This window comes from Eumetopias jubatus, unplaced genomic scaffold (genome assembly GCF_037043125.1).
Source record: "Eumetopias jubatus isolate StellerSeaLion01/CBP00866 unplaced genomic scaffold, mEumJub1_p1.0 scaffold_1, whole genome shotgun sequence".
NCBI classification, from domain to species: domain Eukaryota; kingdom Metazoa; phylum Chordata; class Mammalia; order Carnivora; family Otariidae; genus Eumetopias; species Eumetopias jubatus.
The window spans coordinates 137,498,259-137,560,026 of NW_028274807.1; the positions used below are offsets into that span (position 1 = coordinate 137,498,259).

Consider the following 61,768-nt stretch of genomic DNA (forward strand, 5'->3'; position numbering starts at 1 on the left):
GTGGTAAATACCCAGTAGTGCAATTGCTAGGTCATGGGGTAGCTCTATTTTCAACTTTTTGAAGAACCTCCATACTGTTTTCCAGAGTGGCTGCACCAGCTTGCATTCCCACCAACAGTGTAGGAGGGTTCCCCTTTCTCTGAATCCTCGCCAACATCTGTCATTTCCTGACTTGTTAACTTTAGCCGTTCTGACTGGTGTGAGGTGGTATCTCATTGAGGTTTTGATTTGTAGTTCCCTGATGTTGAGCATTTTATGTGTCTGTTGGCCATTTGGATGTCTTCTTTGGAGAAATGTCTGTTCATGTCTTCTGCCCGTTTCTTGATTGGATTATTTGTTCTTTTGGTGTTGTATTCCATCAGTTCTTTATAGATTTTGGATACTAGCCCTTTATCTGGTAAGTCATTTGCAAATATCTTCTCTCATTCTGTCAGTTGTATTTTGGTTTTATTTATTTATTTATTTATTTATTTATTTATTTATTTAAAAAGGTCTTATTTATTTATTTGACAGAAAGAGACACAACGAGAGTGAGAAGACAAGCAGAGGGAGCGGGAGAGGGAGAAGCAGGCTTCCCGCGGAGCAGGGAGCCTGATGCTGGACTCGATCCCAGGACCCCAGGATCACGACCCAAGCCGAAGGCAGACGCTCAACCAACCAAGCCACCCAGGCGCCCCTGGTTTTATTAACTGTTTCCTTTGCTGTGCAAAAGCTTTTTATCTTGATGAAGTCCCAATAGTTAATTTTTGCTTGTTTCCCTTGCCTTTGGAGATGTAGATGTGTCTAGCAAGAAGTGGCTGCAGCTGAGGTCACAGAGGTTGCTGCCTATGTTCTCCTCCAGGATTTTGATGGGTTCCTGTCTCACATTTAAGTCTTTCATCCATTTTGAGTCTATTTTTGTGTACGGTGTAAGGATATGGTCGAGTTTCATTCTTCTGCATGTGGCTGTCCAATTTTCCCAACGCCATTTGTTAGAGTCTGTATTTTTTCCATTGGGTATTCTTCCCTCCTTTGTCGAAGATTAGTTGACCATAGAGTGGAGGGTCCATTTTTGGGTTCTCTTTTCTGTTCCATTGATCTATGTGTCTGTTTTTGTGCCAGTACCATACTGTCTTGATGATTACAGCTTTGTAATAGAGATTGAAGTCTGGAATTGTGATGCCACCAGTTTTAGTTTTCTTTCTCAACATTCCTTTGGCTATTTGGGGTCTTTTCTGGTTCCATACAGATTTTAGGACTTCTTGTTCTAGCTCTGTGAAAAAAGTTGATGATACTTTGATAGGGATAACATTGAATGTGTAGATTGTTCTAGGTAGCATAGACATTTTAACCATATTTGTTCTTCTAATCCATGAGCATGGAAAGTTTTTCCATTTCTTTGTGTCTTCCTCAATTTCTTTCATGAGTGTGCTATAGTTTTCTGAGTACAGATCCTTTGCCTCTTTGGTTAGGTTTTTTCCTAGGAATCTTCTGGTTTTGGGTACATTATAAATGGGATCAACTTCTTAATTTTTCTTTCGTCTCATTGTTAGTGTATAGAAATGCAACTGATTTCTGTGCTTTGATTTTATATCCTGCCATGTTGCTGAATTCCTGTATGAGTTCTAGCAATTTTGGGGTAGGGTCTTTTGGGTTTTCCACAGAGTATCAAGTCATCTGCAAAGAGTGAGAGTTTGACTTCTTTGCTGATTCAGATGCCTTTTATTTCTTTCTGTTGTCCGATTGCTGAGACTAGGACTTCTGTACTGTGTTGAACAGCACTGGTGATAGTGGACATCCCTGCTATGTCCCTGACTTTAGGGGAAAAGCTCTCAGTTTTTTCCCATTGAGAACGATATCACTGTGGGCTTTTTGTATATGGCTTTTATGATATTGAGGTATGTTCCCTCTATCCCTACACTGTGAAGTTTTAATCAAGAAGGGATACTGTACTTGTGTGGGGGCCTGCTGGAAAACTTGGTGGAGGAGTAGGGGACCCTATTCCAACTGGTCCCTGGAATGGAGCTGGATATCTACCAGACCACTCTGAACACCCATGAAATCAGCCTGAGATGTAAGAAGATAGATCTGGATCTCCACAAACAGAATACCACAGGCACTTGGTTCCGAGGTATGAAGCAGGGAGCCGTGATTCTGCTGGCAGATATTGGAGGATAAATGGAAGGGGGAGGGAGCCTGCTTGTGGGGATCCTACACCGCCAGTGAGCGATAGCCTCCTGCGCTGGGGACTGGGCACAGACTTGCAGACCGGTAGCAGCGGGAAAAGGACTTTAGGGCAGCACCCCCAGACTGAAATCCTGAGTGGTGGGGCCGTGCATGTGAACTGGGGGTGGCTGGCAGTTTTAGAAGCACAAAGGGCAGAGACGTGCCCGACCAGGAGGCGAGGACTGGGAGCGCTGCAGAGGAGCACACAGCCCAGGACGCTGCAGTTTATAGCAGCACAGAGAGAAACGGAGATAGTGTGGCCTGGAGAGCTCACTGAAGAACAGACTGCAATCTCTCTGCTCTGAGGCAGAGGGTTGGAAGTGGTCTCTTCTGCTCTCTCGGAAGAGATGCGGAAAGCCTCCAGGGAAAGCCACCAGAGAACAAAAGCCCCCCAAAACCGGTTTTCACTGAGCCCATACCCTGCCACAGGGGGCAGGGCAACTCTGCCCAAACAGGGTTGCCCGAGTAACAGTGCGGCAGGCCCCTCCCCCAGAAGACAGGCTGGAAAAACAAGAGGCCAGCAACCCTAAGGTCCCTAGAAAACAGGTGCATCTTGCTTGGGTTGTGGTCAATAATTTGGACTCTATACATTCCCACCCCTCAACAGAATGACTAGGAGGAGGAACCCCCAAAATAGGAAAGACTCAGAGAGTATGATTTATGCCACAGATTTACAAATGGATTCAGATATAACCAAGATGTCAGAGATGGAATTCAGGCTAGCAATTGTGAAGACAATAGCTAGAATGGAGAAATCAATTAATGGCAACATAGAGTCTCTAAGGGCAGAAATGAAAGCTGAATTGGCAGAATTTAAAAATGCTATCAATGAGATCCAATCTAATCTAGATAATCTAACAGCTAGGGTAAGCAAGGCAGAAGAATGAATTAGTGACCTGGAAGACCATTTAATAGATAAAAAGGGAAAAGAGGAGGCCAGGGAAAAACAACTCAGAGTTCATGAAAATAGAATCAGAGAAATAAGTGACACCATGAAATGTTCAAATGTCAGGATTATTAGAATCCCTGAGGGGGTGGAGAGAGAGAGAGGACTAGAAGATATATTTGGGCAAATCATAGCTGAGAACTTCCCTAATCTGGGGAATGAAACAAACATTCGTGTCCTAGAGGCAGAGAGAACTCCTCCCAAGATCAAGGAAAACAGGCCAACACCCCGGCATGTAATAGTAAAACTCGCAAATCTTAGAACCAAGGAAACCATCTTAAGGGCAGTTAGGGGGAAGAGATTCCTTATGTACAGAGGGAGGAACATCAGAGTAACGTCAGACCTATCCACAGAGACCTGGCAAGCCAGAAAGGCCTGGCAAGACATATTCAGGGTACTAAACGAGAAGAACATGCAGCCAAGAATACTTTATCCAGCAAGGCTGTCATTTAGAATGGATGGAGAGATGCAGAGCTTCCAAGACTGGCGGAAACTGAAATATTATGTGACTACTAAGGTGGCCCTGCAAGAAATAGTAAGGGGGGGTTCTATAAAAGGAGAAAGACCCCAAGAGTGATACAGAAAAGAAATTTTACAGGGACAATCTATAAAAACAAGGTCTTCACAGGCAACATGATGAAATAAATTCATATCTTTCAATAATCACTCTCAATGTGAATGGCCTAAATGCTCCCATAAAAAGGCACAGGGTTGCAGATTGGATAAAAAAAAGACAGGACCCATCCTTATGCTGTCTATAAGAGACTCATTTTGAACCTAAAGATACATTCAGACTGAAAGTGAAGGGATGGAGACCCATCTTCCATGCCAATGGACCTCAAAAGAAAGCTGGGGTAGCAATTCTTATATCAGACAAATTAGATTTTAAACTAAAGAACTGTAGTTAGAGACACAGAAGGACACTATATCATTCTTAAAGGGTCTATCCAACAAGAAGATCTAACAATTGTAAATATTTACGCCCCCAACATGGGAGCAGCCATCTACATAAGCCAACTGTTAACCAAAATAAAGAGTCATATTGATAATAATACGTTAATTGTAGGCGACCTCAATACTCCATTCTTAGCAATAGACAGATCATCTAAGCAGAAAATCAATAAAGAAGCAAGAGCTTTGAATGACACACCGGACCAGATGGACCTCACAGATATCTACAGAACATTCTACCCTAAAACAACAGAATACTCATTCTTCTCGAGGGCACATGGAACTTTCTCCAGAATACACCACATACTGGGTCACAAATCAGGTCTCAACCGATACCAAAAGATTGAGATTATTCCCTGCATATTCTCACACCATAATGCTTTAAAACTGGAACTCAATCACAAGAAAAAATTTGGCAGAAATTCAAACACCTGGGTCAATCAGGAAATCAAAGAAGAACTTAAACAATTCATGGAAACCAATGAGAATGAAAACACATCGGTCTAAAACCTATGGGATACTGCAAAGGCAGTCCTAAGGGTGATATACATAGCCATCCAAGCCTCACTCAAAAAAATATAAAAATCCCAAATTCACCAACTAACTCTACACCTTAAAGAACTAGAGATAAAGCAACAAACGATGCTTAAGCCACGCATTAGAAGAGAAATAATTAAGATTAGAGCAGAGATCAATGAATTAGAAACCAGAAACACAGTAGATCAGATCAACAAAACTAGAAGCTAGTTCTTTGAAAGAATTAATAAGATCAATAAACCACTGGCCAGTCTTATCCAAAAGAAAAGAGAAAGGACCCAAATTAATAAAATTATGAATGAAAGGGGAGAGATCATGACTAATACCAAGGAAATAGAAACAATTATTAGAAATTATTATCAACAACTATATGCCAATAAGATGAACAACCTGGATGAAATGGATGCCTTCCTGGAAACCTATAAACACCCAAGACTGAAACAGGAAGAAATTGACAACCTGAATAGGCAATAACCAGTAATGAGATTGAAGCAGTGATCAAAAACCTCCCAAAAAACAAGAGTCCAGGGCCTGATCGATTCCCTGGAGAATTCCAGCAAACATTCAAAGAAGAAATAATACCTATTCTCCTGAGGCTGTTTCAAAAAATAGAAACAGAAGGAAAGCTTCCAGACTCATTCTATGAGGCCAGCATTGCCTTAATCCCCAAACCAGGCAAAGACCCCATCAAAAAGGAGAATTTCAGACCAATAACCCTGATGAATATGGATTCCACAATCCTCAACAAAATCCTAGCTAATAGGATCCAACAATACATTAAAAGGATCATCCTCCATGATCAAGTGGGATTTGTTCCCAGGATGCAAGGGTGGTTCAACATCCACAAATCAATCAATGTGATAGAACACATTAATAAGAGGAGAGAGAAGAACCATATAGTCCTCTCAACTGATGCAGAAAAAGCATTTGACAAAATACAGCATCCTTTCCTGATTAAACTCTTCAGAGTGTAGGGATAGAGGGAATATTCCTCAAGTTCATAAAATCCATCTATGAAAAACTTACAGCGAATATCATCCTCAATGGGGAAAGGCTCTAGATCAGGAACATGTCAAGGATGCCCACTCTCGCCACTGTTGTTCAACATAGTACTTAAAGTCCTAGCAACAGCAATCAGACAACAAAAAGAAATAAAAGGTATTCAAATTGGCAAAGAAGTCAAACTCTCTCTTTTCACAGGTGACATGATACTTTATGTGGAAAACCCAAAAGACTCCACCCCCAAATTACTAGAACTCATACAGCAATTCAGTAATGTGGCAGGTTACAAAATCAATGCACAGAAATCATTTGCTTTCTTATACACTAACAATGCAACTGTAGAAAGAGAAATCAGAGAAATGATTCCATTTACAATAGCACCAAAAACCATAAGATACCTCGGAATAAACCTAACCAAAGAGGTAAAGGATCTATACTCTAGGAACTACAGAACACTCATGAAAGAAATTGAAGAAGACACAAAAAGATGGAAAAACATTCCATGCTTATGGATCAGAAGAATAAACATTGTTAAAATGTCTATGTTACCCAGAGCAATCTATACCTCACTGCCATCCCCATCAAAATTCCAATGATATTTTTCAAAATGCTGGAACAAACAATTCTAAAATTTGTATGGAATCAGAAAAGACCCCGAATCGCCAAGGAAATGTTGAAAAAGAAGACAAAGCTGGGGGCACCACGTTGACTGATTTCAAGCTATATTACAAAGCAGTGATCAGGAAGACAGCATGGTACTGGCACAAAAACAGACATATAGACCAATGGAACAGAATAGAGAGCCCAGATATGGACCCTCAACTCTATGGTGAAATAATCTTCAACAAAGCAGGAAAAAATATGCAGTGAAAAAAAGACAGTCTCTTAAATAAATGGTGCTGGGAAAATTGGACAACCACATGCAGAAGAATAAAACTCGACCATTCTCTAACACCATACACAAAGATAAACTCAATATGGATGAAAGACCTCAATATGAGACAGGAACCCATCAAAATCCTGGAGGAGAACATAGGCAGTAACCTCTTCAACATCAGCCACAGCAACTTCTTTCAAGATACATCTCCAAAGTCTAGTGAAACAAAAGTGAAAATGAGGACTTCATCAAGATAAAAACCTTCTGCACAGCAAAGGAAACAGTCAACAAAATAAAGAGGCAACCCACAGAATGGGAGAAGATATTTGCAAATGACACTACTGATAAAGGGCTGGTATCCAAGATCTATAAAGAACTTCTCAAACTCAACACCCAAAAAACAAGTAATCACGTCAAAAAATTGGCGGAAGACATGAACAGACACTTCTCTGAAGAAGACATACAAATGGCTAACAGACACATGAAAAACTGTTCATCATCATTAGCCATCAGGGAAATTCAAATCAAAACCACATTGAGATACCACTTTATACCAGTTAGAATGGCAAAAATTGACAAGACAAGAAACAACAAATGTTGGAGAGGTTGTGGAGAAAGGGGAACCCTCTTACACTGTTGGTGGGAATGCAAGTTGGTACAGCCACTTTGGAAAACAGTGTAGAGGTTCCTCAAGAAATTAAAAATAGAGCTACCCTATGACCCAGCAATTGCACTCCTGCGTATTTACCCCAAAGACAAAGATGTAGTGAAAAGAAGGGCCATGTGCACCCCAATGTTCAAAGCAGCAATGTCTGCAATAACCAAACTGTGGAAAGAGCCAAGATGCCCTTCAACAGATGAATGGATAAAGAAGATGTTGTCCATATATACAATGGAATATTACTCAACCATCAGAAAGGATGACTACCCAACTTTTACATCAACATGGATGGGACTGGAGGAGATGATGCTAAGTGAAATAAGTCAAGCAGAGAAAGTCAATTACCATATGGTTTCACTTATTTGTGGAACATCAGGAATAGTGTGGAGGACATTAGGAGAAGGAAGGGAAAAATGAAGGGGGGGAATCGGAAGGAGAGATGAACCATGAGAGACTGTGGACTCTGAGAGACAAACTGAGGGTTCTAGAGGGGGGTGGGGGGATGGGTTAGTCCCGAGATGGGTATTAAGGAGGGCACGTACTGCATGGAAGAGTGGGGGTTGTACGAAAACAATGAATTGTGGATCACTGCATTGAAAACTGGTGGTGTATTGTATGGTGACTAACATAACATAATAAAATAAAATAAAAAAAATAAATAAAATGGCAATAATGACCCCAGAGAAATATACACTTAAACAAATCAGAAGAGACCCAAAACTGGAAAAAAAAATTTAAAAAAGAAAAAAAAAGAGAATATAATCAGACAGGTGAACAGAATAGAGCAATACACAGGATTCTGTGTGTATTTTTTCTGTTTTTTAAAAAACTGGATCCCATAATTATAAAGAAAGAAAAACGTATATATGTACAAAAATAAAATTAAATACAATGAAAGGCTAGAATGTAACTGTAAAAATGAATATTAAAAGACAACAAAAGAGAAAAAGACAACAACAACAAAAAAGGAAGGCATATAAACAGCTGAACAGAGCAGAGAAATACACTATTTCCTGAGTGTGTTTTGGTCAGTTTGTGAAACTACATCTCAAAACTGTAAAGAAAGATAAACTTATATATACAAGAAACATTAAATACATTGAAAGGAAAATGTAACTGTAAAATGAAAATTAAAAAAGACTTTAACAAAACAAAAAAGCAAAACAAAAAAAACAAAAAGGAAGAAAAAACAAAAAAGAGAATATGATCATACAGATTAATAGAACAGAGCCATATCCTAGATTTGGGGTGTATTTTGGTCTGTTAGAAGAAACTGCATCCCAAAATTGTAAAGAAAGAAAAACTTATATATATATATATATATATATATATATATATATACAAAAAATTAAATACAGTGAAGGGATAGAATGTAACTGTAAAAATGAAAATTAAAAATGATTTTAAAAAAGTTGATAAAATAAGTTGGTTGAAAAGGAAAGAAAAAAATTAAAAAAATTAAAGTTGAAAGACTAAATCATGAGGAAAAAGCCATGAATTCTGTATACTGTATTCTGCTAGCACTGAAGTTTTGCAGTTCTCATTGATTGGTAAACTTGGTCTTGGCTGGATGTTCTTCCTGATTTTCTGGGAGAGGGGCCTGTTGCGTTAATTCTCAAGTGTATTTTCCTCAGGGGGATTTGCACTGCCTTTGCCAGGGGCCAGGCTACGTAATTTGCTCCCGTTTGCTCTGTGTGGCTTTTGTTCCCGGAAGGCTTTCTGCACAGCTTTAGAGCATGAGAATGAAAATGGCGGCTTCCCAATCTCCAGCCCAGGAGCCTAAAGCTTGCCCCACCCCACCCTGTGCCTCAGTGCGCCATCAGGGCAAAAATAGCCCATCACTCCTGTCTCCCGGTTTCCGGCCGCACTCCATGCTCTCCCAGCCTGTGACTAAGCGTTTCTATCTCAGGCATACAAACTGTTTGGAGTCTCCAAACCCTGGAGGAGGGGGTCTGGCGGGTTCTGCTGCTTGTTGGGCTCCTGCTCAGAGAGCAGTCACCCGAATGTGTTGCAGTTCATGGTTTATGGCAGCCCCGAGATGAGAGCCCACTCCTGGACTTGCTGTTTGTAGCCGGCTTCCCTGCTTGGATACCTGGGAGCTCTGCCACACTCAGGCACCCCCAGTCTTCCTGTGATCCCGGAGATCCTGAGACCGCACTGTCCCACCTAGAGTTCTGTCCCCGCTTAGCAACCTGAGTGTATTTCAGGCTGGGTGGTAGGGCCTCACCAGAGCAGATTTCTAGAAGTTCCGATTCTGTGTTCCGCTGCTCTGTCACTTAACGGTAGCCGGCTTACAGAGGCTCTCCTGCAGTTTATCTTCCCATATATTGCTTCAGATTCTTGAATCTCAGATCTTTCATCTGAGTTATTTTCCTTTATTCCTGAAGTACATCCTTTAGAATTTACTTTATCAGAAGTCTATTGGTGGTAAATTCATTCCATTTTTGACTTTAATTCTTTCAAGAAACTGACTTTAATTATTCCTTATTCTTGAAAGAAGTTTTTTTGGGTATACACATCAAAGATGACAGTTTATTTTCTTTATGCACATTAAAGATATTGCTTCACTGTCTTTTGATTTTCATTTTTGCTTCTGTGAATTCAGCTGTAATTGTCATTTCTATGCAGATGATCTTGTTTCTCCCTTTTTATGATTTTCTCTTTTTCTTTTGTGTTCTGAAGAACACAGATTGGTTTCAGGGAGAATTTCTTAAGGAAACCACCTTGATATGAAGATTGCTATTTTTCACCAATTCCAGAAAATTCTCAGCCATGGTTTCCTTGAAGAGTGCCTCTTCCCCATTTTCTCTACTGTTTCCTCCACAACTTGGACCCTCTTACATTATTCTCTATGCCTTCAAACTTCTATTTTACATTTCTGCTTCTTTGTCTCTCTGGGATACATTCTGGCTCTTATTTTCAAAGTTGTTTTTTCCCTTAAAAACATAGAACATTGTTATTTTTCATTTTGTACTGTACAGTTCCAGTATCTGAAGTCTTTGTGGGATTGACTATATAGTCTATTGTTTTCCTGGCTCTCACTCAGGGTACATTGTTTCTCTGCGTTTTGAACTTTTATACTGTGAATTGTTTGTTGTCCTTGGAACTTTATCTATGAGAATTTTCTGAGGCCTGGGATGATGATATTACTCTAATGAGGATTTTTGTTTGCTTCTGCCATTTACCTTGGCATATTTCTAACCCAGGCCTAGCTTTAAATTAAATTCTATACTTGAGGGGTGTGTGTGTGTGTGTGTGTGTTTGTGTGTATGTGTGTTTGTGTGTGTATTTATCATGTAGTTATCATGAATTTGGGCCACAAACCTATGTGAGAGCTGTTCTGCAGTAGTGAATTTAAAAAATTAAAAAAAAAAACACCACTTTTTCCTTTCAGGCAGTGCTAAGGATGGAATAGGCAAGTTTACTTTATTCTCTTTGTTTACGTTTCACTTACCCTTACTCTGAAGGGCACAGTTAGACTATTTAGCTTGGGTGGCCCTAGGATTTTCCTCTCGTATCTACATCCCTATAGCCCTGAGTACCAAAACTTCCTTTCCATTTAAGCCATTGCTTCAGTTCAAATGTTTATTACCTTTTTCTGGCACTACTATAATAGCGACTTTGTTTCTTGGTCTCCAAGCCTTTCCCCCCTTTTTATTTTTATCTTACCATCAGAATATTTCTAAAAAACAAAATGGAGAATATGATTTTTATACAGACAGAGAAGAAACATTTGACATTCAAGGAACTTCTAAATTATTTGTAGATAGTAGGTGGGGAGTCTCATCTCATCCACAGCAAAATCTCCAGCCACTCTCCCTACCTGTGTATTCTGTACTTAAGCCACACTAGATTATTTATCATTTTCTTGTCTTTACACATACTGTGAACCCATCTAGGATACCTCTGAACCTCCTAATTGGAATTAGAGTGAGGCAAGTGAAGTATCTGGGGTGCAGAATGTAAGGAGATTCTTGGGTTTAGGTAAGTACTATACTGCTTCTGCCTAGTGAACTGCCTGATGCAATTGTCAGAGCCAAGTTCATATGTTACCTGTTTACCTTCCTAAAAAAGGAGTGTAGATTATGTTCAATACCATATCCATGAAGACAGGAACTATGTCTGTTTGGCACCAGTGTTTGGAATAGTCCTTACCACATGGCAGGTGCTCAATAAATATTTGGTGAATGAATGAATGAATGATGAATGAATGAATAGTTCTGAGTTTCTTGATGGTAGAGAATAAGTGATATTCTTCAGTTCCCTTCCATCTCATCGTTTATTCATATTAGATCCTTGAAAGATGTTTGTTCGTTAATTGAATAACTGGAAGGGAGTTCTTTTAGTCCTGTCTGGGCCTGGGAAGTTTCTGGATGAAGTTTACTGCTATTGCTCATGTGTTGTCTGCTTACTTATAGCTCCTTTCTCTTGATGCTTTATGGTGGGGTGTGGTTGCAGTTTGGCTGAGACTATCAAAGCTGGCAGCCCATCAAATCACCAGGAAGATTATTATATACACATGAATTCTTGAGTCCCTTTTACAGAGACTCTGATTCCATTTTTCTGAGGCAAAATCCAGGAATCTGCATTGTTATAAAACCCCTTGGTTGTTCAGATGATCAGTCAAGTTTGGGGACCAAGACACCCTGGCACCAATTACATAATTTTAATTTTCTAGATATTTACATGAATTTTAAAAGAATAATGATTGCCATAATGATTCCAGAATCCTGAACGTTTTAAAAATAGTTGCACATCTGCAAATGTTTCTAAAATATGCCACAGGACATCCTGAAAGCATGGAGTAGGAGGAGAAGATGCAGCCACAAAGGTAGTATTTATACGGTTCAAATCTGATCTCCACTTATTTTCCATCTTCAGGAAGATTCTAATGCCATCCCAGATGATACTGTCCTAAATAGATGGACTGGAGAGTTTACCAGTGAAGAAAGCAGAAAGGAGGAAAAAAGTCAAACTTAAAATAATTCCAGTCTCTTCAGAAAATCACTTCCTCTTCAAAGAATAAATTCCATAAATAATTGAGATAACCAAGAGAATATTTTAAATAGCTGAAGGAAAAACACACATTTAGTGTAAACCTCAAGCTGTTCCTCAATCCTTCAGTGACGTTTAGATCTGTGAGGTACATTGCAGTCATTTGGCAATAATGGATGTCATGGAGGCGTGATGTTCAAAGACATTAAAAATAATCCACTCCCTTAGAAATAAACACCCAACCTAAGCCATTAGGAATTCTCAGTGAGAGACAGAAATAGCTTCTGTAGTTCCCACTGCTCTCTAATTTCTATTTCTACCATTTCATTATTCATCATTTCTGTGTAGTTCACTTTGTCTATTTATTTAAAATGTGATTCCAGACGACAGGCAACAGTCCCAGTGTTCTCTGTCTTGCACAGCCCTTTCCGCCCTGAGAAACAGAAATTATATAACTTGTTTTCAATTGTGCAGACCGGGGAGGATTCACATGTTCGGTTTGGTGAGCTTCCAGGAAATAATTTTAAAGTGTTTATTTGAAGTTTATCCAGACTTTCTTGATCTAGAAGTTAGAAACCTAGCAGAGAATGGAAAGAAATCAGGCTCTAAAGAGAGGGAATTCTAAGTGTAGGCAGAAGGAGTCTTAGTTGTGACACCTCTTAGTATTCACACTTTGGAAGCAGGAGGCCCTGTTCTAGGGCTTATATGTTTGAGAAGCAGCATTAATATTAATATCTGCTACCATTTACTATTGTTCATTGTTCTGGTTACTATTGCTGTGTAACAAACTACCCCAATATGTCATAGTATAAACTTTTATTTTGCTCCTAGTTTTGTGGGTCAGGAATCTGGAAAGGGCTCAGCTGGTGGCTCTGGCGTAGGTTATAGTCACATGTTCTTTATCTGGAGGTTTTACTGGGCTAGATGTCCACTGGCTTACTCATGTGGTTGGTGGTTTGTTAGCTGTCCAGGGGGAGCTCAGCTGGGGCTGTTACCTGGAACATCTGCATGTGCCTCTCCATCATGGTGAGCTTAGGCTAGTCAGACTTCTTACATGGGAGCTAACTTCTTCCAGAGCAAGCACCCCAAGATAACCAGGCAGAACGTGTATGGCTTTTCCTGACTTAGCCATGGAGATCTTGTCCACCGAACTCTATTGGTCAAAGCAGTCACAAGTCTACTCAAACTCAGTGGGAGAGGACATGTATTTATCTCAACTCTCAATGGGAGTAGTGGGAAGGACTTTGTGGCCATTAACAAACAAACAACCTATCACACTTACATAATACCAGACGTTAAATAAAATATATATATCGTAATCCTTACAAAACCCTTATGAGGTAGGTACTATTATTATTCATGTTTTACAGGTAAGGAAATCTAGGGTTCAGGGAAGTTAAGTAATTTGCCCTAGATCACACAGCTAGAAAGTGTTTGAGATGGGATGTGAACCTAAACCTCTGTCTGTCTCCAAATGTCTACTGTCTCTGGTAAGTTGCACAGTGTTTTAAAGTCAAACTTGGCTTCAAATCTCAACCGTTGCAGATGTTCTAGGCAACTGGATAATTCCACCCGGTATGGAATGTTAGCACATGAAGTGCCAATTTAGGTATACTGTCAGTCTCTTTAAAACAAGGAGCATTGATTTGAGAACATGGTCCTTTGCCCTTAGGCAGGGCAGTGTTCTTTGGTGAGGGTTCAGCCCCTTATCTGGAGATGGGATCTGAACTTTGTTACTCAGATAGCCCAAGATAAAATTAGAATCCTGTGTTGTACTGGGGGGAGGGTGGGAGTTATGGTGACTCCTCGGAGTCAGTGTGAGTAAATGTGATACAGATTTGATCATTTTAGGAGGAGGGCCCTACAGCAAAGGTGTAAACTGGTCATTGGCCTGTTTAGTGTGAGCTATGCCAAGTACCATGTGGACAGATGAACAAATATGTCAAGTGGACAGATAGAACCACAGAGGATATTTCTGGGGCTACATGGCTGAGAGCAGATGCTGTTGTGCAGGACCCAGAGATAGACAGGCCCAGGCAGAGAAGAAAGGAGAGCAGAGCTGGATTCTCAGAGGAGGACAGTGAGTGGACACCAGTGGGGAGGGCCCCACAGAGCATTTGGTTGGGGGAAGAAGCCTGGAGGCTGGAGGGCAGAGACCTTGGGGGAGTAACTCTCCTTTCTTCTTCAATCTCTTCTTTCCACAAATATTTATGACATATTTGTAGATAATGTCCTAAACTTCAGAGATAAGAGTGATGAACTAGCTGGATATCTTTGCCCTCATGAAGCTTACAGACTAGATGGGTGAAGCAGAGCCATTAAATTAATAATTAGACAAATAATTACTTAATTACCATAGTAGTAAGTTTTGGCAGAGATTTCTGATTGTTCCCTCCCCATCTACTCTCCTCTTCTTTTTAGTAATGGAGTCTCTGGGAGTAGGAACAAACATGGGACTATAAACTACATTTCCTAGCCTCCCTTGCAGTTAGGAGTGGCCAAGCAAGAGCTGGGAGTCAGTTCATGCTAATAAAAGTGATGGGTGTCACTTCCATGTCTCATCCTTAAAATGAAATTTAGTTACTCTATACCTTTCTTCCCTTCCTCCTCTTGGCGCACTGGCAGGTGAATGGTAACAATCTGAGTAGTACCTTGGACTTAGAGAAGGAAGTCATCCATAAAGGATAGCCTTGCCAGTTTTTTCCCTCTATTATTATGACAGATAAACTTTTATCCTAAGCTAATACAACAGTACTCATATGACAAAGTATAGTGTGAAACAAAGAGATACCACTACACACCTATTAGAATGGCCCAAATCCAGAACACTGACAACACCAAATGCTGGTGAGAATTTAGTGCAACAGGAATTCTTACTCATTGATGGTGAGAATGCAAAATGGTACAGCCACTTTGGAAGATAGTTTGATGGTTTCTTATAAAACTAAATATGCTTTTACCATATGATCTAGCAATCATATGTTGGTATTTATGCAAAGGAGCTGAAAACGTATGTCCACACACAAACCTGCTTACAGATGTTTATAGCAGCTTTATTCATAATTGCCAAAACTTGGAAGCAACCAAGATGTCCTTCAGTAGGTAAATAGATAAATCATGGCACATTCAGACAATGGAATAGTGTTCAGTGCTAAAAAGAAATGAGCTATCAAGCCGTGAAAAGACATGGAGGAAACTTAAATGCATATTACTAAGTGAAAGAAGCCAATCTGAAAAGACTATGATTGAATCATACCTATAGGTATGATTCTACCTATAAGACATTCTGGAAAAGGCAAAACTGTGGAGACAGCAAAAAGATCAGTGGAGGGATAAATAGATGGAGGATTTTTAGGGCAGTGAAATATTTTGTAGGATACTATAATGATAGATATATATCATTATACATTTGTCCAAATCAAGAGCAGTTATAACACCAAGAATGAACCATAATGTATACTATGGACTCTGGGTGATAATGATGTGTCAAAATAGGTTCATCAATTGTAGCAAAGGTACAACTTTGGTGGAGAATGTTGATAGTAAAAGAGATGATATATGTGGGGGCAGAAGGTATATGGGAAATCCCTCTACCTTCTGTTCAATTTTGCTGTGAACCTAAAACTGCTCTAAATAGAGTTCATTAAAAAAAGTATAGTGTGTTATATAAGCATAAAACAAGGAAGGCTACCTGATTAAGGGTTAGTTAGGATGAGCAGGTTCTATCCTCTAATGGAAACAAATAAAAAGAGTTGGCAGAATAAGCAGAGCATAGTTTGTAATTATTTCTTTTACTGCTTGCTTTAAAGATGTCCTCTGGCTAAAGCCCTTTTCTTATGGACAAAAAAAAAAAAAAAAAAAAAGATAAACAAAACAAAAAAACTGGGATTAGGGTTGCCAGATAAAATACAGGATGCCCTGTTAAATTTGAATTTCAGACAAACAATGAATACTTTTTTTTAGTATAAATGTTCCATGCAATATTTGGGACCTACCTATACTAAAAATTTTTTCCTTTGTTTATCTGACTTCAAATTTAACTGGGCAGCCTGTATTTTTATTTGCTAAGTCTGGCAACCTCAGCCTGGAGTTAAATCCCTGTGGGGACTTGAGTAGCTAAACTCTTTCTTCTTAAGATTTATTTGTGTTTATATCCACAATTCTTGGCGTATGGTAAGAGCTCAATAAGTAATTAACTTTTGCCTCTGAGATGAACAATTACAGATCACTAAAGATCATCCAAAATGTGAAATCAATATAGGATCAGATTGTGCTTTCAGTGGTTTTAATTTGCCATGGTCAGAGATGCTTAGAGTTTTGATTTGTCCACACTTTGAGATTATCTATCAGTTCAGATGATTTTAAAAAATTGATTAAAGTTCCAATATTGCTTATATCATCCAATATTATCCAGGGAATGGAGGAAACATTTTACAGATGATGGAAGCTTAGTCCTTTTAATGCCTCTAATTTAAATGTATACACTTTTAAAAAATAAAAATCTTAAAAAAATATGCTTCTTGATTTTCTGCCTTCTTAAGTAGAATGAATGAAGCATCAGGCAAATTGGTTGACTTTAGATCAAATTTCATGATTGTTTGGGGAGGTCATCAAGAGGATGTGACCACCAGTTGACTTGTGTGTTGGATATAGACCATCAGAGGTTCCTTGCTCCACCCCCCCAACCATCCTTGGAATGTACATTCTGCCCACCGTTCCCACAGTAGGAGCTATTTCAAGGATGCAGCCTTGAGACATTAAGGTGTTATTGAGACCATCTGGATGGTATACATGACTGACTCCAGTTAAGGCCTCAGTATAAACTTTTAAGATTCTGGCAGGTAGGTGTGGAGATCTCCTTGTCTTGCAGCTGCCCAAGACAAGCCTTGTATGTAAGTTTCCTTGCTTGTTAAATCTGCCACCTACCAAACTGGAGTGGTTTGCCTCTTTCTTCTCTCTCCTTGCTTTCTGAACACAGGGGTCAGTTTATGAGCCAACAATGATCTTTCTCCTTGCCCAATCTCCTGACATAAACTTTGGTGATTTGGGTATTCTTTTTGGTGACCCTTTTTCACCATGAAGCCTCAACTCTATGTCCTCTATCCATATACTCTCAAGGCCAATCTCATCATCACTTGAAATGGATTCACCCCTAGGATCTAAAACTTGATATTTTTTTCTTAACCATGACTTACTTTTCACTTCCCTCACTTCTGCTGGCTTTTGTTTGCATCCTCATTGTCACTTCTTAATCTCTGGATCTTTTCTGCTTTATTAGCTCATTATCTTTCCTACCACTGTACTAAGTCAGCCATTTCACTGATGACACAATGCCCAGGCCTGGCTCCCTCCATTGCTGGCTTTGCTGGAAAGAGATACGAGACATACAGATTGGTTGCACCATAGATGGTTACTTTCTGTGCTCAGGGGAGCTTGCTGGTCCAGCAGTCTACCACAGACATCTTGATGTCATGTTGCATTATCCCCAGTGGCTTTTACAGACTTTTTCTAATTTTTCTAATCATCATGCAAAACTTTGTCTTGACCTTCTCTCAACCTTCTCCCTCCAGTGCCTATGACTCCTCAGCATCAACTACTACTTCTAAGTGAATGACCCTTACATTTTCTGTTATTGGCCTCAGTGTTGTTTCTGAGATGCCAACTCATGTTCATCATCATTTTTCTTTTCTTTTTTTTTTTTACCTCTCAAACCATCTACTTCTCCTTACTTCCCAGTTTGTTAACTGAAGTGTTGAATGGGCAGCCCTTGTAGAGGCTTATTTTCATCACTTACTGTTCCTTTCAACCCCTTTTGAAGAGGTGGTCCATCTTCTGCCAAGAGGTAAGGGAGGTTGATAAGTCTTCTATGCATTCTTAGATAATAGAAAGCCCTAAGTTACAAAACACAGTTTGGTACAGAAATTATTGTATCTAGTTATGGACACATCAGTTTTCATTCAAGCATTTCTTCCCCAGTGAAGGCCAGCTATAGGTGGGCCATATGCCTTTGGGGTAGGGAGGGGTTATCATCAGCTTCTTCTTTTCTCAGTTATCTCCTCCTTTCTCACTAGCTGCTGTTCTCAATCCAACAGGATTGAAGGAGACTAGTAAGGAGAAATAAGAGAACAGTTACATTGTTACTTAATAGGCACTGCCATGAGATGACCACATGCTTTCTGTGTGTGTGTGGAGGTGCGGGAAGATGTTTAAATTCAGTTCTTTTTCTTGTGGGCATTTTTGTGGCCTCTTGCAAATCCTGTTCTGGACCTGTCTGTTATCCTGTGATGTAAATGGTGCCTCTCCATCAACTGGCAGCTGCTGATCTCCTTTTGGCTTCTGTCTTAATATACGTTCTCCAGCCTACTGTTGCTGGGCTCTTTTGGCCTGGAAGCCATCCTCTAGGTCAAGATCCCTTTGATAATGACCCCAGGCTCATGTTCCTGCTGTGGTCCCCAGGATTCATGTTTATTTTATTTTATTTTATTTTTTTTATCTGAGCAAGTTCAGTCACTATTCAGCTACAACCCTACTCTATAGCCACAGGGTGATCAAGTTTTCTCAGACAGAGTCCAAACCCTGTGCCTTGTGTCTTTTACCTGCCAAGAACACATGTCAAACTGAGTGATGCCCTTGAAGCCCTTTTCACTGGGCTTAGGATGAAGGGAAATCACCTCCTATTCCTTCCCTTAGATGTATGTCTGTATTATTCATAGCTGAGTTTATTCCAAGTAAATCCTCACAAATTCTCAAATTTCCATGCTCTCAAGTCTTTTATATTCTTAATTTGAATGAGGATCCCCAAGCTTGCAACTGATTCTTAAGTACTTTCTTTGAAAATTTGTATGTAGTCAGGGGCTCAGTTGGTTAAGTGTCCAACTTTTGATCTCAGCTCAGCTCTTGATCTCAGGGTCATGAGTTCAATGCCCCCCACAAAAGAAAATTTATATGTAGCCAGTCTATCTCACACATGTCCCTTTGGCATCTGATATCTCTTATAGCTCAGGGCCTTAGTCAAAACTTATAATTTAACATCTGGTTTCACATACTTTCCCCTGCCATGCTGGTTTGAAGTCTGAGTCATCTGTGAGTCACCCTTCTTTCTTAATTCCCATATCCTACTAGTGAATACATTCTACTGATTTACCTCTCAAACTTTCACTGCCAACACTCCACTCCAGGCTTTCACTGTTTCCTGAACTTTGCTAGTGGAGAGGGGGCAGTGTGACCTCGTAGGTATTTGTGCTCTGGATCCAGATTAATTGGGTTTGAATTCTAGTCCTAACATTGTTAGCTGAATAACCTCTGCTAAAGTTACTGAATATCTCTAAGCCTCAGTTTTCTCATCTGAAAAATGGGGATAATAATAACTATTTCACAGGGATGTGTGAGAATTACATGTGATAAAAAATTTAGAGTTCCTTGAACATAAAAAAGGCTCAATAAATGTTAGGGAATGTGATCCTTATTATAATTGTTTTTGAGTTGTCTCCATGTTTAGTCTTACTCCTTTAGTTCATCTCAGACAGTACTATCTGTGGTAGAATATTCGCAAAACTGCAAGCAAAATTCCCATCCCCATCTCTAGGCTGTCTCTGGGCTTGACTATGTGACTTGCTTTGGTCAATGAGACAATAGCAAATGTGCCATAAGCAGAGATTTGAAAAGTGTTTGCTTATCTTTTGCTGCTGGGACCCCTTCTGCTACCATGGGAAAAAGCTTGGCTAGAATGCTGTAGATACATAATTCAGTGGACATGCCAGTACCAACCGCCAGAGCTAGACCAATCTAGACTAATCAGCAAATGTAGGTATTTGCAGCCACAGGTGTGAGCCTAAGCCAGAAGAGCAGAAGAATTGCCCATCTGAGTGCAGCCCAAATTGCTAGCTCACTGAATTTTGAACTAATAAATTATTACTGTTTTAAGCCACTGTATTTTGGGAAGGTTTGATACACAGCAATAGGTAATTGATATAGTACCATGTTCATTATTTTAAAGAACAGCTCTAATTATCTTGTCTTTCTGCTCAGGTGACCTTTCTGGTTTACATGTGATAGTCTTAGTTTATATCTGTTGTCCTTGCATTAATAATACCATCTTTAACTCGCAAAATTGCTACTTTGGGTGACAAACTAAACAGCCACTCTACTTCTGCTCAAAATTATTCCTACTGCCTCTTGTTTTATTTATTTTTACAAATTTTAAAAAAGATTTGATTTATTTGTCAGAGAGAGAGAGAGACGGAGAGCAAGAGAGAGAGAGCACAAGCAGGGGGAGTGGCAGGCAGAGGGAGAAGCAGTTTCCCTGCTGAGCAAGAAGCCTGATGCAGGACTTGATCCCAGGACCCTGGGATCATGACCTGAGCCACACTTAACTGACTGAGCCACCCAGGTGTCCCTTGCCTGTTGTTTTAAATGAACTTTTTGGATTAGTGTTCATGAACCTCTATGAGATGGTTTCAACCTATGTTTCAAAGTCTTCATATTTCAAGCTTTAGACAAATTGGGCTACAGTTGAATCTCCATCATAACCTGTACTTTCTATTCCTGCATCTAGTCCCTTTCTTATATTGTTTCCCATGTTTGCTGTTCTCTTCACCCACCTTAAAGTGCTAGTACATCTTTGAAACTCCTTGCCAAGCATAACTTCCATGACACCATGTTCATTTCCCTCATTTGGATGTTGGATGGCTGACTCAGTCTCCATTCCTAGTTCCCTCTCTCAACCCATCTACAGTGGTGGTGACAATGAACCTCATCTTACAATATTTTGGGCAGTTTATTCTCTCCTTGGGTATTTTTAATCACCTTGGGTAGCACAATAGCAACTATAGACATTATGTAAATTGTCAGATCCTTGAAGGCAGGGAGTGTATCTTACTCATCTTGTAATCTTCAACAGTGCCTAGTGTAGTGCTAGGAATCTAGGTAATCAATAAATGTTTATTGAGTTGATTGCAATTTTGCTTAAAGACTGAGGTCAACATCGATTGCCATGCTTCTCTATGTAAAGTCTTAGATTGGATGCTGAGATGAGTAGCTGCATACACACTGCTTTTGGGTGATACACTGAAAAGGAAGTGAGGAAGACAGAATTGGGCAGAGGGAGAAGCTGACCTGAACATGGTTGCAGCCAGGCTTCAGTCAATCCTATGGGAGCACTTGAGCAGAGCTGGCTTTTCAGTTATCTACCATTAAGGCAAGGGGACTTTTTTTTTTAATGTTATGTTAATTACTATACATTACATCATTAGTTTTTGATGTAGTGTTCCATGATTCATTGTTTGTGTATAACACCCAGTGCTCCATTCAGTATGTGCCCTCTTTAATACCCATCACCAGGCTAACCCATCCCTCCACCCCCCTCCCCTCTAGAACCCTGTTTGTTTCTCAAGACAAGGGGACTTCTTAAGCCTACTCCTTTGATGGTTTAATTTTAGGAACTCCTTTTAGAGTTCTTTGGTCTTCTTCTTAGGAACAGGCCAATAGTGGCCACTGCCCTCTGAGGTCAGAACACCCAGCTTTAAGATACCTTCTACCCGCCATCTTTTCTGCTTCCAATCTATTGTAGGTTGAAAAATATTTCTCATCTTTTTAGAATTTGTTCTAAATTAGGGGTTGGCAAACTTTTAATGTAGAGATCTAGGGCATTGTGGGCCATATAGTTTCTGTTGCAGCTACTCAACTCTGCTGGTATAGTGCAACAGCAGCCATAGATAATACGTGAATAAATGAGCATAGCTGTGTTTCAATAAAACTTTATTTACAAAAACAGGTGGCGGGCTAGATTCGTCCACAGGTTCTAGTTTGCTGACTCCTGGTTTAAATCAAGACTAAGTCAATTCTAAGTGAGAACTTAAAGAGTTTTCCCATAAATAAAGTGCAGTGGTTTTAGTGCATGGAGTTTGGGATTAAGTTTTTGGTTTCTCAAAGGGATGAGGGACTTCCTTCTGGAATTCTTTGTTAGAATAGTTAAAATTACTGATTAAGTCACTTATCTCTAAAGAAGAAATATAATTCTATAATGTGTTTTATATTTTGTGCCTCTATTTTTGTTTGGTGAGAATGTTACATAAAAAACTTTTTTTCTTCATTATTTTAACATTATTTTAAATTCATCTAAAGAGTAGTATTAAAATGTATTTGCAACCTGATTATGAGAAAAAATGATTGTAATTTGTATTCAAGGTTGGTTCTAAACTTTCCTATTTTTTATTCTTTTGTGAAGACTCCAAGTCCTTTATTTGTGGAAAGCAACTTCATAGTTGGATATTTCTTAGGGAAGGAAAGTCAGTTGTTTAGTTCAGTAATTCCATGTTTAAAATCCAGTTACTGAAATGAAAGTTGCATTTGCTGAAATGGGAACAAGTGTTTATTTCCCAGTGGGCTTCAGTGGTGGGAAAAGAAGGAGGAGCATGGAGCTTAAGTGAGCAAATAATCATGGTTGACTATAGATAAACAGAACCATCATAGAAAAGTACATTCTTGAGTCTTTCCATTATGAGGATAATAAAACTAGTTTTAAAAAATCAATAGATAAAAAAAATCAATAGATAAAAATAGTTTTAAAAAATCAATAGCCTATACTAAGAATATGGACACGTTGAAAGGCCACATAAGCAGAACTTTGATAGCTTTAGAATTACTTTCCAAGGTGACTCTGCATTTTATGGCTTTGGAAGATTCTCAGGTTTCAATGCGCAGTTTTGAAAAAAATTTCTAGGCCTTTTTAAGTTGTGCAACTTTTATTTGATTGTACAATACCCAACCATTTGCTCTTCCTCCATTATATTGTAAGATGTACATGAATTAAAAATTTGTTAAGAAAACTCTAGTACATCATTAGGTCAAGATTTTGTGGTTCACTTCTTAGTATGTTGAAGGAAGGCATCGAATGGGTTGGATTTCTCAAAAAGGCTGCCTAGAGTAGTGATTCTTAAGCTTTTGGGTCTTAGGAACTCTTTGTGCTCTTAAAAATCATTAAGAATTTCAAGGAGTTCTTGTTTATGTGGGTTGTATCTGTCAATATGTTCTGTACTTGAAATTAAAGTTGAGAAAATTAAAGTATATTTCTTTATTAATCCATTTAAAAATAGCAATAAATAAATCTATTACATGTTAACATAAGTAGCTTTTTTTAAGGCAAATAACTGTTTTTCCAAATAAAAACATTAATGATGAGAATAGCATTATTTTACATATTTTCAGATATCTTCAATATTTTAATGGAAGACAGCTAGATTCTCACTCATATCTGTTTCTGCATTCAGTCTGTTGTGATATCACATGTTATGAAGTCTGGAAAACTCCATTCTACATTCATGAGAGAATGAAAGTGAAAAGGCAAGTAATGCATTATTATGAAAATAGTTGTGACCTTGAGGAACCACCTGAAAGGGTCTTGGAGATCCTCAGGGCTCCCTGGACCACACTTTAAGATCGATTGGTCTAGAGGGAAATTACTAAAGCCAATGTTGTTTATTCTTTATTGCAGGGATCTTCTTAGGCTCCCACTAAGAAGCCATTTAACCTTATTTTATATACACAATCTCAACATCCTTGATTATTTTGTTCCTGAATCCCTGGCAGATTAGAGGCTAGAGGATGTGGTGCTCTAGCATCCCAGGCCCTGAGAAGTGGTAGAAGACAGCAAGGAAGGAGACAGAAATACTTCAAAAAGAGGCACAAAAATCTAAAAGGCATTAATATATACTCTGTATAAGAAGGAGAAACAATTATGTCAGTTTGGCAAGACTGTGGAGAGAAATAATATTTGTTCCTGAATAACCCCACAGACTCTTAGTAGATTTCCTGGAATTAAGGTTTCTGGAACTGGGGGCTCCTTCTTCTCTCAGCAGATGGCACTGGATATAAACACAATTTCCTTAAGGCCTCCAGGTGCTGGACAGCTGGTTATTCTAGCATTCCCTCAAGGGTGACATCCAGACTCAGATTGTCCCTGTTGTAAGACTGTTCCATAGTTCCTGCGTAAAAAGTAAAGTAGAGAAGGTCTGGAGCCCATAATACAGCCTCAAGCTGTGTTCGCTGTGCTTGGCCTAAGCTGCATCATGGGCTGTTGAGTGAACAGTAAATGGTGTATTTCTTGTCCTTCTGCCTGTGAATTCCAGTTGACACCAAGTGATGTTACTGGTGTTTGCTAGAGAGCTCTGCTTCATAGACTTTCATCTAAAAGGATTAAAACCTGGGGTTGGGGGTAACCAAAGCAGTGTTCCATGGACTTTTAACTTAGATGAAATCCTTCATTTTTCAAGGACCCTGGATAAATGAAGCATAGTAATATATTCTGTTGCTTAACTAGAGTAGAAGGTCTCAAAAGCTAATTACTTGGACATTTAAACACATTGCAAATATTTGAAGAGTTCTTTTTCCAGTGTTCTCTTCCAGTCCACCAGTTAAATTGGTGGTTAAATAATAGGGGTAAAAGGAATAACAGGTTCTAACACTTATATTTAGTAGTTAAGAAAACATTTTATGCTTTTGAAACATTTTCAAAGTAAATTTTTTTCTCTGGCTTCTAGGCAGCTTTTCTGAGTACAAAGTCACGGCATGAAGTGCCTGTGCTTAATAGTGTTGCTATGTACCTATTTATTTTTTACTTTTTTAAGTTTTATTTTATTATGTCATATTAGTCACCATACAGTACATCATTAGTTTTTTTTAAATTTTTTTATTGTTATCTTAATCACCATACATTACATCATTAGTTTTTGATGTAGTGATCCACGATTCATTGCTTTCGTATAACACCCAGTGTTCCATGCAGTACGTGCCCTTCTTAATACCCATCACCAGGCATGGGTATTAAGAAGGGCACCCACCCATCCCCCCACCCCCCTCCCCTCTAGAACCCTCAGTTTGTTTCTCAGAGGCCATAGTCTCTCATGGTTCATCTCCCCCTCCGATTGCCCCCCTTCATTTTTCCCTTCCTACTATCTTCTTTTTTTTTTTTTTAACATATAATGTATTATTTGTTTCAGAGGTACAGGTCTGTGATTCATCAGTCTTGCACAATTCACAGCGCTCACCATAGCACATACCCTCCCCAGTGTCTATCACCCAGCCACCCCATCCGTTCCACCTCCCACCACTCCAGCAACCCTAGATTTGTTCCTGATTAAGAATTCCTCATATCAGTGAGATCATATGATACATGTCTTTCTCTGATTGAGTTATTTCGCTTAGTATAATACCTTCTAGTTCCATCCACATCGTTGCAAATGGCAAGATTTCATTTTTTGATGGCTCATAATATTCCATTGTGTGTGTGTGTGTGTGTGTGTGTATCACATCTTCTTTATCCATTCATCTGTTGGTGGACATCTTGGCTCTTTCCATAGTTTGATGTAACTTTTTAAAACAATAGAACAATTGCTGGGTCATAGGGTAGCTCTATTTTTTTTTTTTTTGAGGAACCTCCACACTGTTTTTCAAAGTGGCTGTACCAACTTGTATTCCCGCCAACAGTGTAAGAGGGTTCCCCTTTATCCACAACTTCTCCAACACTTGTTGTTTCTTGCCACGTCAATTTTTGCCATTCTAACTGGAGTAAAGTGGTATCTCAATGTGGTTTTGATTTGAATTTCCCTGATGGCTAATGATGATGAACATTTTTTCATGTGTCTGTTAGCCATTTGTGATGTCTTCTTCGGAGAAGTGTCTGTTCATGTCTTCTGTCCATTTTTTGACTTGATTATTTCTTTTTTGGGTGTTGAGTTTGAGAAGTTCTTTATAGATCTTGGATATTAACCTTTGTCTGTAGTGTCATTTGCAAATATCTTCTCCCATTCCGTGGGTTGTCTCTTTGTTTTGTTGACTGTTTCCTTTGCTGTGCAGAAGCTTTTAATCTTGAAGTCCCAAAAGTTCATTTTCGCTTTTGTTTCCCTTGCCTTTGGAGACATGTCTTGAAAGAAGTTGTTGTGGCTGATGTTGAAAAGGTTACTGCCTATGTTCTCCTCCAGGATTTTGATGGATTGCTGTCTCACATTGAGGTCCTTCATCCATTTTGAGTTTATCTTTGTGTATGGTGTAAGCGAATGGTTGAGTTTCATTCTTCTGCATGTGGTTGTCCAGTTTTCCCAGCACCATTTATTTAAGAGACTGTCTTTTTTTCACTGCATATTTTTTCCTGCTCTGTTGAAGATTATTTCACCATAGAGTTGAGGGTCCATATCTGGGCTCTCTATTCTGTTCCATTGGTCTATATGTCTGTTTTTGTGCCAGTACCATGCTATCTTGGTGATCCTTGCTTTGTAATATAACTTGAAATCAGGCAACGGGATACCTCTGCTTTGCTTTTCTTTTTCAATATTTCCTTGGCAATTCAGGGTCTTTTCTGGTTCCATACAAATTTTAGAATTGTTTGTTTAAGCACTTTGAAAAATGCCGTTGGTATTTTGATTGGGATGGCACAGCAATTGCACTACTGGGTATTTACCCCAAAGATACAGATGTAGTGAAAAGAAGGGCCATATGCACCCCAATGTTCATAGCAGCAATGTCCACAATAGCCAAACTGTAGAAAGAGCTGAGATGCCCTTCAACATACGAATGGATAAAGAAAATGTGGTCCATATATACAATGGAATATTACTCAGCCATCAGAAAGGATGACTACCCAACTTTTACATCAACATGGATGGGACTGGAGATTATGCTAAGTGAAATAAGTCAAGCAGAGGAAGTCAATTATCATACGGTTTCACTTATTTGTAGAACATAAGTAATAGCATGGAGGACATTAAGAGAAGGAAGGGAAAAATGAAGGGGGGGACATCAGAGGGGGAAATGAACCATGAGAGACTATGGACTCTGAGAAACAAACCGAGGGTTTTAGAGGGCAGGGGGGTGGAGGATGGGTTAGTCCAGTGATGGGTATTAAGGAGGGCATGTATTGCAGGGAGCACTGGGTGTCATATGCAAACAATGAATCATGGAACATTACATTAAAAACTAATGATGTACTGTATGGTGACTAACATAACATAATAAAACAATAAAACAATAAAACAGCCCTATCAGGTACAAATTTCTAATTATAAGGTAAATATGTACTAGGATGTAATTTACAACATGGTGACTATAGCTAATACTTCTGTATGATATGTAGGAAAGTTGTTAAAGAGTAAATCCTAGGAGTTTTCATCACAAGGAGAAATTTTTTATTTTTTTTCCTTCTTTTCCTTTTATTGTACCTATATAAGATGATGGATATTAGCCGTAATCATTTCACAATATATGTAAATAAAACCATCATTTCATATGTCTTCAATTTATATAGTGATGAACGTCAATTGTTTCTCCATAACATTGAACAAAAAAGCAATTTAGTAATGCTTCGTTTAAAGAGAATAGAATTAGATATTTTAGTTCTATCTTCTCTTACAAAATCACATCAAAGCAACAAGGAGAATAAGTATAGACAAACTCCATTTTATTGAAATTAGGAGGAGCAAGTTATTTGTCCTGCAGATAAGAAAAATTAAAGGTGATTTCAGGAGGTCCAAAAATAGATAACAAGAATTTGATAAGAGTTTTGATATGAAGGAATTTATCAAAGAGATAATTTAAGATAATTTCTATGAATTACAGAACCTGAGAATCTTCCAAAGCCAAACTTAAGAACAGTCCTTACTGAGGCAAATCACTATAAAATTTCAGAATATTATGGATAGAGAGAAGATCCTGGAATTTTTTAGAGATCAAAAAAAGCAAGTCACATATAAAGAACTGGGAATAAGATTTCAGACATTTCAACCAACAATATAGATAACAGAAGACAGTGGAGGAGGGCCCTCAAAATTCTGAGGGAAATAACTTTCTAGCTAGAATTCTATGCATAGCAAAATTCAGTCAACTATGAGAAGGATGATAAGGTCATTTTCAGACATGCAGAGTATCAAGCATTTTAGTTATTTATTTTTAAAGCAAGGTATACCAAAACAAGACGTGGAATCCAGGAAATGTGGGCTTCAATATAGCAGATAAAGAAAGGAATTCCTAGCTTTACAGATAATCAGGTGCCAAGATGATAGCTGTACATTAAACTTAGAGAGCAACCAGTATATTTTGGAGCAGGAGGCTATGGAAGACTTTAGGAGGGAAGTTTTTAGAATAAAAATGGAACTGAGTTAACCATATTCATCTGGCCATGTGGAAAACAGTATTGAAAGGAGTTTTATAAATTTATTTGGGAGTTTGAGGGAGAATTAATGATAGGTATGTAGAAAATATAAAATGAAAAGTAAGCCAATAAGCCCAAACTCTCTAAGTTGTACATGAAAGGAAATGTGTAGTACAGTCATTGGCTCAGTAGAAATCAATGTTCACGTAATCCTCAAAGTAAACAGTGAATGTTGATTTAACTGTATATTTGTTAATATATTGTATGGGAAGAAGGCAAGGAATGAGTTATGTAAGAGATTTGCAAGGTAGGAAAGTTGAAAGAGAGCTAAAAATCTCATCAATCAAAATCAATCAAGTCAATAGATAAGAGCTAAAATGGATAAATTCAGTGATGGCAACATGAGCATATCATTTGTGAAAATTGAGGTAAATAACAAGAAAATGCTGGAAGTGTCTAAAGTATTTCTTTAGGGCACAGGATTAAAGGGTGAATGGGATGGTATAGATGTCTCCTGCTTTAAATTTATTTTTATTTCTTATTTTAAGACCAATTTCTGGTAACTTTAATATCTGGATCATCTGTTGGTCTGTTTCTGTTGTCTGTTTTATTTGTTCTCTTGGGCCTATCTCTTAACTCACATGAAAATTTTTGATTAGTTGACAGACATTGTGTATGAAAAATTATAGCCGCTTGGGTGATTTTATCTTTTAGAGGTCCAAAATAATCTGGGGATATTTATTCAGGCTCTTCCACCTTGATAGTTGTGAATTCCAGGTTTTGTAAGATCATTGATATCTCATTTTTCCCACTCTATAAGAAACCTATAAGGTTGCTCCTAGGAGAATTTCCTTAATAAGTAACTTGCACCTGAATTTTTGTCTGAGGTTCTGCTTCTGGGAAATAAGACAAAAGTAAGATTTATGTATAAATAAACCCATCTTTTAATTATACTCAGACTAAATAGCCCACACATTTCTGTTTTTATCCTGAGGACCATGAAAAACTAATCTTTATTTTATTTTACTTTTATGATTTATTTTATAGCTTCCCATTTATTTCTGGTTGAGCAGAAGTTGGGAAAGAAATAAAGGAAGAAATGCAGGCTTAGATCAACTGTCAGATACTTTGGTTTCCTCTGTTTGGCTTAGTCTGTTATGAGAAAGCCACAGTTAGGGCTTTCCATCTAGGTGTTTTTCTAAAAACATGGACTCTAAAACATTTGAACTTCTTACTCATAATTTCTCAATCTGCTGTGCACATCTGGAATTTGCTTTTATATCATGTAATTTTTTCTTCCTCACTTGGGCCCAGCTCATGTGCTAGTGGGATTCCTGTAGGGCATGGGACTGACTGAGCATGATCTTGGAGCAATACAGGGGATCCTATAAATTCCAGAATATTTTTTCATCTTATCTTTAGAGGCAAAATAATTTCAGTGATTATTTTCCATCTACTTGCATTTTGATTTCAAGAAAGGTAAAATTATTTTCCTGAAGATAGTTTATATTCAGCAAAAGGATTTAGTACAGAATATCAATAAAAGAGATTTAAAATAAATTTTGCGCAGAAAAATATAGACTAGTTTCCTGTGCAAAAATCTTAAATGTAGGTGGGCTTTATAGAGTCAGGACTTCACAGTTTACAGTGACTTCTCATTCATAGCCCTGAGACAAATTATTTTTGTAACCATTTTGCAGATGAGGAAACTTTGTCCAGAGGGTTACCCAGGCACTTGCCTGTGGAAAAGCCATGCCTGGAGCCCAGGGTTTACTGACATTTAATCCAGCTCTTTTTGCTACTTCATAAGCTAAATGTGGAGGTGGTGGTGTAGATGTAGTGGCTAGAATCTGGGCTTTGAAGTCAGTCTGCATGGCTTTAGGTGTCACCACCACTCCATACTAATCATGGGGTCCTGGGAAAATTACTAAGACTCCCCCAGTGTTAGTTTCCTAACCTTTAAATTGAGATTTATGTAAAATTTATTTGAAAGAGAAAATATAAATACTGGGCAACATATTTAAAGACTATAAAAGGAATTTTTTAAAAAGATTTTATTTCTTTATTTGAGAGAGAGCTCATGTGCGAGGGGGAGGGGCAAAGGGAGAGGAAGAAGCAGGCTGCCTGCTGAGCAGAGAGCCCAATGTGGGGCTGATCCCAGGACACTGGGATCACGACCTGAGCTGAAGGCAGATGCTTTAAATGACTGAGCCACCCAGGCGTCCCTATAAAAGGAATTTTAAATACAATAGGGAAATTGGATTATGGTCTGAGTTGATACCAAAGAGTTATAGATAATTTTTAGGTATGATAATGTATTTATGTAAGAAATATTCATATTTTTTAAAATTTAAATTCAATTTAGTTAACATATAGTGTATTATTAGTTTCAGGGGTACAGTTTAGTGATTCATCAGTTGCATATAACACCCAGTGCTCATTACATCACATGCCCTCCTCAATGCCCATCACCCAGTTACCCCATCCCCCTGCCCACCTCCCCTCCAGCAACCCTCAGTTTGTTTCCTAGAGTTAAGAGTCTTTTATGGTTTGTTTCCTTCTCTGATTTCATCTTATTTTTCCTTTCCTTCCCCTATGTTCATCTGTTTTCTTTCTTTAAATTCCACATAAGAGTGAACTCATATGGTATTTGTCTTTCTCCGACTGACTTATTTCACTTAGCATAATACCCTCTAGTTCTATCCATGTCATTGCAAATGGCAAGATTTCATTCTTTTTGTTGGCTGAGTAGTATTCCATTGTGTGTGTGTGTGTGTGTGTGTGTGTGTACCACATCTTCTTTATCCATTCTTCAGCCGATGGGAAATGTTCATATTTTTAAAGAAATGTGTATTGTAGAAAATATGTAACAGTGAAATGATATGATGTATGTGATTTACTTTAAAACACTTCAGCAAAAAAGAAATTAAGCAAATGTGGCAAAAGCTTGATAATTACTGAATCTGGGTGATATATTTATGGGAATTTTCTGTATTATTCTCCCTACTTTGATAATGTTTGAAAATTTTCATCATGAAAAAGAATCCAAAATTTGGCCACTTTCTCACTCTTGTACTACTATTATCCTGGCCCAAGCCCTTTTCCTCTCTCTCTTGCAGTGCTCTCCCATCATGTTTCCCTGCTTTTAGCCTTAATTTCCTATAGTCTCATGTCAGTGCAGCAGCCAGAGCCATCCTTCCAAATGTAAGTCAAACCATGACATTCCTCTGCACTAAGGCCTCCAGAGGCTCTCATCTCAGGGTAACATGCTATTGAAGTCCTACCTGCTCTTCTCCCTCTGGCCACCAGCACTCTCTGTCACTACTTCTCTGCCCTCACCCCATAGTCCTCTCCTACTTGCTCACTCTGCATTAGTCTCTGGCCTCCTTGTTATTCTTGGGACACATGTAGCACCTCTCACTTCAGGGTCTTTGCCTTTCCTGTTACCTTTTGCTGGATTGCTTTTTTGCAGGATGTAGGCATGGCTTCCTTTCTCACCTCCCCTGATCTTTATTCAAGCTGTCCCTTTCTCAATGAGGTCAACCCAGGCTATCATTTTTAAAACTGTATTCTGTTCTCTACTCCTGGGCACACCCCTTCCCCTGCTTTAATTTTCTTTATGGTACTCCCATCATTTGATATACCATATATTTTACTTATTTATTCTTTTGTTGACTGTCTTTACCCTCAGGAATGGGAAGAGAGATTTTTGTCCATTTTGCTCTTGGCATTATCCTCAGTGCTTAGAACAGTGCCTGACACCTATGAGGTGTTCAGTATTTTAAAAATCTTGTTGATTGAATTTCATTTTAATTAATTAATTAATTAATTATTTGAGAGAGAGAAAGAGAGAGAAGATAGAGTGTGAGTGAGGGGAGAGGCAGAGGGAGAGAATCTTCAAGCAGACTCCCCACTGAGCACAGAGCCCCACACGGGCCTCGATCCCATGACCCATGAGATCATGACCTGAGCCAAAACCAAGAGTTGGACACTTAATTGACTGAGCCACCCAGGAGCCCCATTATTTATTTATATCATTAATGCAAGGTAGTATTGTACAGGGCAAGAGAAGGGGTCTTTTTTTTTTAAAGACTTTTTTTTTTTTTTAAAGTAATCTCTATACCCAACCTGGAGTTTGAACTCACAACCCCCAAATCAAGAGTCACATGCTCTACTGAATGAGCCAGCCAGGTACTCCAGGAGAAAGGGTCTTGATCCAGAGTGGCTTGGTTTGAATTTCAGATCCGCTGTTTCCTAGCTAGAAATGTGATCTTGGACAAACCATTTATCCTTTCTGAACCTCAGTTTGTTCATCTCTAAAGTGGAGGGGACACTCATTGCTTCTATTATCCACGATTATTATTAGGATCAAAATGAGAATTTTGTATTTTTAAGTATTCAAGTGTTAGGAGGTATTAAGTATTCAATTTAAGCACTTAAGTGTTAGCAATCATTACTAACAATAATATAATGATCCTTATCATATATTGAACATATAATATGCTCCAGGCACTGTGCTGATAGTTTAATATGTAGAGTATACATATAAAATTTCATTTAATTATCACAATAACCGTGAGCTAAGCTTTTTTTTTTTTTTAATTTTACAGATAAGGAAATAGACTCATGGAATTTAAAAGTGGTTTGTTTAAGATCACTGAGGCAGGTTAGTGTCAGATCAGATATTTTTTTGTAGGGAGACACTAACTTTAAATCTGTGTTATGTGATGTAGATGGGATTATTAAATCCAGGTTGTTATGTCTCTGAAAGACAAGTGTTTCCCCTCTAACCAGCAAGCTGCTACTATTTAATTCTACTTTTACTGAAAAACAATTCAGCGGTCTTAGCATTAAAGTGACAAAATCTTTCTCTTAGTGCCACAGAACTAGCTCTCAAATATGAACATTTGAAGAAAAAAAGAGGTCTAAAGTAGAATGGTGACAACGCTTCTTTTTGGTAATTCTTAGAGTATATTTAAACATACCCTAACAGCAAGGACAGAGGGACGTTCAGGGCCACAGCTGCTTCTCCAAAAAGAAATGTTCTCTTTTAGAAAATGTCATGACAGTAATCATTTTGTGAGAACCAGATTTCAGTTTTAAGTGTGCACATAGATTTTGAAGTTTGGAAAATAGCAATGGCTTCGTTCTTGCTGTAGCTGAAGACGGTCATTTATAGAAATCTGGTTCTCACCCCATCTTCACTCTCTCCTATCACATGGATGAGTCAGGTTATGAAAGATAATCAGAAATATGAAAGATACTGCTGTACCCAAGGAGGTCTCATGTTTTCCTTGTCAAAATACTCTCTGTTGGAGTACATGTGTGGTTATCTTGCTCAGATAAAGAAAGTAAATCAAAGTCATTCTTCCACCAGGAACAACCTTTTGCTTAATGCCAGATGGGTGGGAAAAAAGTGGATAACAGTAAGAAGAACCAAAGATAGAAATGGCAGCAGTTTGCAGAAATTTAATTACAGGTTATTGCTGCCTAACTCAAACTATTTAGGCAAAAGGAGGAATGTATTAAAAGGCAAGTGTGACCTGAGAAAGAGGCCTCAGGGTTAGGCTCAGAAACCAGAACCAGGGCCCTAAGTGCCATAAGGGAATGCATTTCTCTATCTTCCAGATTGACCTCCCCCACATGGCTGGAGACACAGCCACTAGCCTTGGCTCACCACACCACATCTCACAGCTTTAGCTCCAGAGAGGGATACATTTCTCTTTTCCTCACAGCTTTATTGAGATATAATTAACATATAAGGTTTTATAAGTTTAAGGTGTACAACTTGATGATTTGGTACACATACATATTGTGAAATGATTACCATAAATGTAATAAATAAATAAATGATTACAGCTGTCACCTCATATAGTTACAACTTTTTTGTGGTGAGAACATTTCATTCTTTTAACAACTTTCAAGTATGTGATACCATACTGTTAACTATGGTCTCCATGGTGTACATTAGATCCTCAGAACTTGTTCATCTTATAACTGAAAGTTTGACCTATACCTCCTCATTTCTCCCTCCTCCTCACTCGTGGAAGTCACCATTTTGCTCTCTGTTTCTATGAATTTGGCTTTGTTTGTTTTTAGATTCCTCATATAAGTGAGATCATACGGTATTTGTCTTTCTCTGTCTGATTTATTTCACTTAGCATAATGCCTTCAAAGTCCATTCGTATTGTTGCAAATGTCAGAATTTCCTTTTTTTATGGTTGAATAATATTCCATTGTGTGTGTTCGCACACCCCCCCCCCACATCTTTATCCATTCAGTTGTTGATGAACCCTTAAGTTGTTTCTGTGTCTTGGCTATTGTACATAACGTTGCAGTGAACAGATAGGGTGCAGATACCTCTTTGAGATAGTGATTTCATTTCCTTTATATATCTACCTAGAAGTGGGATTGCTGGATCACTTGGTAGTTCTATTTTTAATTTTTTTCTTTCCAAATTTTTATGTAAATTCTAGTTAGTTAACATGCAGTGTAATATTGGTTTCAGGAGTAGAATTTAGTGATTCATCACTTACATACAACACCCATAACAAATGCTCAACATAACAGATGCCCTCCTTTTATTTTATTTTAATTTTTTATTGTTATGTTAATCACCATACATTACATCAAACAGGTGCCCTCCTTAATACCCATCACCCATTTAGTCCATCTTCCACCCACCTCCCTCCATCAACCATGAGTTTGTTCTCTATCGTTAAGAGTCTCTTATGGTTTGCCTCCCCCTCTCTCCTTCTCTCTTTTTTTCCCTCTCTTCCCACATTCATCTGTTTTGTTTCCTAAATTCTACATATGAGTGAAATCATACAGTATTTATCTTTCTCTGGTTGACGTATTTCACTTAGCATTCTACTCTCTAGTTCCATCCACATTGCTGCAAATGGCAAGATTTCATTCTTTTTGATGGCCAAATAATATTCCATTGTGTGTGTGTGTATATATATATATATATATATACACACACACACACACACCACATCTTCTTTATCCATTCATCTGGACACTTGGGTTCTTTCCATAGTTTGTCTATTGTTGATTATGTTGTTATAAACATTGGGGTGCATATCCCCCTTTCTATTTTTAATTTTTTGAGGAATTTCCATACTCTTGTCTGTAATGGCTACACCAATTTACATTCCCACTAATAGTGTACCGGATTCTCTTTTTACATATCCTCACTAGCATTTGTTATCTCTTGTCTATTTGAAAATAGCCACTCTAACAGGTGTGAGGTGTTATCTTATTGTGGTTTTGATTTGCATTTTTTTGATGGTTAGTGATGTTGAATATCTTTACATGTACCTCTTGGCCATTTGTATGCCTTCTTTGAAAAAAATGTCTATTCAGGTCTTCTGCCTGTTTTTAATTGGATTATTTGTTCTTTTGCTATTAAGTTGTTTGAGTTCTTTATATATTTTGGTTTTAACCCCTTATAGATATACGGTTTGCTAATATTTCCTTCCATTCTATGGGTTGTCTTTTCACTTGGTTGATTCCGTTGATGGTTCATACATTGTTTTCTTGATTCTGTTTAGTTTTCCATCTGAGCTCTCTTGTATTTTATTAAGTTTCCTTAAGATGACTATTTTGAATTCTTTGGCAGGTAATTTGTAGATCTACATTTCTTTGGGCTCACTTACTGGAGCTTTATTAGTTTTCTTTGGTGGTGTTGTATTTGTCTGGTTCTTTGTGACCCATGTAGCTTTATATCAGTGTCTGTGTGTTCAAAGGAACAAATACCTCTTCCATGCTCTACAGACTGGTTCCAACAGGTAAAGACTTTCTCCTGTCAGTTCTTTGGGCTAATGGGATTACCTCCAGAATAACAGTCATACTGGGTGGGAGTGGATTTCTAGGCTGTTGGCTGGGTCTGCAGTGGGGTCCGCTGTTGGTGGGCTTGTAACAGGTTGCTTGGCTGGATATGGATCCTCTCTGGTCCCTGGGTGGACAGAGCTGCTTCTGGTACCTTGTTTAGTAGAGTGGTGCTGGGATAAACACCTGCTTCAGGGTCCATAGTTAGGTCCTCTGACAGGCTGCCTATTACCAGGAATATAGCAGGTGTGTCTCCTTCCCCTGGAAGGGCTGCTGCATGGTCACTGCAGAGGTTCCTGGGTAGACAGGACTACCCCTGGACAGTGGCTGAGAGGGGCTGGAACTGAGCCCCAGCATTGTTACAGCTTCCACAGCCAAGTTTGAGGTCTGCAGACCTGGCTCTGAAGGCACAGGTGGGTGTCTTCTGCCAGATTCCTGGGTATGCTGGACTGGTCCCTGACCATGACTGGAGGGGCTGGAGCTTAGTAGAGGGCCTTTTCAGGATCTCTGTGATACAGATGCGAGTGCCTCCTGCCTGACCCCTGTGCTAACAGGCTAACTAGTGGACTATAGCTGGAAGGGGTGCCTAATACAGGCCCCCTTCAGAATCTGCAGTCAGACCAAGTTTGGCAGGTTAACTTCCAGGGACTCCCAGATCTTGGCTGAGAGGGGTGGGGGCTGGTTCATGGACCACTTCAGAGTCCACAGCCAGAACCAAGATCCATATGTCTGTTAATCAGTGCAATGAAGGGCAAGGGGCTCTTAGATTATAGCTAAGAAGGGCTGGCACCAGTTTACAGACTTTCAGTATCTACAGCCAGGACTGAGGTCTGTATGTCTGTTACCCATTGCTTGGGTGGACATGACTCCTACCCGTTCCGTTGACATATCATAATGGCGACAGACCCAAAGGCAAATGGAGCTGTAGCCAAGGTCTCAGGGGTACAGAGTACTTTCTGTTTCTGAAGCTGGGACCACCATAGGCATCAGCAGCCTGGTTGCAAGCATGCTTTCTCAACACGGCTCTCCTGAGCCTTGGATTGCACAGGTTTCACGATCTCCTACCTGAATCCCAGAGTTTCCAGGAAGGTACTTTCATCCATGGGTAGATGCCAAATTATTGTTGTGAAGGGGGATTACTAGCAAAGGACATCTTATTCAGTCATCTTGCTTATGTCATTCTGAGAGATACTTTTCTTTCCCCTGGCCCGACCTGAAGACTCCTAGGGCAAAGCCCTTATTGGCCTGTGGAGGTCACATGTCCACCATCAGAACAACCGCTGTGTGCTCTAATTGGTGGCACTAGAACTAGAACTACATGGTTGGAGTTGGGAGAGGGGCAACTTCACCATGGAAAGGGGAGTTACACCCAAACCAGAAAAGGATACTGAGACATCAATAAGGTGTTCCTTACAGAGTACGCAGTGCAGCCATATGTGTGGTTTATTGATGCCATAACAGATATTGCTATCTTTGGGTAATCAGTTGCTTTCATTTATATAGCCATTCATAGTTTCCAGAGACTTTTCATAATTTAATTCATTTGAACCCGTGTCATTCTCTGAATTAGGTGGGGCAGCCATGAGTCTGGAGTGATTTGTCTAAGGCCATCTGTCAAGGAACTGGGTTTGAATCTTTCCTGCTAACTTTGATCCATTCACTCAGAGTAAGTGAGCACCAATCCCCCAATGTCATTCTAGGAATCCATTCTGAATTAATACAGAATGCAGTGTTGTTCATTATAGCAAAAAATTACAATCACTTTCAGCACTCATTAATAGGGAAGTGGCTAAGTAATATGTGCTACACCCATTTAATGAAACACCATGCATATATACTGATATGGAAAGATCTCCAAGATACGTTTTTAAGTGAAAAAGCAAGTTTCAGAACAATGAATAAAGCATGGTCTCATTTACGTAAAAAAAGACAAACTCTCCATGTGTATAGAAGTATTGAAAAGGCCTAGAACAGTACACTTTATGCTATAATGACTTAGAATGAGTTGGGAAGTAAAAAGGGTAAGGAAATTTGGAGGTCTTTCATATTTTACTCTGTATAGTTACATATTGTCTGAAGTTTTTACAGGGGTGTATCCATATGGAATAAACAGAGTAAAATCCAAAGTCTCCCCCAATAGACCCATTAAGCTGGAATGAAATTTCTCCAGGTCTCTATTTCATTTAAAACTTTGTGCATCTCTTATGGGTTGGATCTAATCTCATTCAGTTTAGAGCAAAGTTCTTGGTCTACTACACACATAGATATCTGTAGCAAATGAGGTATAAAAGAAGTTTAAGTAGGGGGGTCTCTGTTCTCAAAGAGTATACAATTGGGAATGCAAAATATAGAATACCAAGTAAATATGAATATACTTGGAGGAGGTCTTAGCACTGGAAGTTCACCTGTCTTCTTTTCTGCTGTGTAAAATGTAGAAGTTGGACTAGATGATCTCTAAGTGGCCTTTAGTTCAGATATTTTAGAATTCTGTGATTTTGTTGTATGCTGTTCAAGATTAGAAAAGAAAAAGTCATGAGGGGCAATGGCTGTATTAGACTCTGAGCCACAGGGACCCAGGACGGAATTCAATATCCTTTTGCGTCACTTGGAAAATACTCCTATAAATACAGAAGGCACTTGTGTTCTCTTTGAATATAAGATTAAGTAAGGTAGCCGGAAAACTGCATTTTTTGTATAATCCTCAGTTTAAAAGCAGGAGGTACCAATGGAGAAAGAAAAGGAACAAAAACCAATCAGCAAACTCTGGAAAGCTTACACATAATCAAGGCAAATGGACTCTTTGCTCACAATAGGACTCTCAATCCTTGGCCAAATAGTTAAACAAACACTTGAAAGAAACTCAGAACCAGTTGCAAGATAAATGGTAGAGAAGGCTTTTTGCCCACTCGGTTGGGCTAAAAGCTTTTAGACAAGTGCTCAAGGCTTAGAGATGAGAGAAAAGCAAGAGAGGGAGCTGTGTTGGGCAGTAGTTAAAAGCAGAGGCATGGAGTAAACATGTTTTCAACAAGACACTTTATTGTTGAAAAGCCACTCCAAGCAAACCCTGCTTTTCACTTCCAAATCACGGCTGCAGGAAGCTTTACGAAATGAACAGGAGCAGCAAATGAACGTACTGAATCACAGCACCCTTCACATAAGGGAATTGTCCACCCATTCCCTTCTTGCCATGATGTTTTAAGCTGCAAAGGATATGTCAGAAAAAATGAAAATAATGTAACCCTTCCCCATTAATGCAGTAGTATACACTTGGAGAAATATCTCTGGAAGAGGCAGGATAGCAAAGGAGTTAGGGTCTGAAAACTGGCAGGCCCATTGTGTACTGTTGGGCATATAACTTAAACTCTGAGCCTCAATTTTCTCATCTGTAAAATGGAGATAATAAGGGTAACTGGCTTATAGAGTTGTCATGAGGATTGAAAATAATTCACTTGAAGTGTTTAGTACCACAACTAGAACATCGTAAACAAATGGAGTCAGCAGTAGATACTATTCTCATTATTATTTATTATTTTTATTTTGAAGACTGCTTTGGTGTAGAAATACAAGACAAATCTGCTTCAACAGTGGTAGAGAATAACTTTTGGCTACTTCTGTGACTTTGGGAATGTTAAGATGCAGTTAGAAAATCACCCTAGGAAGGGCTAACTCGAGCTCTTCCCTGCACCTGTGTCCCTGGCAAGCCCAGCCAGCCTCCAGGCCTCCGTTCATAAAGGCACCATTTCCTTCAGGACCCCTTGGTCAGGAGAGGCTATCCCCTTTTCTTTCATAGCCCTTAGTACCATTATAATTAGGCGGTTACTGGGGTCATTCTTTGTTGAATGCATAATTTTTGAAAAAGTTAAAGACATGACTTTTGTCCAAGTGTACATTGAGTACGTGTAAAAGATCTTTTAACACAGGAAACCAGCAGGAGGACTGGGCTGGTTCACAGAGCTTTTGTCAGTGGGGAAAGGTATGCTGAGGCAAGTCTGCTATATTACAGAAAAATAGGTTCATGCCCTATAGAGCAATAAAACTATAACCTTTGAGGTTATCTTTTTGTACTAGACGACAATCATTTGCCTCTCCACCAGACAAGTCTTGAGTCTACAAGTTAACATGTAACTACACAGAGGCTCGGCCTGTATCAATGGTAAATAATAAATTAAAAAAAGGCACATTCTATTAGAGAATAAAATAATCCCTGGAGTAGGGGTAGGGGCTGTTGAATAAAACTGTGGTAGGATTGAAAAAGACATTCAGTCATCCTTGTGTCTTATTTCCAAAATTTGGATTATTTTTCTTAACAAATGTCAATCTCCTCCTTTATTTATTTATTTATTTTTTAAAAAAGCAATCCACTCATTACTTTCAATGGAAAAGCATTGCTCATTAAAAACAAGAACAAGAAAGTCCATTTACATATCATCGTTTAGAAGTTTTGGCCAATGCAATGAGATAAAAAAAGAAAGCCCAAATCAAGTGTCTGGGTTCGGGTGAGGCCTGTCATGTGTTTGTTGCAACCTCTTATTGCCTACACCCTCTGGTGTGTGCCTTCGGCCCCTTACTGGAACCAATTCCCACTGCAGACTTGGTCCTAAACTCACATTTTGTATCCTAGATTTTATTTTGGATTTTTGTATTTATGTGCAAAAGTGAGAATGAGTTATTGTTTAGTTTTTTCATGTACCTTTAGGTTGTATCACCCAAACCACATTTACCTCATAAAAACCAAATTGAGTTACATGCTGTTTTCTATATTTTGGAATACTTTGGGTAACATAAGGGGGAGTAAGTTGTATTTTGGAAATTTAAGACGCTACTTTAGAAACTCCATTAGTACCCTTTGTTTTTTGGGGACATAATTAAAAAAAATTTTTTTGTTTATTTGAGAGAGAGAGCTCCCCACTGAGCAGGGAGCCCAATGCAGGACTCTATCCCAGAACCCCAGGATCATGACCTGAGCCAAAGGCAGATGCTTAACCGACTGAGCCACCCAGGCGCCCCAGAGACATACATTTTTTTATAATTGTTTCTACTTCCTCTGTGACTAGACTATTGGTCTATTTATGTTCTTTGTTTGGTGACTTCTCACTTTGTTATTTCATACTTCAGCAGTCTATAGAGTATTGATAATGATAATTACTAATACATAGTTTAGAATATCATCCATATTTTAAAATAGTCATTTCTATTCATTGCCAATATCTTTTTTCACCCCACATTTTACCATTTTTAATAAATTTGCTTATTCTCCCTTTTTTGGGGGGGAGAATTAGGTTTGATTTTATGGTTTTTTTCTTCCTCATTAATCTAGAAAAACAAGTGTTCTTCTATGCACTGCTTTGGGAGCACTCCATCAATGTTAGTATGGAAATATCATTTCAAAATATTCTGTTATATAGGGATTTTTTTTCTTGAGGTAGGAAGTATGGAAGCACTTAACATTTTTATAGGATGTGGAACTTTAAAATTCTGCATGCACTTAAAAGCTCTGGTTCATTGAGATATGATTTATATATAATAAAATTTATCCCTCTAAACCATAACATGTAATGAGTATTGACAAATATATACAACTGTGTGACAATCACCGCAATCAAGATATGAACCATTTCTGACGTTCTGAAAAGTTTCCCTTGCTCCTTTGTAGCCGATTCTCTGTCCTATCCCTTGTTCCTTGGAGCCACTGCTTTCTGTTGCTCTAGTTTTGCCTCTTACAGAATGTTATATAAATGCAGTCCAACAGTATTAATCGTTTGTGTCTGGATTCTTTTGCTCAGAATATTTTTTTGATTTATCCATGTGTTGTGTGCATCGATAGAATGCTCATTTCTGTTGTCCAGTGGTACTTCATTATGTCATGGATGCTCTACAGTTTGCTTATCGGTTCACCAATTAGGGAATATTTAGGTTGTTTTCAGCTTTTGGCTATTATGAATAAAGCTGATATGAATTTTGCTTGCACTTCTAATTTCATTTTTTAAATATTGCAGAATATTCGATATTCTGGCTTCTTTTGGTCTTCATTTATAATATGCATTTTTATGAGATCTTTATATAAAAATAATTTATTATTTTACCTTTTGCATCTCTCCATTGTCTAACTGATACTGTTGATCAGCTCTGCAATTTCTTGTATTAATTTGTTATTTATTGATTATTCACATTCTGACTTTCATATTGAGAAGCAACATAATGGAGTGGTTGAGTATCAGCTCTGGAGCTAGAGAGACTCAAGTCTGAGCTGCAGCTTCCCTCTTAGTAAATAGCTGGGTTTTCTTGGCAAAGGCCCTCCACTTCGTTAAGTCCCACTTTCCTCATCTATAAAATAGGGAGAACTAAAATATCACCTACCTCGTGGAATTAATTCATGTGAAAATTAAGTGAGGTAATGTATGTAGAGTGCTCAGCACAGTCCTAGACACTTAGAAAAACTCAATAAATGGTAGACTTAGCTATTTTTATAGTGGAATACTTAGCTCTCTAATTTTATTTATTATTTTTCTTAAATTTATTTTTTATTGTTATACTCAGCTATTGTTTGGGACATATAAATCCAGTATTGTTGGATTTTTATCCTTTAATTTATCACTTACCATTTTCATTTAATAACTAGTTCCTCTCTCAGAACTTTTTACTATGATACTGGTATTAACTAAGTGCTTTTTGTGATTATGATTATGATTTTCTTTAGGGTTACCATTATGCTTTTGTAACTCTACTCTTATGATATTCTCACAGGGTTAAGTGTCCTCCAAATCACATGCCTGCAAAGACCACACATATAGTGTAACTGTGAGACATAGACCAAGAGTAAAGCAATCAGTGCTCAGCTGCTTGCCCGGTTCCAAGCACATCACCTGACTTGCTGCGTTGCCTTTGAAAGCAGCAAACGCATAGTCCACAGGCTGCATTTGTCACAACCTGCCAATCTCTGTACCTGCCTTGGTCTTCCCCTAAGTTTTGTCTGTCAATTAAAAAATTTATTTTAGTTTCGTCTGTTTTATCTAGCCAACTGTTGAATTTATTATTTCAATCAGCTCACATTTTATGTGGGAGTGTGCTTGTTTGTATTTATTATATAATTAACCCATTTGTAGTATAAACAGCTGTCACTAAGTTTAGCTTAACTGTTGTGTCTAGTTTTGCTTCTACTTTATGTTTTCTGCGGTGTATTTTTAAAAAATCTATGTTTTGGGGACATTTTAAAATTGCTCAAATAGTACAAGAACATATTACCATTGTAAAAGCTTCTGTACAAAAAGTTGTAAGAAGCCTAGAGCATGAAACATGTGAGAATCTCCATCGTACCTTCCCTCCACCCATTTTCACTCCCTTTCCAAGAGAAAATCACTGTCAACATCTAGAGCGTGTCTCTGCTCCTCTTTTCTATACATTTTAAAAATGTTTTTCTATATTACTATACCTACATATACAAATATCTTAAAAATAAATTATATATTTTATACTGTTTTATGATATCCTTTTAAAAAATACTTAGGGGCACCTGGTTGGCTCATTCAGTTAAGCATCCGACTGTTTCAGCTCAGGTCTTGATCTCAGGGTGGTGAGATCGAGCCCCGTGTTGGGCACCACACTCAGTTTGGCATCTGCTTCAGTTTCTCTCCCTCTGCCTCTCCCACCCTGTGCGTGATCTCTGTCTCTAAAATAAATAAATCCTAAAAAAAATAAAAAATACTTAAAACTCTGTCTTATGTTGGTATACAGCTCATTATGTTTTAGAGAGTATGCAGAATTTCATAGTAGGAATATTTCCAAATTAATTTTGCTTGGCTGGGAATTTCCCATTGTTTCCAGTTTTCTGGTATTACAAATGATGATGCAGTAGACAGCCTTGTGCATGCTTCTTTATGCAGAAAGAGCAGGTACCTACAAATGGAAATGACTGTTCAAGTGGTGTGCACAGTTACACAATGATACTGCCAAATTACTCTTCAAGAGGGCTAAACCCATTGATGCAAACACCAATATGCACTCGAAGAGTACACAGTTCCCACACACTCCTAAAATATTTATTTTTAACATTTTTATGATTTTCTAATCTGATGGGCAAAAAATGGTTTGCCATCATTGCTTTAGTTTGTATTCCTCTAAATATTAGTAGATATCAGTAGACTATTAGTAGATAGACCTTTTACATGTTTACTGGCTATTTGGAGGCCTACAGTATGCATTACAATTTTTTTCAAGTGTAAGTTGTGATGGGAAAGGGCATAGATCATAAGTGTCCAAGTTGATAAAATTTCAACAACTGAACACACCCCTAAAACCATCACCCAGATTAAGAAATAAAATATTACCAGCATCCGGCTTGTGTACACTCCCAGTCAACCTCCCATTCATCCATTGCTTCTTTTGTACTCTACATACATGACATCAAACAGTAGTGTCTGGCTTCTTTTGCTCAACACTGTTTGAGGGATTCTCATGTATCATTGCATGTAGTTGCAAATCATTCTTGTTCATTATAGTCTAGTACACCACAGTATGAATATATCACAATTTACTTATCCATGTTACTGTTGGTAGACATTTGTGTTATATCCAGATTTTGGCTATTATGACCAGTGCTGCAGTAAACATTGACATGCAGGTTTTAGGTGAACTTTTTCATTTCTTTTGGGTAACTACTTAGCAGTGAGATTGCTGGATCAAATGGTAGTGTATGTTTAACTTTTTATAAAGGACCTGCAAACTTTTCCAAAGAGGCTTTACTATTTGCATTCCCATCATCAGTGTATGAGCTGCATTTGCTCAGCATTTGGTATTGTATTTTTAAATTTTATCTACTCTAATAGGTATGCTGTCGGGGCGCCTGGGTGGCTCAGGCAGTTAAGTGCCTGCTGTTGGCTCAGGTCATGATCCTGGAGTCCTGGGATCAAGCCCTGCGTTGGGCTCCCTGCTCAGCGGGGAGTCTGCGTCTTCCCCTGCCCGTGCTCTGTCTCTCTCAAATGAATAAGTAAAATCTTTAAAAAAAATAGTAAGTATGCTGTGGTATCTTGTGATTTTAATTTGCATTTTTCTAATGCCTAATGGTGTCTATTTGTCTTCTGCGTATCGATACTCTTGTTAAAATGTCTGCTAAGTGATTTGCTCATTAATTTTTTCCACTTTTTTAAAAAAAGATTGTTTTTAAGTAGTCTTTACACCCACCATGGGGCTCAAACTTATAACCCCAAGATCAAGAGTCACATACTCTACTGACTGAGCCAGCCAGGCGTTCCAGTGATTTGCTCAGCAAAATTGGGTTGTTTGGTTTCTTACGGTTGATTTCTGAGGGTTTTTATATATTCTGGATATAAATCATTTGTTGGACATATGATTTGCAAATATTTTTTCCCAGTGTGAATCTTGTCTGTTCCTTGCTATTTTAACACTGTTCATGGTTTGTTTGCATATAAGAGTTTTGAACTCTTTTAGACAGATTTGTCAGTCTGTTTTTTTATAGCTCCTATCGTTAATGTATTGCTTAAGGAGGATTATTAAAGTTACACATGTCTTTCTTTCTACTATTGGAAAAGTAATATCAAAAATCTTCAATATGCCTATTAAATTCTACATTTTTCCTACCAAATATGTGCTCTTTTCTCTCAAAAACTGAAACAATTTAATATGTCTTTACTTCTTTTCCTTCTCTCCTTTCCTCACAATCTTTCATGTTCTGAGGTAACTCGACTACTGTTTTCCTGCATCATCTTTTAGGTTCATTTTTTGTTCTTGCTTTTCTTTTCCTTTAGGCATGTTGTCTGGACATTTTTTTCCAGAGAGTTCATAGGTTACAAATTTTCTGAGTTCTTGAATATACAAAATATTTTCTGCTCATTCTTTTTTTTTTTTTAAGATTTTATTTATTTATTTGACAGAGAGAGACACAGGGAGAGAGGGAACACAAGCAGGGGGAGTGGGAGAGGGAGAAGCAGGCTTCCCGAGGAGCAGGGAGCCCGATGTGGGGCTTGATCCCAGGACCCTGGGATCATGACCTGAGCCGAAGGCAGATGCTTAATGACCGAGCCACCCAGGCTCCCCATTTTCTGCTCATTCTTAAAAGACTAGCTAATAATTACAGGTCAAACATAATTTCAAAATATTGTTCTATTGTTTTTCCACACCAAGGATTACAGTGAGGAATGCAATGTCATCTAATTGATATGTATTTACTTATCTATTTATTTTCTTTGAAAGTTTTAGGATTTTCTTTTTATCTTTGGTTTCCTGAAATGTCACTGCAATGTTCTAGGTATTGGTCTTTAAGTTTTTGTTTTTGTCTTTTTTTTAATTTCCCTTCTTGACACTTTGTGTGCCCTTTCAAAAAAAACCCATATATTCTTGGAAACCTTATTCTGTTTATTTCTTGAAGTTACTTCTCTTTCTAATTCAGTCTTTTTCTTTTTTTTAGAGATTTATTTATTTATTTGAGAGAGCGAGAATGAGAGAGTGAGAGTACATGAGAGGGGGGGAGGGTTAGAGGGAGAAGCAGGCTCCTCGCTGAGCAGGGAGCCCGATGCGGGACTCGATCCAGGGACTCCAGGATCATGACCTGAGCTGAAGGCAGTTGCTTAACCAACTGAGCCACCCAGGCGCCCCTAATTCAGTCTTTTTCTATCTGCAACTTCTGTTAGATGGGTATCGATTTGTGTGTTGCTTCTGAAATCCCCAGTTGTGTAATTTTTGCGTATAAAAATGGAACCTAGGTCTCTTACGCCAATAAAACCTATAGGCAAGAGGCTATAGGGAATTAGTGTGGGTGTGTTTATAAATTAGCTGGGCTAATGGAATAAATAAAAGGAAAGTTTTGATAATTATTTTGACAACATAGACAGTGTTAAGGTAACTGTCTAATACTGGGGCTCTGACACTTGTTAATTAATATAACTACTTAGATTATCTTCCTTAGTAAATTTAATTTTTATAGAAATTGACACCAAAAGACTTTTTTGGAGGATAGGGTAGAGTTGATGTGGAAGTCTGTTTAAAGTTCTTAATTTTATGTTTTTCTTTTTTCTTCTCTCCTCTCCTCTCCTCTCCTCTTCTCTTCTCTTCCATGATTCCTCCTCTCTCTGGTTGTCAATCTGTGAATGATGAGATTACAGCACCCCAACATTCTAAAACTTATGAGACTAACCCACAGTACACTCTAGAAGGGGGGTAGTGAACACTATTAAACAGGAACATAATGATTGCATGCAAAAAGGGATGTTGTGAAGGTGGCAAGCGCATGGCTGATAGTGATTGGTCAGGGTTCTTCTGCTAGAAAAGCATTCTAATTTTCTTTTCCTGTCTCTTCACTTATATAGGTTAAATTCAGAAATGGGGGCGGGAGACCTGGGCTGTTGTACTAACCTCCAATCTATCCTGCTGGCTTGTCTTCTCTGCTCATGGGCTCTCATCACTGTGCTCATCTTGTCCACCTGGTTTACTCCTCATTTTGTGTTGCTTCCCACTTCCAAGCTCCTTGATGGTGAAGCCTGGGCGCTTGCTCTGTAACATGTGTAGGAGAAATGAATAAATAAATGAGAAGAGGAGAGGATTTTTCGGCTAATACCCTACCTCAGGGGTTCTTGGTCTGAGGACACATTAAAGGCACAACCTTTGGATGTTTTCAGTCATACCCAGGTCAGGACTCCAGCCCAGACCAATGACTCAGGAACTGGGTCGGGCTAGGGCATCTGTAGGTTTGAAATGCTCTTCAGGTGATTCTAATGTGCACATCTGATTGGAAACAGCTGCCCCAGATTAGTGGGGTCTCAAATTTGATTTTGCATTATAATCAGCTGGTAGGGGACGTCTGGGTGGCTCAGTTGGTTAGGCAGCCCACCCTTGATTTGGGCTTCAGTCATGGTCTCAGGGTCCTGAGCCCCAGATCAGTTTAGGCACTCAGCAGGGAGTCTGCTTAAGATTCTCTCCCAATGCCTGCACCCCCCCAAAAAAATCACCTGGTAGGTTTGTTAAAACACAGATTTTTGGGCCCCATTCCCTGAGTTTCTGATTCAGTAGGCCTGAGGTAGGGCCCAGGAATTAGGTTTCTGACCGGTTCTCAGGTGATGCTGATATTGCTGGTCTGGGGCCCACACTTTGAAAACCATTGCCTAAGATTTTTTAATAGCTATGATGAAAAGTTCTGTATTAACAGTACTCAGTGGTTAGCTGCACATAAAATCAAAATACTGATGCCTGGGTCTTACTCTCTAATCACAACCGGAGCTCTACGGGAAGAGCGACGGCATCTTTTGTTTGTAAAATTTCCCCAGGTGATTAAGTACAGTGAGGTTTTAGAAATGCTACTCTAGACCTTTGCTACTCAGAGTGTGTCCTTAGATCAGCACCAACATCACTTGGAAGCTTGTTAGGAATGCAGAATCTCAGTCCTTCCCTTAGAACTACTAAATCTGCATTTTAAAAAGAGATGTGTAGACACATTAAAGTTTAAGAAGCACTACTCTAGAGAACTGTTCATCTTCGATGCTCATAGAATAATTTGTTTCTTATCTCTGATGCTGGGTGCAAATTCCCTAAGGGTTGGCTTCTTGCCTAATTCATCCTCAATCCAGAGCACCTAGTATAGTGAGTTTTTTTATTTCGTTTTTGTTTTTTTCCATATGGAGCTGCTCAATAAATACTTTTGAATAAATGAATTTGGGTTGGAATTTAACACCCATTCTCATCTACAAAGTGGATACACACTTTCTTCTACTGGCTAGGCTTTTGGCCACCTCTCAGATAAGGATCCTCACACTGTCATATCACTTTAATTGCTCCGCAATTACTTAATACAGTATTAAGAAAAATTTCATGGGCAGGAGTCATTTCAGACATTCCTGAAGTTTCAAGAAAAAGCAGTTTGGATGCTTCCACACAGACTCTACATATTGTGACCCAGAGGTTCACTGTGTGGGCCAAGACATTGATTTCCTCTGTTGTCACATAAACTAACATTCTTCTTGGAATTCCCACACCACAGTTATACACACTGAGTGGCTGCTTCCCTTAGAGTTTCAGGGGCACTGCTTTGATCACTTTTTCTGATAATGTGTAGAACTTGAAACAAATTTAAAGATACCCTATCACTTGGCACTGTTCATTCTCCTCATCATGAGATTTTTCACATTTAGAAAAATTTAAACCTTCTGGGAAATGGTCACATTGAACAACTTTAAGCATGACCAAATCTTGGGAGGTTTCTTCAAGTATAGTTGGTAGGCAGAATAATTCCCCAACCCGAAGTCCTAATTAGTCTAGGTCCTAATCCCCACCTGTCTAATCATGTGAATATGTTACTTAACATGGTAAAAGGGTCTTTGCAGATGTGATTAAAGACCTTAAAATGGGGAGATAATCCTGGATTATCCCAGTGAACTGAATGTGATCACATGAGTCTTTAAAAGAAGGGAACCTTCTGGCTACAAAGAACCAAAGAGACGGTGGTGTAAGGAGAACTTGACCATCCAAGAATGGGGAAAAGGGGCCATGAGCCAAGAAATGCAGGTGGTCTCTAGAAGCTAGAAAAGGCAAGGAAACACCTCCTTTCCTAGAGCCTCCAGAAAGGAATGTATACCTGTCCACACCTTGATTTTAGCCTGATAAGACCTGTGTTAGGCTTTTGACCCACAGAACTGTATGGTAACAAATTTGTGTTGTTTAAGCTACCAAATTCATGGTGACTTGTTACAGCAGGAATAGGAAACTAGTACAGAAAGCAAGACACTTTTTTGTTTCTAGGTATGTTTGGAGGTACAGACAGGTTAAAAGCATCCAATAGTCTGTTTTTTTACATTCCCCTGTGTCATCTAAATCTTCCTAGTTATCAGAAAATACTTTTATCTTTTGGCCTAAACTCTTTCTAAAATTCTTTTCTTCCCCTTCCCTGATGTGAAGTTCAGAGAATCTGGTGTTGGGATGGAAAGGTGATGAATATGGCAAGTAGTATTAGGATTTGAAGAATATAGATGTGGTCCCATGTCCCCAAACACCTACCGCCACCCCAGGTCTCAAATTCCATTATGAGAGACCCATGGTTTGCATCTTCTTCAGTTTTCATGTGTTTCCCCCTATTACAAGCACTTATATCTCCGGAGAAGTAAACCTTTCCCTGAGAATATGATTACTTTACCACTACATGTGGGAGAGATACAAGATAGATTATATGGGAAAAGAGAAGAGAGGTAAAGGAGCAACCTCACTATCATCACAATTATGTCAAGAGCTCTTTACCTAAAATAGTTTAATTAATTAATTAATTTTTAAAAAAGATTATTTATTTATTTATTTATTTATTTGAGAGAGAGACAGAGTACACAAGGGGGGTGAGGTGCAGAGGGAGAAGCAGAATCCTTGCTGAGCAGGGAGCCTGATGTGGGGCTCAATCCCAGGACTCCAGGATCATGACCTGAGCCAAAGACAGATGCTTAACTGACTAAGCCACCCAGGCGCCCCAAGAAATTTAAATAAGATACTAAAGGGAACATGTTTTTGTGTGTATTTATTTAGTGCCTACTCTGTGCCATGTGCTTTATTTCAGTGATCTCATTTAATCTTTCAACAACCCTGTGAAGTGTCAGGTGTGGGATTTTGTTTTACCCAGATTACAAGTTGGTAATCTGTTAATGCTGAAACTGGATTTTCCAGTGAGTATTTGTCTGTTATTTATTTATTTATTTTTAATAAAGATTTTATTTTATTTTATTTTATTTGACAGACAGAGAGAGACAGCGAGAGAGGGAACACAAGCAGGGGGAGTGGGAGAGGGAGAAGCAGGCTTCCCGCCAAGCAGGGAGCCCAGTGCAGGGCTCGATCCCAGGACCGTGGGATTTTACCTGAGCCAAAGGCAGATGCTTAACGACTGAGCCACCCAGGCATCCCTTGTCTGTTATTTATGATGCTGGCAGATGAGACTCCTAAGTGAGAGACAAAGGATTTTATTACTCCTGTTGCAGCAAAGAGCATGAGCGCCAGCATTTTGTGCCAGATCCCAAGGTCCAACAGGGTAACCCAGTAGGAGCCCACATGGATAATATGCTCACATTTGTTTTGTGCCATTGATGGGAAATCTACCACTTTTATAGCAAGTAATGAGTAATCATGCTCTTTGTTCTGGGGGGAGACATTACTTCATCCCTCAAGGTTGCCTGCTGCAAGTACAACCCTGAGAAATTGCTTGGGTAAAGAACAGCTGGGGCCTTGCATTCTTGGCATACCCTACATGCCAAGTGTGAGCACAAGAGACTCATGGAGAATTGTCTCTCCCAACACAAAATATGTATTATTATTCCCATCTCACAAACAAGAAATCTGAGGTGAAAGAAAGTTGGACAACTTGTCTACGGATACAAGAAGTAGTGAGGACAAGATTCAAAGTCATATCTATATTTGAAAGCCCATTGTCTTCCCACCATAAGCTGCTGTCCGCTAGAAAGGCTATATTAGAAAAATAATTACACCATAATGATATTCTAAAATCACGAATTAATAAGATAACAAAAGCAGGGGCACCTGGGTGGTTCTCTCCCTCTGCCCCCCCCACTTGTGTGCTCTCTCTTTCAAATAAATAAATCTTTACAAAAAGATAACAAAAGCAAACTTAATATTTAAAAAATTACCAGAAGGTAGTGGGATTTCTGCTGGACATGTAAATATATTTATTAATTCATTCTTTTACAAAAGTTACTAAAAACTTTCTATGTATCTTCTCTGTGGTAGGAATGGATGGAGACCATGAAGAGAAAGCAGGAGATAAATGACGAAAAAGGAATATTCTGGTAAGTGAAATGCCTCAGTACCACTTGGCACAATACTGTTCTGCATTGCTGAACTCAAAACTTGAGACGGTGGAACTTTGACATCCAGAAAGGTTGCTTTTCCTGAACTCCTAATGACTTTAATTGAAAGTCACTTCAGTCTTCTTCTGGTGGCCTCTCTAGATCTTTTGTTTCATTGAAGAGTAACTTGGGGAGCATCTGTGGAAATTTATCATTGCATTAAACAAGAAGATACATTTGATTCAGAAACAATTTTCTTTTTAAAGTCCAAATGTTAAAAGACAAAATAAATTTTAATGTGATACATTAGAAGGATTTTTTCAATCTGAATTCAGTACTCATGCAAAAGGACAAACTCATTAAGTTCTCAAAAGTCTCCAAGGAAGATGATGATGTTCAAGTGCTAAATTGCAGCACTTCCATGTTTCTGATAAAAGCTGAGAATGTAAAAAATTTTTGATTCTTTGAATCACTTATCTAAACACATTATTATCATAAACAATTATGATTGTAGACCTTGGTACAGAGAAATTCTCAGCTTTTGAAAAGCCTAGGGAAAATAATAAGTGTGAGCCTCTTCTACCTGCCCCATTCCTGTCTCTTCCATTGATCTCATCTTAGGATTTTATGTTCCTTTTGGAATAACTCCTAGACAGCTTTGTCTGGAATTAAGGCCACACTGAAAGGAAAAAAAAAAGCAATTAATATGCTTGTGTATCTGTGCATATATAAAAATGTCCAAAAGCATGTTTATCTACTCAAATGTGAGCTGTGATCCTTTGGCTGTGGGATCACAGGCCATTGTTTGTATCCTCACCTGAGGTTGGGTTGCCTGCCATTGAGAAGGACTTTCCGCCTTTGCCTCTGGCTTTCCGTTTTGCGGTTTGCCTCACCCTGTGTTGTGTTCTTTGTTCTTGTAAACAGCATGTGCATATGTCTTCCTTAGTGCTGACGGGGGAGTGTTTGAGGGTGAGAGAGGAAGGGAAAAGTGGGCATGTGAAAGTAACTGGGGGTACTAGCCTGGCCAGGAGACTTTCCCTTGTGCCTCTTAGGGTGTTTGAAGGAGTCAGGTTGTTATTCCTTTTGGCCTTTAGGCCTTTCTTTCTGTTAATTCATTTGACAATTATTTACTGCGTGATCTTATGTGCCAAGCACTTCCTAGGTCCTGGGAATCTAGCAGTAAACAAAGCAAATTTCCTTCTTCCATGGAATTTACATTCTAGAAGACAATTGAAAAATTAACAAAATAGAATATGTCCCATCATGAAAAATGATGGGAAGAAAAATAAACTGGGGTGAAGCAGATGGAGAGTGAGGGAAGATGAAGGTGAAGGAGCTATTTTCTATCAGTGAAGAGGGAAATCCTCTCTGATGAGGGATTATTTGAATAGAGATGCAAGGAAGCAAGGGAAGGAGCTGCTATTCCAGGCAGAGGGAATAGCACACAAGGTCCTAAAGTGTGTATATCCTTTGGCTTTTCAAGGAGCAGAAGATAGGTCAATGTATCAGGGCAGAGTGAGTGTGCTGGGGAGTGTAGAAGAGGACTGAGGGGTATCTGGGCCTCAGGGTGTATATAGCCTTGCTGGCCACATTGTGGTGACCTGTAAATTTTACTTGAGTGACATAGGAAGCCACTGAGCAATTTTCAGTGGGAAAGTGACCTGATACGTTGTATTTTAGAAGAATCATTGCTATCATGTCTAATAATTTATTTGAATACAGTAGACAGTGAGTTCCAACACTTAATGACCTCTTTTTCGTTAAGCGTTGAAGAAATAAATCATTAATATGTTATTTGGTATATTTAAGAATTACAGTCAGTGTTGCAATAGATTAGGAAGCGATGCTTTCTGGAGGAGAAAATAACCAAAGAGAGATTAAGGAAGCCATTTGTCCCTATCTAGCTGATGGACACAAATTTTAGTTCCCATATGCAGGTGTGTGAGAAATGTAACTATTTTCCTGTAAGTATACTCCTAGTATTCTCTCCATTATGGGTGTCACATAAGTTAGAGGGTTAGGTTACATCATAGCAATGATTCTCCAAGTGTGGTCCGAAGAGCAGTGATATCAATATCACCTGAGAACTTGTTAGAAATGTAGATTCTTAGTCCCCGTCCCGGACTTGCTGAACCCAAATCTGTATGCTAGCAAGCTCTCTGAGGGAACTCTAATGCACATTAAAATTTGAGAATAACCCTATCATGGTGTCACATCATGGGTGGGGCACCTGGTCTGTGTTGCCATCAGTCTATAAGGGCATCACTGAGACCTCTAGCGTTCTGTTGTAGATCCATGTGGGGCCCAGCCTTTGTCCCTCATTTCTGACTCCAAGATCTTTCCAATCAAGTTCTTCTTTCTCAGCTAATTTCTGTCCATTCTTAGCTACCCTATCTATAAGGATTCTACTGCGGCTGTATCACATGGAGCTATGGGAATTTTTTTGGTGTTACTGAAACTCAGGCTACTTAGGGGCCTCTCTCAGCTTCACAAAATTATCTGCCACTTCCTTGTTACTTTGTGGTTTGGGGAACTGGTCCCCATGTGTCCATTTTTCTTAGGGGATCCTGGTGTTTTCATAGTCTTAGCCTAAGAAAGGGAGCCTAAGTTCTCTCTGTTCTCAGATTGCCCCAAACTTAACTGAAGTTTCTGTTCCTACAGTGGGCTCCTAGATGCTAGGACAGCTTCAGGATTTCTTCTCAGGACCCATCAGCATCTGAACTCATTTCACTTGCCATCTCTCCTTAGTAATTGAGGCAATGCTTTCTAGGTTCAGGCAGGAAAATTTGCCTTGCTTTAGAAATAACTCTCCTATAGCACAGGCCATCCATCATCAAGGTAGACAAAGACACTTTGGGGAAAGATTGCAAATGGTATCTTCTCTCCTCCTCACTGACAAAACCACCATGCTGCTTTAAATAATTAATGAAAAAAAATATTAAGATTGTGGTGCATCTTCTTTTAAGAAACTTACCTGTTGGGGGCACCTGGGTGGCTCAGTTGGTTAAATGGCCAACTCTGGATTTCAGCTTAGGTCTCCATCTCAGGGTGGTGAGATCAAGCCCCACGTCGGGTTCTCTGCTAAGCGAGGAGTCTGCTTGAGGAGTCTCTCTCTCCCTTTCCTTCTGTCCCTTATCCTCCAAATAAACAAATAAATCTTTAAAAATAAAAAAGAAATTTACTTATGTATGTGCCAAATGCCTGTCAGGTGGTTCTTAGATACCTCAAATTTGGGAAGCCTGGGACTGTATCCATAATTGTGATAACTCAAGTTGCCCACCACTTTTCTCTCATTGACTACTGTCAAATTCTTCATGGGCCCAGTGAACCATGATGCTGACCCTTTTGTTGTGACTGCATCATTTATATAGTAAGTCTGCTTTTTTTAGTCCTTATTAGCTTGCAACAATTAAAGTATATTAGGTATTGTAAGTATAAAGGCATTGTAAACATGAATGAAAATGAATGAATGAAATTCTGGTTTTGAGCTGATCTGGATGATCAAAAATGCTTTATGATAAGTTTAAAAATTAACTTGGGAATGAAGTCAAAAATTGAAAAAAAATTAATAAAAATTCTGTTGACTTCTGAGAAAAAATTTCAGAACCCTCAAGGGATTCTTGGGATCAAGTTAAGAATATACTTCCTTTGAGTCTCTGGGGTCAGTAGTTTTATTTTTATTTGCCACGGAACCATACTCTTAAGTTTTGTGGGTGCTTCATGCTCCTCCTCCCACCCCACTTTTCCTGTCTGTATGAAATATATTTGTGCATTTTTTCCAGGGGGAGCGCATGATCTTATTTCTGGAGGGAAAGGAGCCTGTACTTGGATGTGAAATGAAAGGGTTCCTGGGGATGATGAGGCTGATTGCAGTCATCAAACCTTATAAATATGTGACTTGTAATCACTATTTTGGAGGAAAAAGTTACACCAGCTCATTTTTAGTCTTGCTGTAATCTGTGGTAATTTGGAATGGTCAGAAGCTCATCATGCCCACTTTTGATAGACTTTCAAAATAAGGCATCTTCTTAGCTCTCAAGCCTCACAAGACACCCACATGGAAGGAGCTTGGAGCTTACAGCAGAACCTCAAAATACAAGCCTCCCTGTTCTATTATAAGGCACTAGACTGTCCATAGTGTTTTTTTTTATTCTCCAAGATGCCTTTCCACAGTGGACAGTCATGGCTTTTGCTAACACTAAAGCTGAATAAAAGTGTTTTGAAATATAGGTGAGGGATTAATCCCTTGCAAAATATTTTTTAAAGTTCCGTTCTTTTCTAATCTATGAATTGTTGGAGAGGCCTCTCAGACTGTCTCCTGGCTGTGTGTGTGTGTGTGTGTTTGGCTACATCATTGCTGAAGCCAAGCTGATTAAGACTAATTTTGGTTAAAATAAATTCGTGCCTGGGCAGACAACCAATGTGCAGAGTCTCAACCAGAGGCAATTAAAGTGAGATTCATGTTATGATGGAGACTTAATAACAACGGCAGTATTTGACATAATTTTGATGAACCAGTGGCAACATAATGTTCCCAGTGTGTCGGACTATCCTAGAATTTATTTGCTATATTTTATCTCACTTTAGAGTTGCTCTTTGATTCTGACACATCATTCTCTCTGGTAAGGGTTTCAGATCAGCCTGTCTGATTCATGACAGCACAGAGAAGGTATTCCCAAGAGCTAGTAGGATGATTGTTGAGAAAAACAGAGAGAGAGACAGATGGTAGACTTTATTTTACTGGCTCATCTGCTTTTGTGGAGAATGATTATACATTAAAAGTAAGTGGCACCAGAAGTCACATCTAACTGAGGTTCATCTCACATGTTTCCCTGTGGAGAACTTAAAATACAGCATGAGGGACAACCTAATACCTGAACAAGTATGGGGAGCAGACCCCTGAGGACATGATCATGATGTAAGGTGGGGCTGGCGCAGATCTGAGAGGTCATTTGCTCTGACATGTCTAGTCTTCTTACTGCCTTGTTGTTAGGTAAGAGTTTAGTCTTTGCTTAAACACCTTGAGTGGTAGGGAACTCTGTATTTCTACTTGCAGACTGTTTAACTGTGACATAATTCTTTCCTCTTTTGGGCTGATACTGACTTCTGAGTACTGTCATATTCATTAATCCTGGCTACGCTCTTTGGAAGCAACACAAAACAAATTGATTTCTTGTTTTACCCGGCAAGTATCTTGGATCTGAGCTAGAATTATATGTCTTCTACAGGCTAAATGTTCCCAATTCCTTGGATCCTTCCCTAGATGAAATGGATCAGGTCCTAGCTCATCAGCCCTCTGAATTAGAGGAACTTGGAAGAGATGGAAATAGTTTAGTTTAAATTTGCTTAACCTACTTACATGGCACAAACATTGAATATTCAGTACCAAGCTGATAAAAATAAAAGAGTCTTGTTAATTTGGTCTTAAAGGATAAAGAAGGAGTAGTGGCCGCAGAAGCCCACCTCCCCTTTCTTGTCCCAGGCAGCACAGCCTTAGATCCAGGGCTATTCTCACTGCAGACACTTGACAGATACTCAGGAGACTTCGTGGTTCTATCCTGGACTTTTAAATAAAGTTAACCCATCCATTTATCACTCTGGACGAGGCTTATAAATGCAGGGACTTCTAGATGAGAGGTTTCCAGAACTCTGATGGAGGTTTAGCCATCTGTCGAGAGGAGGATTTGCTGGGGACTTTGGGGTGGCTGTGTGGGCACACCAATTCAACCAGAGCCTTTTCTCTCCTTTCTTACGTGTTGGGGTTTCACATTTGATATCTGTTGATTGGAAACATAGTTCTGCAGCTGAAGATTGTTCAGCAACCAGGACGGTTTACATCTTTCTCTCTTTTCTTCCGCTCCTCATCTCTGGGCCACTTTTGATTTCATCTCCCTGATTCTGAGGTGATAGATTATGTGCCTCACCAGAATTCTGTTACCTGATCATAGAAGGCCCATTATCACATAGGGGTGACTCAGGGAAGAGATAATAAAGGAATGATTAAAGCCTGGCAGGATTTGTGGGGACCTCAGGTGTAGGGGCTTGAGATAATCATACTCCTCATTTCATGATGGTTAAAATTGTCAGCCCGTCATGGCCTTTCTCCTGTTTTATTTCATGTTTTTCCCCTCATCGCTTCTACATAGGCACCCAGTCTAATGTGCTTAATATATGTCCTTGGTTATGTATGATCCCATGTAAAGCATATGGTCTTTCCTTTATCTGTGTTTGTAGTTTACATACCTAGTCTGATGTTACAGGTCTTGTTTTGTTTAAGTGTTTCTGTATGCAAGTCTAGTCCAGTGTTTCTGGTGCTGCAGTGATTTCCATGATTGGTGGCCCTCCAGCCAATATTCTTCTTCTCCTTCCTAGCCTGAACTCAACTCCCTGGTACTGCAAAGTCTGTGATGCTAGGATGAGCATGCTTATAGATCCTTGTGAGTTTGGGGGTGTTCCCGGAAATGGAATCCTGATTGTGTAGAGTCATCGGCTCTATGAGAGCTGCCAGGGACCTGGTTATACTCTCATTAGCAGGAGATGAAGTCCTCACTTGATATTTTCTGGCTGCCTAATTTTTGAGTATGAAATGGCATCAGTTTTCCTATTTCTGATTACAAGTGAGGTGGAGCATCTCTCTATGTACCTGTCAGCCATTTGGGCTTCTCCTTCTGTGAATATTCTATTTTTCTATTGAATTTCATGTCTTTTCCTTGTTGATTTGGAAAACCTAGCTGTATATTCCTCATACTAATCCTGTGGCTGTTTCAGACATTGCAAATATTGTAAAAAATTTCTGTCTAATATATCTGGGTTTGGTTGCTAATACTTTGTTTAAGATGTTTGCTGTCTTCCTTGAATTACAAGTGAGAGTAAAAGTTGGGTAAGAGAGGGGTGCCTGGCTGGCTCAGTCAGAAGAGTGTGTGACTCTTGATCTTGAGGTTGTGGGTTCAAGCCTCACACTGAGTGTAGAGAGTACTAAAAAAAAAAAAAAGGAAACTTAAAAAAAAAAAGAAAGTTGGGTAAGAAAGGCTCTTATTGCTTTCCTGTGGAAAGTTCCACAAGGACCTTCAGTTTACTAATTTATCCCCATGTCTATGTGCAAATGTGTCTACCAGATGTCAGCTAGAGCCCTCTCTTCAGAGCTAGGTGAAATTGCTTTGAAAAACTCTTCTCTCAATTTTTTAGAACCAAATAAAGCAAGCTTCAGAATTTTATGAATTCTGGAATAAACATATTATCAAGATCCCCTTCGCTTTGGGGCTCTCCTGCTCATATTAACATGATATGTTGGTGTCCCTTTTCATTTGTTTCCACAAGAAATCCACCTGTACTGTACATTTGCCAGTTTCCAGTTCATTATCTGAAGCTGAGGGAGTTATAGCATGGTGTCACATCTTGACTCTTAAGTGCTTCTGTCATCTTGGTTCCTTGTCCTTTCCCCATCCTCCCTCCCCCAACCTCCATTGCTGTAAATTCTTTTCCTTCCATTATGCAAAGCAATTTGGCTCTCCCCAAACTTAACTACTCACACCCCAAAATCTTTAGCAAAATAAAAATGTCCTCTTGTTAGACTGACACATCAATAAGCGAGCTAGGTTATATATAGGTCTTGCAAAGAGAAATTATTCTTTAATATTGCAACACAGACAAGTGGTTTTACAATAGGTACGACCTAATGAGAGGTGAAGTGGTAGCCTTCCTTTAGAATGCACATGTCTTTTTCCATTAGGGCAGGTGAGCCTTTTTGGGAGGGGGATGCTAAACATTTCCAGAGGAGAGTTGCTTTTTCTCTTTCTTCAGAGCCTAAAGCTTTGTGCTGTCTTATTAGTGCAGGTTGTAAAAAGAACATGGACCTTGGAGCCTTCTGTGCTCTGACACTTGTCAACTGTTTGATGTTGGAGAAGTTGCTTATTCATGCCGAGCATCCATTTCCCCATTGTGAAATGAAGATACTAACACCTACTTACTTTACAGGTTTGTTTGGAGGATTAGAAGTAATATAGAGGGCCTAGTATGATTCCTGGCACAGAGTACATGTTCGCAACAAGGTGGGCCATTATTATATGCTGCGGTGTGACAGTGAGGAAGTCTGGAAGACAGCACTAACTGGTACATCCTTTGGGATGGCTGCTGGGACTATTGAGTGACAAGTAACTGAGGAGTGGTACTTTTGTCAAAGTGCTGGAGAAAATAAAAGTGAATTTTCTGAAATGTTCGGATGGATTCTCACAAAGAAGCTTACTTACCAATGAATGATCCTTGGTGGCCTTGGGTTCTGTATCTTTTGATATAATAAATTGTTACAAAGATTCTATTTGGCTTTCATTTTAGGGAGTGGAAAAGAAATTCTAAAAGCTCTGTTCAAGGCTAAACATGCTCAAAGAAAAATTCATAAAATCCTTAGAATTCGGGGCGCTTGGGTGGCTCAGTCGTTAAGTGTCTGAGATCAAGGGTCCTGGGATTGAGCCACACATCGGGCTCCCTGCTCTATGGGAAGACTGCTTCTCCCTCTCCCCCTACCCCTGCTTGTGTTCCCTCTCTCGCTGTGTCTCTCTCTGTCAAATAAGTAAATGAAATCTTTAAAAAAAACCCTTAGAATTCAGAGAAATTGCATATCTGCAACAAATAAGATTGCAGTATCTTTCTAGGACTCAGGGTAAAACTGACAAGTGCTTTTCAAATCTCTGTATCCATTGGGATTTGTGGGCACAAGAATTTTCAAATTCTCTAACTTTAGGGTTTACTCTATATGCATCTGCCTCCCTCATTGCAATTTGTGCGATTTGCAAGAAAGTTAAAAGAAAATAAAGGGGATATTATCAGTCTGTCTTAAAAAAGAAGAGTATTCATTGCAACTTCATCTGATTTCATTTTTCGTAGGCATTGTTTCCACAAATGTTTGTACCAGAGTGAAGTTGTATATGAAAAAAAATTTAAAAATCCATTGGTTTTTATAAAATTTTCAGCTAGGTATTTATGTAGAAGAAAATTTGCCCTTGAAATGAGCCACCTGTAAGAAAAACATAAGTATAATGAAAAGAACAGTCTATAATAGTTTTTCGATTACTGCAAGAAAATATAGCCAAGTGGACAATCAATTTACATGACCAGTTTGTATTAAATTAAAAGCCCCTAAATACACATAATTTATGATACAGTGAAATATAGGTTTGGTTCATTGGTTGAGCTTCATGATTTTCTTTGGAACTTGAAAGACTATGCTCTTTCTCCAGATAATCTCAAGATCTTGTTGGCTGGAGGAACTCCTGTGTCAGATCATTGCAGATCCTCTAAGCTCCATTTATCTTTCCAGGGCCAGGATGAGTTGTTACAGCCCATTTGGTCCACCACCCTGTCTAGATGGGCTCTGCCCAGCTGTGGGAGTGGACACTGACTTTCGCCACCTGGGGGACTGCTTTTGCTCCTGAAGTGTGAGACCACAGGACTGCTCTGTGGCCAGGCATGTATGGCATAGATGGACAGGGGAGTCAGCCCTAGTTTTGAGAAAGAGAGATAAGCACTGGTAGATAAATTCTTATTTCCCCACTTTCAGATGAACTACACTGATCTGGCCCTTTAGAAACTAGTCTTGCATGACTGAGTTCTCTGTTGCTCTTGGTGTGACCAGCACAGCAACGCGCCCCTGTATTTACTCTTTTCCCTACCCTGCCTCATGCTCTTTCTCCTCCGCTCTTGTTTCCCTTGGGGCTACATTCCCTAATTGATCTGTAGCACATAAGCTCTGTTTTCTGGGGAACCGGGCTAGCACAACTTTCTTCTCCTTTTACCAATATAGACTTCATTTATGATTCATCAGTATGTGTGTAAATGGATTCTCTCTTTCAAG

General features: G+C 38.9%; 1 long non-coding RNA gene across 3 annotated transcripts; it reads left to right on the forward strand.

Annotated features, from left to right (window-relative positions):
• The first annotated feature begins 35,817 nt into the window (after window positions 1–35,817).
• On the forward strand, window positions 35,818–60,214 carry LOC114205694 (uncharacterized). Of its 3 annotated transcripts, XR_015768929.1 has the most exons (5): window positions 35,818–36,558; window positions 37,716–37,811; window positions 44,968–45,149; window positions 51,863–51,921; window positions 59,896–60,214. It is a non-coding gene; the product is annotated as an uncharacterized LOC114205694 (long non-coding RNA). The 3 variants fall into 3 exon arrangements; XR_003608438.1 differs by lacking the exon at window positions 44,968–45,149; XR_003608439.1 differs by lacking the exons at window positions 35,818–36,558; window positions 37,716–37,811; window positions 44,968–45,149 and adding an exon at window positions 50,691–50,790.
• The last annotated feature ends 1,554 nt before the right edge of the window (window positions 60,215–61,768 follow it).